General features: G+C 47.2%; 1 long non-coding RNA gene across 1 annotated transcript; it reads left to right on the forward strand.

Annotated features, from left to right (window-relative positions):
* Positions 1–27331: 27331 nt before the first annotated feature.
* LOC144095004 (uncharacterized) lies at positions 27332–29152 on the forward strand. The gene is made up of 2 exons (XR_013306654.1): positions 27332–27435; positions 28835–29152. It is a non-coding gene; the product is annotated as an uncharacterized LOC144095004 (long non-coding RNA).
* The last annotated feature ends 42937 nt before the right edge of the window (positions 29153–72089 follow it).

A 72089-nucleotide genomic window follows, 5' to 3' on the forward strand; every position in this document is an offset into this window, starting at 1 on the left:
GGACTCAAGAAGAAAGAGACGCTTGCAAACGCTGACTAAAAACAAATTTTGTTTATGAGCAAGGCGTTTAAACATGACGTATGAAGGGCTGCGAAAATCTCTGCTGCTGCGCATTCGCCAGGAATCAGTGCAGTGACGTTACAATGTAAAAACATTATAATACAAGGCGCAAAACTGAAGCTAAAAGCGAAAAGAACCAACGGCGTGAAGGGAAGTGACAGGCGAAAATATTCGAAACAAGTAAAAACAAGAAATACAATAAAAGACGTGACCACAGGCCGGCTAAAAGGGGCTAAAATCTTAGAGGCAGGATTGCGCTCACACCGAGCTCTCTCTCAATAGCTCACTTTTCTTGGCTTGCCTAATACTTCGGAGGCGGCCGCTATCTGCAATTATTTGGGGCACGCATCCCAGCATCCCCGCGAAGCGGGGCTTAACATTCTTCTTTATAAATCTCTCCGTCCAGCAGTGACAGAACTGGACTTATCGGCCAGCCTCGGCGCGGAATGGCGCGCCAAAAAATGCGCGGGAGAAGGTCGCAGGGAAGAACAGGAGGGAGAAAAGGGGGGCGAGGGAGAGGCATTCGGGTGGCGCGCTCTCATAACGGACGACAACGCGGCAACCTCCTTCCTTCGGTTTCATTCAGCGGAGTCCGTCATGCGGAGACCGTTGATTAAATGACCCTCTTTGTCCTCTTCCCTTCCTCCTCCTGACCAACGCCTTCGTTTGGGCCCAGTTCGGCCGCTGAGCTTAGCAGCAGCCGGGCTAACCCGTTCCTTGCTTCTGGTTCCACCGTCACATGGAATACGTAGACCAGCTGTTGCTAGGCGCCATGAGGATTGCCCTCTTAAGCAGAACAGTAAATGCGCCCACCCGTGTGGTGCCGCGAGAGCCACCCGTCGTGGGCTGACTGACCAATCGCTTAAGAGGGAAGGAAAACTTAAGAGTCAACGAGGTCTGTCCTTCGGTGTCCTCTGCTGAATCCCTGCTACGTGATTAGTAAACCACAGCTCGCAATTCATAGCGCGTCGACAAAGGAATGGAACTCGATTGTTACGGTCGTGTGTATCTCGTCCGTAGCTGTGTAGTATAAGTTGAGTTGAGTGGGGTTGTATAACTCTCGCTTCATGCGGTTTTGCTTTCCTTAGACCGACTGCGGTTCCAAACCCGGACTCATCGATAACGTCGCTGTCTGTCTGCCTAATTGTGACAAAGTTAGCCACTCGCTGACTGGCTATTTTGACCCAGGTTGCCCCTTTAGGCAGCAGGTGGTCTACCTTAGTCACGTGACATTGTGACGTCATCACAACCTTCCTACCGGATAGTGAGCAGACTGCTCACAGTGGCAACTGGCACCTCCATCAATGATTGCTCGCGAACTTTCCTCTATAAGGGCAGCGAGGCTCTGACAAGATCCAGCGGTGGCGCCACCTGCCATTACAGAAAAGTGGTGCATCGCTTAACCACGGCATCACGGCGCGAGGAGTGGCATGAAAACCCTTTACGATCTGCGAAGGTAAAGCAGCAGGGGATGACCACTTCCGCACATATGGACTTTATTCAATAGCTCTATAGCGTCTTATTCTCAGGGCGGAGCTTGACTGCGCCGTCCTGTCTTCGTGCGCCAGCACTAAAGGCCCCGCGTCCCGATATCAGCGATCTTTGTTTGACGTCTCCTTGACCTTAAAAGCCTTAACCGAACTGAAAACCAAAATGCTAGCCAATTTGCATTTGCTCTGACCAAGCTGAATTTTTCGTCGTTTTTCTTCGTGCTGTTATTGTGGGGTTAACACAAAGAAGGAATACGCGTAGGCGTTGATTTAGTGGGGACTAGACATGAGCGTTCGCGGCTATATATTCATTACGCTATTTCCCCGCATCAGTGAAGAAAGTTAGGTGAAAAGTTTTTTGAAACTTGTCGTCCCCCAATCAGTTCACGCCGAAAATATGTGGGAACACGTAAAAGGAGCTATTTATTCACCAATAAAGACAGGGAGGCCCACCGGCGTTATGGTTATTTTCGCTGGCATTTTGAACTGGGGTTGAAAAGAGCATAAAAAAAGATGACGGACACTTTAGCATGGTTGGAGGAAATGGAAATAACGTTCGCCAGCACTTCGATTTTAACTTCGGTTTTGGCTTCAGTGCAATGCTCTGTTTACACGGTCTAGCAGGCCTCAGACAAAGATATATGGCACTATCGTGAGAAGGGGACTTTAATGCTAGCGCACAAAAACTGGAGGGGAAATATAAGCTCCGCCGTCAGGGTATGACACGATATCGTTAATTTTTTATTGGCCATATACGTGGAATTCGTCATTTTGCAGTTTACATTCGTCGAGCCCAGGGAGTCATAATACCACTCCTGGCGCTGTGGTGCAGGGGTTAAGCAATGTAACACTGTCCTCTGGTGGCAGGTGCTGCCAACGGTGCGGCTTGTGAGGCCCAGGTTCCTTTTATAGAGAAACCCACTGCGACCAATCATTAATTGATCTGCGACCAATTGTTAACAAATCTGCCACGACCTTCTGCGGGCAACAGTGGGCATTTAATTCAAAATCCGTTGGGAAAACTCTGACGAAGCCTCAAGGCGAAGTGATATAGGAGGTCCACTTGCTACCTAGACAGATTAGCCGTGAGCGGCAACGCAGGTCGCCTGACAGACAGTGGCGACAGTGGCGCATTAGAAAAGATCAGATGAGTAGCAGTACGAATACAGGTGTGAGTGCATACAGGAATATCGTCAGTATGTCGTCTCATAGACACAAGAAAAGACAGGTTCCTCCGAAAAACCACAGTATACACTGAGCCGCTTGGAGAAACGTCGAAGCCTCCAGCCAAGTGTATATGCAAAGCGACTCCAGAACCAAAGACGAGTTCTTAAAGATGTTTTCCAAGGTTTCGCGACGACTCGATCCCTGCTTTGGGGGCGACTGAGTGGTCAGCAATTACCGGGCAGCGGATCTCTCTTCGTATTTGTGTTCATGTGAACTCGGAAGGGATTATGCGCACGCATGCTCTTAATTTCATTCATATTTCTACCCCATTGGAGCTTGTCTTGTTCTTTAATTCATCACCCCGCCTGTCGTACTTAAGTCGGGGATGATGACATTGAACTCGAGTGCTCATTGTGAAGCTTTCCTACGATAGCCTTTCGCGAAAATGCGCCACGAAAGCGGCCAAAGCCCGCTGTAAAATCAATCAATCAATCAATCAATCAATCAATCAATCATTTTATTCAGACATGAACTTGTATGCACAGTACATGCCCACGAGATGAGACAAAAGGAAGAAGCTGCTGGCATTCTTCCTGACGAGGCCTCACCCCGGGTCACACATCAAAGGCAGAAGGGTGGTTACATTCATTAAAACTCAACAAGCTCTTTAGTTCAATTTTCACAATAGTTGAAAGTTAATGAAGGCACATAGGATAACAAAGAGAAAAGAAAAAGACCAGTAACGCTACAGTTCGCAACACAATAGAAAAATATGACAGGAGTGAGGCTATCACTGTAAACACTACATAGCACAAGTATTTGATGGGTCAGTCGTACGCATAAAAAGCATCTTCATTTTTTTTTTAAATGCCAAGTGGTTTTACAAGTTACAGCTTCGTCAATTATGAAAGGATACACATTGCAAACTGCAGAAATTTGGTTATCAATGTGTTCGGTGCCGTAGTTTGTCCGGGCACGACTGGAAATAAAAGAAGTGACTCGCAGACTATAGCGTATGTTTCTGTTCACGTACTTGTTTCTGAAAGATGTGATGTCCTGCTTTATTTTATGATAAATATGAACAGCAACTGAAAGCTTATAGCACAGTGGGAATGGAAGAACATTGAAGGACTGTAATAAGCAGTCACCTGAGGAAGGATTAGGAGAACATGCGCGCAGAGCTCTTTTTTGTAATGATAATAATCTGGCTGTGTCAGTTTTGTTGCAAGTGCCCCAAATTAAATTGCAATACACCAGTTGTGAATGGATGAGGGCAAAATACAACTGCTTTTTGCCTGTATGGGCAACAAGTACCTGATGCGATTTATCACACCAACAGATCGAGCTACACGCAAACGGACGTGATTTACATGGTCACCCCAGCCTAGGTCACTACGAAAGAATACGCCCAAGAATTTACAAGAATTTACGGATTCAATCAATGTATTGTTGAACTGGAGTTGGATGGGATAGTCTATAGGCCTGGAGAACGCATTCGAGTTATGGACCACCATGCTGTGGTGCAGCGTTTTCAAGGAAGCGACACGACGGAACGCTTCCTGACATCTCCAAAGTTGCAGTTCAAGAAAGACATTTTGAAATCTGGTCATGCAAATGCTCTAACAAGATGTGTAGTCGCGACTATAATACTACTGGCACGCTCCAGTGATACACCTCTCAGGCTAAAGAAAGCGAAAATTAGAAGACAATTAACACCTATGCCAAGAAATTTCGCTCGTGCCCTAGCTTATCACCACAGAAAAGCTTCATATACAAAGAGCCCTCTGTAATATTTTTACAGAGTGTAGGTGCCGTTCTGTCTGCCTTTCTCTCTCTGTGTGTGTGTGTGTGTGTGTGTGTGTGTGTGTGTGTGTGTGTGTGTGTGTGTGTGTGTGTGTGTGTGTGTGTGTGTGTGTGTGTGTGTGTGTGTGTGTGTGTGTGTGTGTGTGTGTGTGTGTGTGTGTGTGTGTGTGTGTGTGTGTGTGTGTGTGTGTGTGTGTGTGTGTGTGTGTGTGTGTGTGTGTGTGTGTGTGTGTGTGTGTGTGTGTGTGTGTGTGTGTGTGTGTGTGTGTGTGTGTGTGTGTGTGTGTGTGTGTGTGTGTGTGTGTGTGTGTGTGTGTGTGTGTGTGTGTGTGTGTGTGTGTGTGTGTGTGTGTGTGTGTGTGTGTGTGTGTGTGTGTGTGTGTGTGTGTGTGTGTGTGTGTGTGTGTGTGTGTGTGTGTGTGTGTGTGTGTGTGTGTGTGTGTGTGTGTGTGTGTGTGTGTGTGTGTGTGTGTGTGTGTGTGTGTGTGTGTGTGTGTGTGTGTGTGTGTGTGTGTGTGTGTGTGTGTGTGTGTGTGTGTGTGTGTGTGTGTGTGTGTGTGTGTGTGTGTGTGTGTGTGTGTGTGTGTGTGTGTGTGTGTGTGTGTGTGTGTGTGTGTGTGTGTGTGTGTGTGTGTGTGTGTGTGTGTGTGTGTGTGTGTGTGTGTGTGTGTGTGTGTGTGTGTGTGTGTGTGTGTGTGTGTGTGTGTGTGTGTGTGTGTGTGTGTGTGTGTGTGTGTGTGTGTGTGTGTGTGTGTGTGTGTGTGTGTGTGTGTGTGTGTGTGTGTGTGTGTGTGTGTGTGTGTGTGTGTGTGTGTGTGTGTGTGTGTGTGTGTGTGTGTGTGTGTGTGTGTGTGTGTGTGTGTGTGTGTGTGTGTGTGTGTGTGTGTGTGTGTGTGTGTGTGTGTGTGTGTGTGTGTGTGTGTGTGTGTGTGTGTGTGTGTGTGTGTGTGTGTGTGTGTGTGTGTGTGTGTGTGTGTGTGTGTGTGTGTGTGTGTGTGTGTGTGTGTGTGTGTGTGTGTGTGTGTGTGTGTGTGTGTGTGTGTGTGTGTGTGTGTGTGTGTGTGTGTCACATTTTGTTTCTTTGCTCACTTCCCTAAGTTTTCCACATCTTTGAGCAATCTAAGGTTGTGGTAGGTGTTCTTCGGCTGTAGTGGCCATCGCACCATAAAAATAGTGCCTTAATAATCATCATTATACTGTGCGAGAACTTCTCCTGCCGATTGTGCTGAAAAATATAATCCAAACTATAAACTGCATGCTTTCAATGTAGAATATTAAATAAAAATTACTTTTTTTGCTACATTGAATTTGCTACTCACCCCTAGTTAGAAGAAGCTTACATAGTTCCGCAGCGAATTAATCAATGTACCATGGAGAGTGAAAAGCGACAGGAGGCACCGTAGTGTGACAAAACTATCTTTTGGTTTGACACAGTTATGGAAGCTCCGCCCCTCTAGCGGTGCTTCCGAACTTTTGCCGTGTGTAGTTCCTTAGCCTCTGTGGAGATTGCGCCCAGGTCAACGCGAAACGCAAGGCAGCGCAATAGTCTTGCAGTGCCGTGTCATGAAGTGCTTGTCCGAAGGTGTCGATGTTGCTACCCACACACAAAAAAAGGCTTAATATGCGAAGCGGCAATTGAGTAAAACTGAATCAAAGTGTATGCTACCGCTTCTTTTTTCCTGTAGAGGCATCGCCAGAAACCAAAGCGCGCGAATACAGCCTCGCGGCTTTTAAGGAAGAAGAAGAGAGAGAGAGAAAAAAACTTTATTTGGTCCATTAAGTGTTTAGCGTTCGGTCTTCGTCTGCACCGCTGCAGACTCTTGACCTTCAAAGCAGGTTTGGGCCCATAGTTCAGGGGTCCACTGAGTCGCGCTGCTTCGCTTGCGTGCTGCACCATTGCCCTTTGGGCGGTGAGCTCGCAGCTGGTGAGCTGGCTCTCCCACTGCTCCGCACTCGGGGTTTTGTATTAGTGGAACGTGTTGTTTCGCTTACACTCTCAAGTTATATGGTAAAGCGTGGGGGTTGCTCCGCACCACGGGCATGTGTTCCTATACTATGTAGGATACATCTTGTAAGTATATGTAGGTTGAAAAATGTTCCCGTTTGCCGCCTCCGCCAACTATCTGCTTCTTTTTGTGTTAGCGGAGAAAAATCTCGCCGCTGCGCGTCCCAAAGTAAGCGTCACTGATCCAAAACCGAGAGCCTGAATTGAGACGGTAAAGAAACGAGCTGCTGAGGCAGCGTTTCGCGGAACACATTGATAAAAACCGTTTTCGGACGGGTATCCAAGGCTCGTGAAGGAATGGGGAAATAAAGAAACGGAAGAGAGTGAAGAGCACCGAGGGCAATCAATATAACCACTCTCGACACCATGCGGCCCACTCGCAGGGCATCCGCTAGAGCATAGCGGGGAGGGCGTCCGAGCTTGCGGACATCAATCTCAGTGTCGTTTGTCTCGAAGCGTTCCTCCCACCCAGATCGTACTTGCTCTTTCTTTTGTTGGCCTCCGACGTACGCACTGCAAGCGACAGCGGGCTGATTGTGTGCAGACAAAAATGCCTACCCAATGGCGCAGCGACTCCATCTGGAAAGCGAGTGTTGAGAGCGGGCTGAAAGGGTTTTCTCGCAGAGAGCTTTCTGGTGTACCGCGGGTCAAGTTTCAAACAAAGATATGATGGAATCATTGGCTTTGTCTTCTGGATTTTGTCGCTTTTTGTGAAATAAAACGACCAGATGCACAACTATTGCGTTCGGTCTTTTCTGCACTGCAGACTTCCATCATTGTGAAGCTGGGTATCGCAGTTCCACTTAATCTGACACCGACGAAATTGACACTGCGCTGAGACTTACATCACTGTTAGAAATTTATCAGTGTTTTAAAAGGATGTAGTCTATGCCTAGTCACTTGAAGCTAGCGTCTGGTGTCATTCTAGGCGGTTCGTACAGGTTCCCTTATCCTACTTACGCATTTCTTCTTCACCAAGTAGGCGCTTTTTAACTTAATTTCCCAAATACGCTTCGCAGATCATTGTTCTGAATGTATTTTCATACCTGCTTTCACAATTAGCGTGGTAAGAAATAAAGTCATGCGGAGAGACCATTAATGTTCTCTTCGTTCTTGATTGCTTGCGTACAGTGCCTCGTTCGAGTATTCGATAAGGAGGTAACCAGAAAACCCTCCGGAGCTTTGATGCCTCCACTTCGCACCACGGCAGGTGCTTCAAAATCAGATAGCTTTGTTCTTACTAGCTTTAGTTTCAGTCTCTTGCGCGATTCAGGCATAACAAGGACATGATTGCGAAAAGTACTAGGCACTGCTTTGCTCTTAGGTTTGTAAGCACCACATAAAAAAAAACGTACAAGTAAACTAGTTATTTGCAATGAAAAGGCGTATACCCCGGGCTGAAAAGGGTAAAGCGTTTACCATTCGTGCTGCAAAATAATAGAACCTTCAGTTTCAAGCTGACTGCTGTAAAAAATTGAATCTCAGTGTGAGATGTACTGCTGTTCTAAAGAGAGAAAACAAACCACAGAGAGCATGGAAAGGAAGCGAACAGCCAAGTTTAAGGCATCCAGCCTGGCACGGGCATCCAATACGGGCGAGACATCGGCAATGTCGCGGGACTCTGATGTCGCTTGCCCGGTAAGCAAGGCTTTCGGGACGTATAGCCATCCTCAATCCATTTAGCGCATTCACATTAGCAGCATATTCAAAAACATAAAAAATGGAATCAGAGCGCTTACGAGTAGGAGCTTAGAAAGTAGACAAACGAGAGGGGAAATTCAGCGGGTGCAGATGAAAAAGAAATTAAATCTCGGGGTAGATGTGATCCATGGTTCTGGTGCGGCAGAAAGGACAGCGCAATAAAGTTGGCAGCGATGCTTCTTGCCAGAATTCTTCCGTATTTATTCTTTTTCTTTTCTCCTTCAGATCGGGGCATAGTTGTGACACAGTTATGGTACTTACGATAAGCAGTTGTAGTTTTATTATTTGATAGCGATGCGACCAACTCCTCTAAAGGAGTGTGCATCCTTGTTTTTGAAAGGAATGAACGGTATATATATATATATATATATATATATATATATATATATATATATATATATATATATATATATATATATATATATATATAAACTTGTTTTTCACACCAACCTTCTGGCATATAAGCAGTGCGTTAGTCCCAAACTGCAATTACAGCCTTACTATCAAATTCGCAGAAAAATATCGCGTATCTTTCAGCTCGAACACACCCGAAAATAGTAATGCGGATGATTTATGGCAAACACAAAGACGGTGTTCACCACCTCTGCTTTTGGCGCACCATAGTATACGCACTTTAATAAATTTCGCAGGAAAACCTGCTTAAGATTTCAGTTTATTACTTTAAAGGCCCTCGCTAGAGGTTATTACATAAGGGGTGGGGCAAGCAGAAAGGAGAAACAGAAAGTACAGATTATTTTCAAGCACGTACTACAAAGAAAATATTTTCAGTGCGCAAGTACAGGTGAAATTCGTCCAAGGAACAGAGATTGCCAGAAGATAGAAGCAATCTCTCGCCAGAGGCCGTTCCAGTCACTGGCAGTTCGGGGTAAGCATGACAAAGTGATTGTAGTTGTGCGGGAGCGAGGTTGTGATACGTGTTGCTGATGGCCGGTGCGAAGGGAGATGCGCGGCGGGGGTACGCATATGTAGTGTTCCTGACGTAGTTCACAATAAAGGAGCTTATGAAACAAACATATAATAGCAATGTGGCGGCGATGATCAAGGGTGTGGGGGGAAGACTGCAGGTTTAAATTAATAACGCGTTCACACGTAAAACAAATAAACGAGACGGCATGTCGAGGGAAAGAACTCTAATATAAGTCATGAGAGGAAAGTAACCGACAAACATCAAGAACGAAAAGAAACACTCGTGATAGGTAAAGGAGAGAGTTAACAAAAACGAGGAAAGCTGCGCTTAAGTTGTTCGTGTCCGAGTGATGAACCTGGTGGTTGCTTGGTGCGTCGAGGAAGGAGGTGTGGCGGGGTGCCGGCGCAGCCTGTCGGCTCCGGTCGATATCCTTATGAAGATGTAGTGTGTACGGAAGTCACCACGGTAGGCGTTAGCTTCACAGCGTTGGCGTATGGTTGACGGCGCTGTCCAGGGCGGGCCTCAACGCTGCCGCAGGAAGACGTCACACTTGTGGGATCCGGGCGCGGCCCCAAGGTCAGGAGGCCCGGGCAAGCAGCGGTGGCGACGGAGGTGTCCGTGCTCAGAGGCTGCCGGAGAGGAAGGGAACAGCGGCGCCTGCGTCTGTTGGCTCAGGCCCTCGACGACGGCTGTCCAGGTCTGGTAGCCCGGACGTCTGCGGCTAAGACCCAGGCCTGGAAACTCGGGGAGCCAGCAGATCTTGAACACGTCTGTCGCCGACTGCGTTCTTCCTGTTCTCTCCGGCACGCGTTCTAAGACAAGTCTCACTTCCGCTTTCGCCGCCGCGGTGGGTTAGTGGTTATAGCGTTCGGCTACTGGCCCGAAAGACGCGGGTTCGATCCCGGCCACGGCGGTCGAATTTCGATGGAGGCGAAATTTTAGAGGCCCGTGTACTGTGCGATGTCAGTGCACGTTAAAGAACACCAGGTGGTCGAAATTTCCGGAGCCCTTCACTACTGCGTCCCTCATAGTCTGGGTCGCTTTCCGACGTTAAACACCCATAAATAAAATGAAATCAAATCACTTCCGCTTTTTCTTCGTCCGCGGCCTCGTGCGGCTTCTCTAGCCGCCTTGTAGCGTTGGTGCCTTACAAACGGTAGGTAGCTCGGTTGGACCTACCTACCCTTGGAGAGTACGAGGAATGGATGAATCAAGTTAATCGGTCTGAACTGCTTGAAATGACTTACAGAGATATGCTTGCTTTGGTGGCCAGATGGGAGATACGTACTCTAAATTTCATCTAACTAGTAATTTGCATGCCAGGAACTTCACATGCGGACGGCCAGAGGGCAGATAAGATGTCAGTCTCCTCTTTCTCTACAATCATATTCTTACGTAATAGAAAAGGTATTCAGCGATGCAAATGGCTGGCCGAAGGCCTGAGACAGCCAAATCGCTCATAAAATATCACAAGAGCGCATCCCAGCGTCATCGTCGTTCTCAAAAACACTTCCTCGTCCTCCAATCCTCCAAACGTATGTCGCACTACCGTACAGAGCGTTAGAGACCTTGCGAATAGAAGCGGCGGTGCACGCAGTCGTACGTGCGGGATATGCATCTTGGGGCAAGCAGTCTGAATTATGCACGAGAAAAAATGTATAATCTTGAAGGCGAAGAAACGAGCGCCAAAACAAGTCAGCAGGCTCCTTAAGCGAAGACAGCCAGCACAAGGCGTGATGATTCTTTATAACAGAGAAGGGGTGACCTAGCAAGTAAGGGCGGAATCTAATAATTGCCCAAACGAGGGCGAGGCATTTCCTCTCGGTTATAGACTAGTTACGCTCTGGCTGGGAAACAAGGCGGCTAGCGCACGCAATCACGCGAATCTGATAGCGCGCCGCTTAGCAAGTATGCTACCAATGCCGTGGTCGCTCGGGTAGACCCGAAGTTCCATGCGTGCCAAAAGATAGAAATGAGCAAAGACAGGAGGACAGGGAAGGTGCAGATAAGTGTTCTGAAGGTGGCAGTTTAATTCTGGCCCAATAGAGCACGGAACGTCTCTCTTCAGGAGTGTGTGAAAAGGCCGAGAAATGTCCGCTAAGTTCTCAATGAACCAGCGAAATATGAGCAGAGCCCGAGGAGGCTGCACGCATCGCTGGAGGGACGCGGAGTGGAGAAGGAACACAATGGCACGAAATTTATAAGGATCGAGTTAGACCCCGTAAGAATCAACTATGTGACCCAAACTTTGAGGAGATGGTGGTCGAAGATACATTTCTTCGAGTTCAGCTGAAGACAGCTGCGGCAGAAGACAGCAAGGAGCGCTGGAAGACGGTGCAGGTGGCTTTGGAATGTAGGTGAAAAAACGCTCACATGTTCCAAGTAACAGAGGCATGCCGTCCACTTGAAGCCGCGCAAGAGCGAGTTCATTATGCTCTCGAAGGTCGAAGGAGAATTGCAGAGTCTGAAAGGCGTGATTTAAATTGGTACAGGCCGTCCGAGGGGAGAAAGACGGTTTTCTCGCGGTCCTATTTGTCGACAGCTATCTGCCAGTATACAGAACGGAGACCAATGGAAGAAATGTAGCTTGCGTCGTGCAAGCAGTCGAGGGCGTCGTCAGTTCGGGGAAGGAATTAGACGTCTTTCTTTCTTTCCTTCTTTATAGTGGTATTCAGATGGCGGTAATCGGCACTGAACCTGCAAGTTTGATTTTTCTTTTTATAAGGACGACAGGCGACGGCACACACTACTCGATGGCTTGATAATGTTCCGCGCCAACATCTTGTCCACCTCCGTCTGGGTGACACGGCGCTCAGAGAGGGAGACCTTATAGAGGCGTCTGTGAATGGCGCGGGTATCTCCGGTGTCAATCAGGTGCGCAACACCAGAAGGTTGACCCAAGGGACGGTAACCAAAGTCGAAAATGTCGCGGTATAAAGAGAAGAGGTTATGAAAGGCTGAAGTGTCCCCAGGGCAAAGATCGTCCGCAATCATCCTTGAAATCGGATCCGCACGGGAGGGCAGTGATGCAGATGCGTTGGAAACGACAGGTGTTGGAGCGGGAGCTAGGGCAGAAACGCTGCAATTGTTCAATGAGAACAGGTAAGCAAGTGAAATGCCAGCGGGGAGAACTTGAGAACTTAAGGAGACAAGGTGAAGTTGAGGGCAGGGAGGGACGTGCTGTTCTGGGTGAAATGGGGAACTGTGTTGTGAAAGACGACGTTATGCTGCAGAATCACGGCGGTCATAAGGCAATTGGCGTAGTCTCAGTCATGGTCGCGTGGAGACGGCGACATATTGCCGCGAATATTTCCAGTGTTTGTTCGTTTTTAAAATCTGCCGCGACACCACCTTATCGCTTTGTTTGCGACGCAAGACGCGACTAGATTTATCTCGATTGATCGCAGCCAGGCAAAGCTGATTCTACGTTGTTCCGGAATGTTCTAGTAACTTTGCGCCCTTTATCTCGAATGTTCGCTATCAGCTTTAAATTGAGCACGGCCGACAGCGGCGGGCATTCTGTTCGACGACCGCCGAGCACGCTTGTCGCTTCGCCGTCACCGAGTGATTCAGTCCATTTTGGGTGCAAGTCAGCCCAATAAACAGCTCTTTTACAAGACCCTTTCGTCCGTCTTCATCGCTGCTTCGACTGCCGTCACCACTACGTGACGTCTGGTGGAGGTGCTGGGTGGTCTTCCATGTTCCGGACGCCCCCTTCAAGTCGTGAACCCAGCCCTAAGCGCTTCACACCCGAGGACGAACCAGCAGCTCAGCGAGCCAGCCGACGTCTCCAGGGAGAGGAGCCTGAGTTTGGGAAACTGCCAGACCGCACCAGACAGCGAAAAGACGCTGCTACGAGCACCGCAACCTCGCCGAAGATGTCGACACCGATCATACTGCAGCAGCCGCGGGTGCCGCCAACTTTCAGTGGATCCCTAGTCGAAGACCCTGAAGAATGGTTGGACCAATTTGAGCGCGTGGCGTCATTCAACAAATGGGATGATGCGGCTAAGATTGGACACGTTTTTTTCTCATTGGATGGCTCCACACGCACGTGGTACGAAAACTACGAGTCGTCCCTTACGACATGGGAGCTATTCAAGAGAGAACTATTGAAGGTATTCACCAGTGTCGTGAGGAAAGAAAGAGCCGAACGACTCCTCGAGTCCAGGATCCAGCTTCCGAATGAGCCCGTCCGCAGTTACGTCGAGGAGATGAAGCGCCTATTTCGCCGCGCCGATCCCGGGATGACCGAGGAAAAGAAAGTTCAGTTTTTAATACGCGGCGTAAAAGAACAACTCTTTGGAAGCCTCGTCCGCCAGCCGCCAAAAACAGTCGAGGAGTTTATGCAAGAAGCCTGCACGATTGAGAAGACCCTCGACGTTCGAGCTCGGCAGTACAATCGCCCTTCCTCTGCCTGTGCAATCCGTTCGGACACGCCGGCCACCACCAGCGACAGCTTGCGGGAACTTATCCGCGAAATCGTCCGAGAGGAGCTACGCCGATTACTGCCATCTTCCCCACAGCCACAAGAAGCGACTCTGATGGATGTGGTACGGGATGAAGTGCAACAGGCACTTGGCACCCCTTCAGCCACAGAACCCCAGGCCATGACCTACGCCGCTGCAGTAAGTACTGCTCAGCCCCAGCGACAACCCCCACGTCCTCCCCGAGATGAGCCAATCGTTCCACAACGCCGCCTCCCAGCCCCCGCCCGCCCAGCCTATGACCGACGCTCAAGCCCCAGGAAATGCGACGCCTGGAGGACTTCCGACAACCGGCCGTTGTGCTTCCATTGCGGTGAGGCCGGCCATATTCTTCGTCACTGCCCGTACCGACGTATAGGTCTTCGAGGATTTGCCGTTAACGCCTCACGACCACGCTTCGGACAGCGTCCGCACGAAATCGACGAGTACCTGCGTCGAGAAGAGTACACGCCGAACCGCTTTTCGCGCTCACCATCGCCGTCAACCTCGCGCTTTGCGTCGCCACGCCGCAGCTACGCAGCCGCGGTACGAGGAAGGTCTCCCAGCCCCCGTAGGGGAAACTAAAGGTAGCAACCTCTGGAGGTGAGGTTGCTCACGAGCTAAACGCCGAAGATCCTCCACCGACCACGTCCCATGAAGACGATGCACCCGCGACGCCGCATGGAGAACCGACACTCGCTGCACCGACGCCGCACACAATGAGAACCTCGACCACGACGCAAGCTACCTTGAAATCGACGACGCCACGCAGAGGAGCTTCGACCACACGCCCAACCCGTGACTCGCATACGCGACGAAGCCGTGACCCGACGCCGAGAGCGACATGCAATGCAAGAGCCAGGACCTCCGACCTAGAAGTGACTATCGACGGCCGGAAAGTCACCGCTCTAGTCGACACAGGAGCCGATTACTCGGTGATGAATGGAACATTCGCTGCGCAGCTCAGAAAAGTCACAACGGCTTGGGACGGCCCACAAATTCGCACCGCTGGGGGCCACCTCATTACGCCATCAGGACGATGCACAGCGCGAGTGACTGTCAAAGGACATACCTATCCTGCGACCTTTGTTGTGCTACCGCAATGCTCCCGCGTAGTGATCTTGGGTATGGATTTCCTTAATGAGCATCAGGCGATCATCGACCTGCGATCCAAGCTGATCACGCTTTCGACGGACGAAGCCATCGCTTCGATGAAAACTCGGGAAAATCACGTTGCCCTAAGTGTCCTGGAGGAAGAAGTGAGCGTCCCACCCCGTTCAAGCGTTATCGTGACCGTAGGCGCCACGAAAGCCATAAACACTCAAGCCATCATCGAGGGGAACATGCAGTTGCTACTAGACCGAGGAATCAGCATCGCAAGAGGCATCGCACATTTCCGCAATGGCCAGGCCGAAGTACTGCTGACTAACTTCAGCGAAGAATGCCGGCATATTAACAGAGGAACGACGATTGCTTTCTACGACGAAATATCTGACGTACGAGACTCCTTCGCCCTCTCCGACCCCTCCGCAGAAGATCCGCCTTACCAAGAGCACTCGCCCACTTTCGACATCAACCCAGCCCTGCACCGGAGCAGACAAGACCAGATCCGCAATCTGCTTCAAAACTACAGTGAGTGCTTTTCGACATCGCCGAAGGTGCGACAGACGCCAATTGCCAAGCATCGCATTATAACGGATCAACACGTCCGACCTCTCCGTCAAAGCCCCTATCGTGTGTCTCCGCGAGAACGACAAGCCATCCGGGACCAAGTCGAAGAAATGCTTCGCGACGACGTCATCCAGCCTTCAAACAGCCCATGGGCGGCACCGGTTGTTCTAGTGAGAAAGAAAGACGGCGCACTTCGATTCTGCGTGGATTACCGCCGCTTGAACAACATAACAAAGAAGGACGTCTACCCCCTCCCCCGCATCGACGACACACTGGACCGCCTCTGCAACGCCAAATATTTCTCATCGATGGAACTCAAGAGCGGCTACTGGCAAATTGAGGTCGACGAAAGAGATCGCGAGAAGACAGCATTCATAACTCCGGATGGGCTGTTTGAGTTCAAGCTGATGCCATTTGGTCTCTGTTCCGCACCAGCGACGTTTCAGCGAGTAATGGATACAGTGCTGGCAGGCCTGAAGTGTCAAATTTGTCTGGTATATTTAGATGACGTCGTTGTCTTCGCCTCGAACTTTGAAGAGCACCTCAAAAGACTTCGAACAATACTAGACGCAATCAAGTCGTCTGGCCTAACCTTGAAAGCAGAGAAATGCCACTTTGCCTACGAAGAGCTGCTGTTTCTAGGCCACATCGTTAGCAAGGAAAGAGTACGCCCAGACCCGCAGAAAACAGCTGCTACTGAACAGTTTCAACCGCCGGCCGATAAGAAAGCAGTGCGCAGATTTCTCGGACTATGCACATATTACCGACGATTTGTGAAAAACTTTTCGCGCATCGCCGAGCCCTTGACCCAACTGACGAAGGCAGACGTGCTGTTTAAATGGGAAGCGCCGCAAGCAGAAGCCTTCAAGGAACTTCAGCGTCGTTTACAGTCCCCACCGATCATTGCGCATTTTGATGAAAACGCCGATACTGAAGTTCATACCGACGCAAGCAGCGTGGGACTAGGCGCCATTCTCGTTCAAAAAAGTGACGGGCTGGAGAAGGTCATCGCATACGCTAGCCGTTCCCTTTCCAAGGCCGAGGCTAACTATTCGACCACTGAGAAGGAGTGCCTTGCCATCATCTGTGCTACGTCGAAACTCCGCCCCTACCTCTACGGACGGCCGTTCAAGGTGGTCAGCGACCACCACGCGCTCTGCTGGCTTGCCAATTTGAAGGATCCCTCTGGCCGACTCGCTCGATGGAGTGTGCGTCTCCAGGAGTTTGACGTCACCGTCGTTTACAAGTCCGGACGCAAGCACACTGACGCCGATTGCCTCTCACGAGCCCCTGTAGATGCACCGCCGCTGGACGACGATGAGGACGCCTTCCTGGGACCCATCAGCGCAAGCTCTTTTGCTCAGCAGCAACGCTCGGACCCCAAACTAAAAGGCCTCATCGAGTACCTGGAAGGCAAGGTTTCTTCATCCCCCGCTTCATTCAAGCGAGGACTGTCTTCCTTCTGTTTGCAGAATGAGGTCCTAGTGAAGACGAACTTTACAGCGAACAAAACAGCCTACCTCCTTGTTGTACCTATTTGTCTCCGCGAAGAAGTTCTACAGGCTTCACACGACGAGCCGACAGCTGGACATCTCGGGTTTACTCGCACCCTCCGCCGCATTCAAGACAAGTATTACTGGCCCCGACTGTCTGCCGATGTCGCACACTATGTGAAAACATGCCGAGATTGTCAGCGACGAAAGACTCCTCCCACACGACCAGCAGGATTTCTGAACCCCATTGAACCTCCCTCAAGGCCCTTTCAGCAGATTGGCATGGACTTGCTTGGCCCTTTTCCAACGTCAACATCTGGAAATAAGTGGATCATCATAGCGACCGACTACCTGACCCGCTACGCCGAGGCGAAAGCCCTACCGAACGGAACAGCAGCAGAAGTGGCCAAATTTTTCGTGGAGTGCATTCTTCTTCGATTCGGTGCCCCCGATGTGCTCATCACGGACAGAGGAACAGCATTTACGGCGGAACTCACGCAAGCCATCCTGCGCTACAGCCAAACCAGCCACCGGAGGACAGCTGCATACCATCCGCAGACCAACGGACTGACCGAGCGCCTGAACAAAACCATCGCCGATATGCTCGCTATGTATGTCGATGCCGAACATAAAACCTGGGATGTCATCCTGCCTTACGTCGTCTTCGCCTACAACACCGCAGTGCAGGAGACCACCCAGATGACGCCTTTTAGGCTCGTCCATGGCAGGGATGCCACGACCACGCTAGACGCCATGCTGCCGAACGGTACAGAAGAAGAGAACGTCGACGTTGCCGCCTACCTTCAACGCGCAGAAGAAGCTCGAAGGCTTGCCCGATTACGGATCAGATCAACAGCGGTCCGACGCCAGACGCTACAACCTACGAAGACGCAACGCGGAATACAAGCCAGGAGACCAAGTCTGGGTGTGGACACCCATTCGCAGCCGTGGATTGAGTGAAAAGCTTTTGCGCCGCTATTTCGGTCCGTACAAGGTTCTTCGTCGGCTGGGTGAACTGGATTATGAAGTCATCCCTGACGCAATGACTGCATCCCAGCGACGCCGCGTACGACCAGAAGTTGTCCATGTAGTCCGTCTGAAGCCGTATTATGCGCGCTAAAGGCCGCTGCATTTCCATGCTCTATTTTCGCAAGATCCGTTTTTTTCCCTTACTAGTCGCATTACTTGTTTTAATGCATCGGGTCGATGCTTCTTTGAGAGGGGAGTAATGCCGCGAATATTTCCAGTGTTTGTTCGTTTTTCAAATCTGCCGCGACACCACCTTATCGCTTTGTTTGCGACGCAAGACGCGACTAGATTTATCTCGATTGATCGCAGCCAGGCAAAGCTGATTCTACGTTGTTCCGGAATGTTCTAGTATCTTTGCGCCCTTTATCTCGAATGTTCGCTATCAGCTTTAAATTGAGCACGGCCGACAGCGGCGGGCATTCTGTTCGACGACCGCCGAGCACGCTTGTCGCTTCGCCGCCGCCGAGTGATTCAGTCCATTTTGGGTGCAAGTCAGCCCAATACACAGTTCTTTTACAAGACCCTTTCGTCCGTCTTCATCGCTGCTTCGACTGCCGTCACCACTACGTGACATGTAAACGGCAGCTTGAGGCTGCAGACGAGCAAACTCTGTGCAGTGAAGGCTAGAGCAGCACTTGGAGTGGTCAGAGCAGATAAGCAGATCTAGTCGTAGACCAGAAGAACAGTAGCTAAGGGTTGAATTGGCAGTTAAAATTCAAAGTCCAAGAATCACTTCCTGGAGCAACTGTTCCGGACGGTAAACAGAACAAGAACATGAGGACCGTCAATGCTGACTCCAGCAGTGCACATTTAAGTCACGGCACCACTGCTCTCAACGCCGACGCGAACGGTGGGCTTGGCGGCAACAGTTATAAATTTCTTCGGGTGGTGGCGCAGAGAGGAGCTCAGAACAGAGTCTTGGGCGCTGGTATCAATGAGGGCAGTGACCGGAACACCATCCAAAAGAACATGCAGGAGATTACTGGGGGGGGGGAGGGAGCGAGGGTAATGAGAGGATTTGCAGGCAGGGTGAATTATGCAGCGTCACTTCCTGAACAACAGGGAAAGAAGAAGACGAAGTTGTTCTGTATCAGAACGCTGCCTTCACGTCTGTGCAATTTTTTGGTAATTTGTGCTATAATCAGGGAGGCGCCGCTCCCTTTTTGCCACGGCGATGGAAGTGGACGCTGCTGTGCCTCTATTGGAACCCGGTGGGTCGGCAGGAGCCGCCCAGAGGAAGCACCTGCACCGCCAGAGTGACTCGAGCAGCCAGGGCACTGTTGTTTATTCGGTGTTCAAGTGAAGAATCCTCGTCCTCAGCCGACGACGGTTTCATATCGGTTGTTGGCAAGAAGGCCAAGCGCAGACTGCGTAGACAAGCCGAATCAACCTCATCGAGCACGTCAACTGTGTCCTCATCAAGAACGCCAACGATCATCACGGCGCGAAGCTCCTCAGCGCATACACCCTTGTTTGTGCCGTTGAAGTCAACGGACAGCTTGAACCTACTGAACAGGCAAGTCAACTCTGGAGAGCCTTGTGCCGGGAGGCATAAAAGATGTCAGAATCAGCCCGTTCAAAAACGTCATTTCTATTGATGTGGTGGAGCGAACTTCCCTAGAGAATTTAACCACAATCACAAAACTCGGCAACATCAGTGTACGCCCCCTTATTCTCCAGGACAGCGGCACTACGGCTGGCGTAATCTAAAACGTCGACATCGCCATCTGTGATGCAGATTTACCCATGTTGATCAAGCCGGCAACCAACGGCATTTCCATCATTCAAGTGCAGCGGTTAGGAAGATCTACATGTATCAAGCTGACATTCAAGGGTGACTGCATACCATCGTACGTGAAGGTTGGGCACTTTCGTCATCCAGTTCGACCTTTTGTGCCTAAGCCCCTTCAATGCAGGAAGTGCATGAGGATCGGCCACGTGAGCGGCGTCTGCATCAACTCCATCGTGTGCCCGCGATGCTCCGAGTCACACAGCGGTGATGTTTGCCGCGCGACTACCTTGAAGTGCGCCAACTGCCACAGCCCTCATGACTCTTCCTCGAAAGACTGCCCCTTCTAAAAACCGAGCGGGCGGTACTGAAGCAAATGGTGCGCGGCCATTCTGCGCACAAACAAGCCGCCGAAAAGGTGCGACGACGTCGTTCGCGCCGCCGAGAGTCGTCAAAGAAAGCAGTCACATTTGACAATAATGCCCCAAACCCAACTGCAGCTTGTCCGCCTCCACCAAAAACCGTACAAAATCAAGAGCGCCCGTCGCTTGGTGAGGCTGGACCTGCTGCCTCAGATGCAACTTGGCCACCACTGCCAAAGCCTTCTACGCCTACTGCGTCAGGGATGTTGGCGCACTCAGGGCAGTGTGCAGCGCCTACGACTGATCCAGCCAACAGGCACGATCAAGGCCATGGCCCAGATATGCAAGTGATTGCAATGCTACCGTCACTAATGAATGCCATGCGTGCTCTGCTTTCCAGCCTACGCACGCCAGCAGCAAATAGTGCACTTCAAGTGTTGGACGCGCTACATCCAGTTCTTGCGGCTCTACTGTAGACGGCATCATGGCTCCTTCGGGCCTGTCTTTTCAAAAGAAATTCAAGCAAGCTTTCATTTTCCAACGGAATGCTCGTGGTCTCCAGTCCCGGATTTCCGATTCACGACCCTACGTCTACGAGAATCACTTCCCCATTCTTATGATTTGTGAACCGAAGACCCCGGCAATTTTGCGAACATCTGGTTACGAGGCATTTTCATCACCCACGTGCAACAGATTCAGCAAAATCATCGTCTACATTCGACGTGAACTTACATATGTGCAACATTCAGTTCCACCGAACGATGACAATCAGTACGTTTGCCTGACAGTGAAGAGCCGAGACCTGATGTTTCCGCTACAGCGGTGTACTTGGCGCCATCAAGTCGTTTCGACGCCAGAAGGTTTAGTGGTTTGATGGCAGCTACACCTGCTCCGTGGGTTATTATGGGTGACTTCAATGCTCATCACACCATGTGGGGAGGCGTTAGGATGGACGTTAGGGGAAGACAACTTGTGTCCTTCGCCTCTGACCATGACCTCCAGTGCCTGAATGACGGAAGCCCGACCTATATACGAGGGGTGACTTGTAGCAGCTGCTTGGACTTGACTTTCGTTTCAAAGTGCCTTAACAACAGCGTCCGGTGGTTTTCGGATGTACAAATCCATGGCAGTGACCATATCCCAACCTATCTGATTATTACCGGCCATTCCACAATTTCCCCAGCACCGTGTAGGCAGCGCATTGACTGGAAAGTTTTTAAATTACTTATGAAGGCTGCTTGCGCATTGGGCTTTTCTACCGGTCTTGAACAAAAAATTAAGGAGGGCGTGGAACACGCCACCTGCCCCTTTAACCCTGTCGCTAACTACACCAATTTTGACTTCGAATTACAGCGACTGCGATCACAACGGCGCAGGGCAGAGCGCAGATACCGACGCACAAAGTCGAGCCTAGACCTAAGAGATGCTAGGCGCATACAGAAGAAGATTCAGCGCAGAATTCAGGCACTGCAAACACAACGGTGGAGGACATTTGCCAAACACTTGATCCACGGAAGCCTTTGTCACGCGTTTGGAGTGCAATTCGGGGTCTTCGCACGTACCCTCAACAGCGCTACCCGTTCAAATCCGTAGCGCTCCACCAAAGGCGCAGTGTGGCTGAGGTAGCCGAGGATTTCTGCGCAAGAATAACAGGCCGTCCGAATCCAGGCGCAACACTGCACTGCAACAATGTTCCACCCTCACGGGATTCTCGGATGGATGCACTATTCTCCATGGAAGAACTTGATGCTACGCTGGCTTGTTGTAAAAGGTCATCATCACCAGGGCTCGATGGTGTGACGTAGTCCGCACTTGCCAACCTTGGCCAAGAAGCTCGACGGGCTCTTTTGGACACTTATAACAAGTCATGGACTACTGGCATAGTTGCTCATGATTGGAAGACCAGTTGTCTGGTTCCACTTCTTAAGCCGGGGAAATCACCGCTCGACCTTTCATCATACCGTCCAATTGCACTCGCCAGCTGCATCGGCAAATTCATGGAAAGAATGCTGCTCACACGCGTGGAATGGTACTTGGAGCGATATCAGATTTATCCAACCTTCATGTCTGGGTTCCGACGGGGCCGCTCTTCTATCGACAACGTGATTGACCTTGTAACGTCGGTGCACCACAGCAAAAGTTTGAAAAGATTGACCATTGTTTTTGGATATCAAGGGCACGTACCACAACGTGACGCATCAGGCCATTTTGGACGCAATGGAAGCTGCTGAGATCGGAGGCCGCACGTTCAGCTGGATACGCAGCTATTTATCAGAGAGGTCGTTTTTTGTCCTGACTGCGGACGGACCAACGTCCTTACACTGAAATTCGCGCGGAGTCCCTCAGGGTGGAGTACTGAGCCCAGTTCTCTTCAACCTTGCTCTTATCGGCCTGGTCGACGTATTGCCACAATCTGATCAGATCTCGGTATATGCAGACGACATCTGTAATTGGGCATCAGGGGTGACCCGTTCTCAAGTTCGTGCAAGACTTCAAAAAGCGGCATCGATATTGACATCTTATCTTCGCTTGCAGGGCCTGAACATTTCGACCGAAAAGTGTTCACTTGTGGCGTTCACACGCAAAATAATGTCACGTTACACCATTCGCATCAATGGCGAAGCCATTCCTTATGAGAGAAGCCACAGATTCCTTGGTGTTGCCATCGACAGGAACCTCTCGTGGATTCCACATATCTACGACATGAGAGACTAATTTCGATTGTCCACGTGTTCTCCTTCCTCGTGGGAAAGTCCTGGGGCGCATCAGTGCGCTCGATGCCACAACTGTACCGTTCCCTATTTCTGGGCTACATGCGGTGCAGTCTTCCGATATTCAGTTCCATTAGAAAAACAAATATCAAGACTCTTCAAAGTGTACAAGCGCAAGCTCTCCGTATCTGTCTTCAACTGCCTAATGTGCATCAACAGCAGCAACTGTTCTTGTTGCCCGGGAGCATGCTAATTTTTTAGCCAAACATGGTCTCCTCCTCGTTGGCATGCGAAAGTGCCTACTTGACTCCGCAATTCATCTCTCTATTCGAGGCATTCGAGTGCGCGAAACTACTGATGTACCACCCTCATGCGCTGCAGTTAGAATTTCCGTAGTTGACATCACCACCGGACTGGACAGAATCCTGCTTCCACTACGTTTGGCATCAAATTAAGACACCAGCACCTACTTCCTTCTGAAGCCCATAACACCTGGCTCCAAACTCGAGGAGGCTGGTGCAGAATTCGAACACATGCTGCAACTTGGCATCATCAGACCCTCCTCGAGCAGCTGAGCATCTCCGTTCCAGCTTGTCCCCTATAAGTCAAGAAACTATAGGCAATGCGCAGGCTATCGGTGTCTCGCCTAGTGTTGCAACGGCGCACCTCCGGTCGCGCGAGGCTGTCTAACGAAAACACTATAGTTGATAGAACCCATTAAACCTGTAGAAACCTATTATTGATAGTTTAATGAATGAATCAACGAATTAAAGAATCAATTAATTTTCATATATATGCAATTTTACGGAGGATATAAGGATAGACCTTTGCTATCGATCTATCAAAGGATGAATTCCCCGAATAAATACTCTTGCTGTAAACACTCAATGTCACGAACGCTATCAAATCAAGAAAATACATTACTCATGTGGATCCAACCATTATTCATCATGCTTAACTTAACCATAACATAGACGTCTGTGCTGGTGCTTTTACGTCTTTCTTTGTTTCTTCCGCGTTTAAATCTGAATTGCGGTTGATATAACCGCCCTATTGTTTTCATTCTTCTGGACTATTGACAAGGCTGTCATTTACTAGAAAGTATTGATTTTAAAAATATCAACAGCCATGACATTCATGCCTGATTTCATTATTTCCTCAGTACTATTTCCGTTGTGATCACCACGTTAAAGCCACAGTATTCACGATGCAGCTATGCACATCCTAACGAAAACTTTCGATAATCGACTTGCGAACACTCGGCGATAAGGAAACACCTATAACATGTGGCCAGCTTGGCTACAGTGGTTACAAAAGAGCCGGTGGTCGGGCGCCCGCCACACGTCAGTCTTCCGGAGTCTTGCTTCGGTCAGCAGAGTGACACGTGGGAGGCTCGACTGGAACGCAGGAATGTTAGCGCCAGAGGAGCTGTGGGTTCTGTTCAGCCGGAGCACCAACGCGTACGTCTGCAGGATGAGCGCCTGTGGTATGACAGCAGGCGCAACCGGTTGAGAAACTACCTCCATCATTTTGTCTCGAATAACTAACGTTAACGATGGAAACTGCGGCGCCGGAGGCTGTGGAGGGAGATGTATTTTGCGTAGCTCTTCTCTCGCGACAAACCGGACGGGCTCCCTCAGGGTGTCGGCGGAGCCGCTGCAGTTTGGCGCCGAGACGTATGGGGACAAGGTGTTGACGCCGCGGTTGTATGAGGAAGCGCGTTGTTGCAGGGTGTTATAGATAGTGGTGGCCTCCGCTTGTAATTCCGCAGTGGTGCCAGGTGAGTTACACACAAGCCCGGTGAGTACTCCCAGCTTGATGCCACGCATCAGGTGGCGCACTATCTTGTCCTCGGGCATGTTCGGATCCGCTGTTTTGAACATGCGGGACATGTCTTTATGGTGCGTCAAAACGCTCTCATTTGGTCGCTGGTTCCTGGACTGCTGCGAAGACTCGGGATCTTCCCGACGGTCGTTGTTAGCTACGAAACCACTCCCTATAACGTGGCATTGAATCGTGGTTTTCATACCACGTCGGCGCTGAGTCGTCGAGAGCGAAGTAAACATTGTGGAGCTTCCGCTCCGCATTCCCAGCCGTTGCACCTGACGACGCGTTAAAATTCGTTGAGCCAGTCCTCCGCGTCCTCGAACCCCTCCATGGAAGGTAGGCGGCGTTCGCGTCTGGAGGAGCAGGAACTTAACGGGTGAGCTTCAGCTGCTAGCTAGAGTAGCGATGTCCATTCTGTACACGCCGGCTGGAGGTCTGGTCGTAGGGAAAAGACCCCAAACTCTGGGACTGACCTTGCACTGACTTTAGCTCGCAGTGCTGTCGACAGGAGTCAAATCCGCGTTCAGGGGGAGGGGGGTGGAGCGTTAGAATTGGAATTTACTCAGCAGCCCACCACCATAGAGTGTAACGAAATTTTCCACAGTCGCACTGGCACAGCAGTGAAGACTGCATTCGGAAAAGATGGCTGACTCGCCCACAGGCACAGACACACAATTTGTCCTCGTCGTCTTCTGTTTCATGATTACGTGGCTTTATGATATCCTCAGATTCTTGACATATACTGTTAATATTTGAAAAAAACAACTCTCATTACGTTAACCTCGCAAGCAAATAACTGAAAAAAAAACTATAAGTACTCTAAGACAATGCACAAATAAATCCGTGGCAGTGATAGAAATCTTAGAAATTGTAGAAGCGTAGCTTGCTGGGCCAGCTGGTAAATGGTACCAGGTAGAGAAACCAGCCGAACAGGACATTTGCACAAGAGAAGGAATTAGGGTGTCCTTTGGGTGAATTCCTTCTCTTGTGTACCACCTTACGTCAGAACACAACTAAGCCTGGTGCGTTAGCATCAGTCTCTCGAATCCTTAATTCCAAATTGGTTCTTTTGAATATAACTGATTTAGTTATTAGTATTGGAACAAGCATGGTCACGAAAGAAACAGCCGGACGAGATAGCGTACAGGACAAGATATTCAAGGACAGCATTTATTTGCTTAGTTTTCCATTGTGTAGAATAATCAACCGTGTGCTACTGGCCGTAATATTGTAAAAGCTCTTAATGTTGTCCCAGTGCACAAAGCTTGTGAGCCTAGGCCAATATCTGCACTGAGTGTCATCAATGCGCTTTTCTGACACTTACCCCCGAATGCAGAAATGTAACTTGGCTCGCGCTTCGACTCAACTTCGGCAAGTCGAGTCGAAGCACCAAGGCGGCTTCAGAACGGCCAAGTTGGGTTTCGGGTTTCATAGATGCTCAACCTGACTTGCTTCGTCAAGTTAAACGCGTGCTTGAAAGCGAGGGCGCATTGCTCGTCTGGGGATGAGAGTATTGAACAATCTATTATAATAATGCCCATTTTGCTCCTATAAAACAACGCCTCTCGTTCAGCAGTCATAAACAGGCACTAGGTGTGAGTGACCTGCATAAAATTGCTAACAATAAAAACTACATTTCAGTGCTACCCGCTGCTTCCACTTGATTGACGTTTTTGGCTGGCAACGTGCTCCACATTGAGCCAATCCTAGTTGAGCCATAGCCAGTTTTTTCCATGCTTTTCCTGCTCCCAGCGGAGACCAGCGCCTCAGTTCACGTTCGAGGAAAAGGAATTGTTATTGTGTTTGGTTTACGCACGTCGGCATATATTATAGTGCAAAAAAAAACGATGTGCCGTCGCTGGCAAAAAAAAAACGCCACTTGGAAGGAAATTGCCGGGCTGTTTAACAGCAATCACGGGGTGACCCGACGTGACCCCAATCAGCTCAAGAATTGCTGGGCCAACCTAAACAAAAGTCGAAGGAAGAGGACGCGATGAAAAAGAGAGATCGCCACAAGACAGGTGAGCGCGGCTTGCAGGCCGTTTACAAATGTTTGTTCCTGCATGCTTTGTATGCCATGGATAAGGGCATGATTATTCTACTTCGGTCGGCGTAAGCAACGTGTACTGGAATGCATAGTTTTTTTAGGAACAGTGTGATAACACGTAAATGGGCACGTAATAACGTTTCGGTGCAGTGTACTCTGCTTTATTTACAAACGCAGATGAATGCAGCCTGTGTTAATCGTGTAAATAATGCCCAAGCAGTATCCTGTACAGCCTCCGTAATTTTTAAAAACTACAGAGAATGTTTGCTACATTCAAGTCAGTACGAAGGCATGCGATTTCTGCTGCATAGAAGACTATGATGAGCGGGCAGTGCAGTGGGACGGAGGGCTCGCGCCTGGCCAGCAGCGAACTGACAACGGACGATTTTGCTCGGAGTTGGTACCATTCGCATACTATCGCGCCGCGAAGCCAAATTGGGTGCACCGTAGACCAGACGGTGTCTACACTGGCGACCTTCATGTTCATGAGGAAACTTGCCGCGCTATTGACAGTTGCTTGGTACTATTGAATATCCGGAAGGCTGTACATACATCTACCTACCTTTACTCATTCCTAGCACTGCTGGGACGGGTGGCACAAAAACGTAGCGAAAACAACACACAGTTGCATGCATTGGTGTGCCTTTGGTTGCTTTTGTGTGGCACTTCATGAACAAAATATTTTAATGGCGCATTGTCTATAAATTAAGAGTAGCTTCACTGTGTGCGGTGTCTTTTTTCTTTTCAGGAGGAGGGTCAGCACAATGCACTGTGAGCGCTCAAAGTGAGCAAGTCATTGCTGTTGCCAGACACATAATGACCATGGTAGGCAACTAGACTGACTCTGATGGAGGCATCGACCTGCCACCAGTGGCAAGTTTGCCTGTTATAAGATTGTTGCAGCCAATGGTGGATGGAGCAGGCAATGAAGAATTCCGTTATGCAGGTAAAGAAAGCACTTTGCATGTTGTAGAAAAACAGCACTCCTCTCTTTATATTCCTTTGATGACAACGGCAGCGTGTACTGTCAATTGACGATGTTTCAATGTTTTTTATTGCCTTGAACCTGCTATGAGGACTGTACAGTTCATCTACAACAAATTATAAAAATCTCATTTAATACAACACTGTGGAAAGCTGCTCTACATGTGGTTGGCTGAATGTTTGTGCAGATAAAGGCAGCATTGGTTGACAGTGCGAAAGGGTGACATGCTCCAAGCTGCATGTTGTTGGACAGCACTCTGAAGGCATTTTGACTTGACGGCTTATATTCATGTGAGTGGTATGCTGTGTTCCTTTAGCGGAAGGCGAGGAGTTGGTTAACCGTCGGACACCGATGGAGCAAGCATTCAGTGCTGCAACCTGAACTGCATTCATTATGACATTCTCTCCTGATGATGTTTTTGAGTCTTGTTTGCCATTCCTGCCTCACTTTAAACGAATGCCAACTGTAATGCAGTTTCATTATGCATGCACTCCTTCACAATAAATTTTCATATTTCTGTGTGCTTGTACATGATGGTGCTCCAGGGATAAGGTAACAACATTCTTGTTGTGAATAATGGTGCAGCTTGCCTATGTGTAATGCTCAAAGCCTTTTCCAATTTGGCTGCTAGTTTCAAGAAAATTGTTAGTTTTGCAATGCAGAGGTTTTACTCGAAGCGCATGTTTTCTGTAGCCCTCAGGCTCAGGCTGCAGTATTTGTCACCTTTCTTGTATGCCTCACCTTGACATTGGTGTCGCATATATGCGGCGAAGCAAGCAGGCAGGCATTACAAGGAAACCTTTGCAAAAAAAATGAAAGTGGATTAGCTCAGCTACTCCAGGATATACAAAGTGAAAGCTGTCGGCGTTCATTGGCATTGACAAAGTTCTAGACGCTGATGATTTTGAAGAAAGGAAGGGCGTATAACTGGCTCTCTGGGCCAGAGGACACGCATGAGAACAACCTAGCAAATATACTAAAATTGAAAAGAAACCCATTGAATGAGCAAAAAAGCTGCAGGTGCAGAGTTAGAGGATAACCAAATGTGTAAAACTCGGGGCCTGCGTGACTATCACTACTGTATCAGCAGAAAAAAATAAAGTGAGATCATCAGGCATAATTCAGACTGAAAGGTGAGGAATATGGCAGAACAAAACAGAACGAATATACTGGGGCCCCCAGAAACAACGGCAGCAATTTGGTGCCGAGAAGGGCAAGTGGTGCCTTATATAAGAACATTATAAAGCTTTCGTTATGTCTATTCACCAATTGACCCAACAATCTGTGCTGTTGAGGCAGACAGCTAATGTGTTGTAAGCTTAGATTTGTCCAACTAATTTTTACCTTTTCTTTATTACAGAAGACGACTGGGAACCTCCGCTCGTGGATGAGCCGCAGTCACCAGCGGCTGCTGCTGGTAAGAGTGGGGCAACTCCAGAAGCAATTGAGCAGGAGAGCAATCTCTTTTTTCCTGCTGTGCAACCTGCTGATGCTTCCAGCACAGCTGCAGCAGGCTGCAGCAGTGCTACAGTTGCTTCTGGAGCTGCCGCTGGTCCCACTACTGCTGAAGCAGTGGCCACCGGTGACGCTGGCAGGGCTCCAAGAGGGCGGATGGCCCTTTTAGAAAGGTCTCTGGCAGATGAGAACGACTATAGAGCGGCCTTACTGCGCGAAGAGCATGGACTCCGTCTGCAGCTGATGCAAGAGGACCACAACAGTATTCTGCAAGAGCGGCAGGAGAAAAAACTCCTTGATATCCAGAAAAAAAAATTGGAATTGGAAATCTTAGAAATTGAAAAACAAATCAAACTTGAACATCTTCGTAGGCTGCGAGAGGCACCAGAATAAACGGTGCCTATGACTGAATGAAACTGGAATGCTGTGTGAATGCTTGCACAAATATTATGTGGCAAATCCACATAACTACACTTCATTTGCACATGTACCGTTTTAAGCACATGACTCGGTGGGAACAGACATACAGCCCCGTCACCACCTTGCATGCAAGTCTGACAAGCTATCGCATAGCAGGAGGCAGGTAGGATGGTTGCGTGGTACTTCTGCTGCTATGGCTATATGGATCTTTGGATGCAAACAGCAATTTATTCATATAAATACGCATTGCTGTATGCTACAAATATGGCTGCTCTAGGAAGGAAAAACCTCCCCTGGCATTGCTTGCAAAACCAACCAGTAGGGAAAATTGCAGGCCACATTGTTAAAGTTTCCATGTATAAAAAGTCAACAATATTGGCTCACGCAAGTCAACACCACATAAATGCTCAAAGGCCAACACCGCTCTCTACTCCTTCCATTATCTTTGCTGTCTCATCTAACCTAAACCCTCGCAGCTAGTGCCTCCTACTCAAGAACCGAAACCATTAAAGAATGCGATTCCTCCTATGCCGTCTACAAGGTGGGCCCATAGCTTGAGTCAATACAATGCCACAGCCTCCCGCTTTGCTGATGTAATCTATTGCTTCAAAAATATGGCCACCACATTCCTGTGACAAGCCGCACTAGGCATGACAAAAAAAAGACTATAAAGAAGCATGCATCAAAAAACACTTGCTGATGGCACCCACGTTCTGCTATTTCGAACCCCGCCAAACCATGTAACAATTTCAAAACATGCCAGTTCTCGATGAGTGGAATCAGTACAGTTCCAAGAAGGCCGGCTCAAATGCAACGCCAGATTTAAGCTGTGACAGCCAACCAGTAACTGCATGTACAAATCAAAAGAACCGCTAGTCCAAGTGTTTGCATGTAAAAGATTTCACTACAACACTTGCGAGCTAGAAGTAGCTACCTAGTCATATCACAAACCATTCATTGAACCCACAAAACAAAATGTTGCAAACACTACTGGGGTCATAAATTATCTTTCAGTGGTCCACCATGACTGCGGCAGCAAGGCGTTCCCAAACATCAGTATTGCCCGCACACAATGATCTCGACTAACTGTTGGTGTTGGCTTATGACGACTCACTTTATGATCTAGGGTTTGTATTCAGCCATGCAAAGCAAGGCACCTAACAAACACCAGGTGCATTTGGCTCGAGAACAACGAATATTGAGTGCAACTGCTCGCAGACAGGTTGTGTAGCTTTAGCAACAGTTACAGGAGTTCTATGTACGACCATGACCTTTACACTTGGAAATTAAAAATGCTCACAGGTCACACACTGTAGGTTGGTATGTTTCACCATGACACAACAACGCCTGGAATCCTCTCCGCACATATGCTGCAGTGAACTTCGCTTCTTTCTCTGTGCCAGTTACTGCCCGTTATGCAACATTGTTGTAAGAGATTGAGCTGGACGAGGCATGTGGATCATGTCAGGAAGCCCATTTCAGACCTAAAGAATCGACCTTTTGCACCATACTATGACAACAACCAACTCCCACTTTGAACAGAGACGAGAGAGAGCGACAATGCACAACAAACCACTCGAGCATCGTTCCTTGAAAAGAAGGCTCCAGTGTGACAGCTGAAGGTTCGACCGTTCTACACCGTCTTGAAAGCAAACCAAATGAAAAGAATACACTCATGTTTTTTTTTACCTCAATACAGCCAAAAAAAAAAGTAAGAAATTTAATAACTGATTCATAACACACCTCTGTTGGCAAGCCAGAAAACAAAACTTCGCAGTGATCTGGAATTTCATCATTGTAGGCAATTGGGAACGTCTCGTTTTGTTGTAAAAGGGATATTTGAAATTAATGATTGTGCAATGGGTTTTCCGGACAGAAAGTACAAAGCGCAGAACAGCGTTCACAGACAGTCAATGGTTCCAGCAGCACCAACCCGAAGCACGCGCTCGCCGAGAGCAGTACCGCTGCCACATGGGCACTTCTTTGTCATTACAATTGTGACATAAAAACAAATTTATACTCAACACATGGAAGACATGCAAGAGCCCAAGCTTGAAGTGCAAACCGGGTGAAAGTATAAAAGACGAAGTAGCAGAACTACTTGCTGTGAGGAACCTGAATTCCATGCCGCTACCAAAGCAGCCACACAAATGTTTGCTCTGTGGAAAGGTGCACAAGCCCTGCGACTGCTCCACCTAAGGCCTAACTGCTGTACTTTACCAAATCTGGTTATTTTTCACATGCGTGTAAGCAAAGCCGCCAAGGCAGCAGCTCTTAAACAAATGAACTGAGCGCCATTAAGACCCTCAGCAGCAGGGTCAACAAGAGCTTTCCTGGTATTCGCCTCCTGCAAGATCAATACAGCGTTCTTGAAAAATAGCATTTGAAATAGAACGCTATAGCAAGAAATGCAGAACCTAGAAGTGGAAGAGTAGCAGTTTGTTAATGCAACAAGCTTGCAACTTCAAAGCTTCCGAAGCTGAGAAAAAATTCTAGTGTAAAGGGGTGTATTCGCAGTGAAGGTCTGCGGTCGTAGATCAGAGAGCGTCATGATGAGCACACTCTCAGGAGTCACTCAGGATCCCCAGCTGCACTTCGTCGACCTCTTCGTCCCGCCGCTTGAACTGCTGCTAGTCGTTCCCATTGCTCTAACATTTCTTTAGTTCCTGCCCAAAAGTTGGGATACGGGTAGCATGAGCAAGTGCGCATTATAAACATGCTTTATTCAAAATGCATGGGACAGTGTTGAGGACTGTGCATTTCTTACCTATGTGAAGCTCTTCTGGATGAGCACCCGTCGTGCCTGCATTCCCGACAAGCTGTCGCTGACAGCATCAACAGGTGGCAGGTGCTCTGGCCGCCTCGCTGCTGTCGTGCTGGTGCGAGCTGGTGGAGCGTCCTGGATGGGAGCGCTTTCAATAGGAGGCTGTGGCTCCTTCATCAAACATGCAAAGTTCTGCAGGGCTGCACACGCTGTGATGATCACTGCAGCTGGTTTCGGCTTGTGCTGGAGCCCCATATCAAGACAAGGGAAGCGGCGCTTCCAGACACCGAATGTCCTTTCGACCACATTCCGTTTCTTTATGTGGGCTTTTTGGTACCTGCACGTATAAAGGAATACAGCGTTGATTTAATGCCACAGCTCGAAAGTGTGGTCAAGCTTTGTCAACTTTGTCATGCACTGTCATTGGAAACATTAACTAACCTTCATTGCGGTGAATTTGCACAGTGATTGCGTGGTAATATAGCGCCTAGAATGTAGTGCTGCTCTTCATGGAGCATGGAGAACAAAGCTACACTCTTCATTGAGTACAAAGCTACATTATAAAGCAGTACTAAAACAAAATGCTGGGCCTCGATCGCATATTCCGAAGAGACACATTTCGCTATGTGGGACGCCGTAGTGAAAGGCTCCGGAAATTTCTACCACCTGGCGTTCTTCAGCGTGCAACGACGTCGCACAGTACACAGGCCTCCAGCATTTCGCCTCCATCGAAATGTGAACGCCGCGGCCGGGATCGAACCCTCGTCTTTCGGGCAAGTAATCTTGTGACTGTACGTTCGTAGCACCGCGGGGAAATAAAATGACAGCACGTACACGACGCGAACGAATACGAATGAGCTGAACAGTGGTAACTGTTCAGAGAATTTCAATTTTCATTGCTCACCTGCACATTGATGGAGAAATAGCCTTTGCGGTTTCGGTAGACTTCCGCATCTGCACCACCCGGGCTGTTGATGCGGACATGCGTGCAATCTATGCAGCCGGTCACACCAGGGAATTCACCGATCTCATAAAAGTCCCGCATCAGCTTTTCAAACTGCGAGACGGCTGGAAACTGCACCAGCATCGGGCGCAGGTGCTTGGCAATCAGCAAGGTGACCTTGCCAACTGCGCGGCACACCGTGGGCTGCGAAATCCGCTCCAGATCCCCGGTGACGGTTTGGAAAGTACCGGTCCCATAAAACCTCAAAGCCAGGAGTAGCTGCAGCATCGGAGGAACAGGCTGTCCCCTGTTGTCGGGACTTTCACGCAGGGGCAACACGGTGAGCAGCTACCGCACGGCGTTCTTGGAGAACCGATAGCGGGCGAGGAACTGCTCGTCGTCGTAGGGCTCCATGGGGTTCCCCCGATCTCGTAACGCTGGCCGTGGAATCTTCGGCAACGAATGGGCCCCAGAAAATACTACGTCCATGGCGTGGCAAGCGAACTCGAACGCAGCTACCCTCCGCGCGACGTCCGATCGGTAGGTGGCCATGTTGGAAAATACAATGAAGTCAGCTTCAAGCAAGCTCCTCAGCCGACTTGAAGTTGGACCGAACTAGGATCGAGCCAAGCCGGTTGCAAGTGGAGTTTCAAGCCGAGTTTGGTTTATGAAACACGATGGAGCTCACTTGAGACCGATGGAAGTTAAGTTCGAGCCAAGTTACATTTCTGCATTCGGGGGTTAGTTGCTGTTGAAGTGAAAATGCTTTTGTATGCTACCTACATCATTTGTCTTCAGAATTTGCTTTATTTCTAAGAGGGCCTTGTCCACTGCTGGATTCAATATCTCACTGCGGCTTTTATCTGTTTATTTTCATCCCCTTGCCATGACCGTATTTATTCACGTTAAAATTGCCTTTGACAGCCTTTAGAGCTACATTCTTAAAGAAACTGGAAACACATGGTAAATGTACCAGCGGTCTTCAATTCTCGATAAGTTACCTCCCGTTACAGTAGTTATGTGATGTTCTGCAAGGTCAATTTTCATTCCTCTTTTACTTTGCCTCTTTTAAAATCCTCCCGAAACCATTGTAGAGTCCCCAAATATTGATGTACGCAGACGCTACAAACCTCCTTTTTGGTCAACTGTTTAGGAGAAGCCGAGAAGGTGGAGTAGATTTGCAATAAACGAGCAATAAATAATTAGCACCCTGATAAGCACAGCCATACGGCTACAGAGGAAAGCTACACCACTTTCACAGAAACTTCGCAGTTCAGTAAAAATTCCTGGTTCCGGGTCCTGGTTCAGCGTTTGAACCCTGGACCACAGCATCACCGGAGCAATCGCGCTAGAACTCAACCCATCATAACGGCTAGGGTGAATTTTCGGTCAACTGTGAATATTTCGTGCAGGCTTTATGATTTTCCGTTCGTAGCTGTATAGCTCCACCGTTACGCATTTTGAGAACGTTTCTTAAGCACCGCCTAGCTCTTGGCGCTGAAAAAGCCAAACCTGTTATTTTTCTGCAGAACTGCGGGTGATTGATTCAAATGCCACTTCTATATCTACTGAAAGTAGTTTTATGGAATGTGTGCTCCCCAACAAATAATAAAACCGTTATACTTGACCGTCACTTAACTGGGCAGAAACAGGTTCATAGTGTGTGTGAAACGGTTGTATACTTTTGTTTTACTTTCACAAAAGCAGAACAGCACTTTTCATGCACTTTTATTCGATCACAGCGCCTTTCTCTACGTCACAGCCACCTCATTTATTGCGCGGCCTTTTTGGACAAATTCTAAGGGATTTGAAAAAATGATTCTCTCTAGAATAGCAAATTTTAGTGAACAATGCAATATTCTTCACGACGCGCAATACGGCTTCAGAAAACACAGATTAACAGAAATGGCACTGCTGGAGCAAAAGGAATTTGTTCTAGAATCTCTCGAAAACAAAGAAGTAGCTCTTGGGGTATACGTCGACTTCACAAAAGCTTTTGATTACTTAAATCACTCTATCCTACTGAAAAAACTTGAAATGTACGGCTTCCGTGGAACTGTGCTATCGCTTTTGACATCCTACTTAAATGATCGAAACCAGTACGTATATTTAAATGGCTACTCGTCCCATGTATTGCCCATTTCTGCAGGTGTGCCTCAGGGGAGTATTCTTGGCCCGTTTCTTTTTAATTTGTACCTAAATGACATCATAAGCATCGATCCCACGATAAAATTTGTCATTTACGCGGATGATGTGACACTGTTGTTCACTGCAGCTAGCGCAGACGAGGTCATCACTAGAGCGAACAAAACTCTTGAGAAATGAGACATATGGGCCCAACTGAACAAATTAAAAATAAACGTTAGTAAAACGAAGGCTGTCCTATACCGTGCGAAAAACAAAATTATTAGCATAGACAGAGACATTAAGTTGAACAACTCAAAGATAGAGATAGTAAACACATTCAAAATACTTGGAATATATTTCACCAAAAATATGACGTGGGACAATCACGTGAGCCACGTTATCTCAAAACTATCTTGCATCGTGGGAGTAACGTACGCAAACAGATATACTCTACCTCCAAAGGTTAAACTTTTATTGTACAATGCACTATTCCACTCACACATAAACTATTGCCAACTAGTCTGGGGGAATACAACCAAAGGAAATTTGCAAAAAATGCTGACATTGCAGAAAAAAAATGTTAAGAAACATTGAAAACGTCCCCAGAAGTCACCCTTCCCACCTTTTGTTCTCGAAATATTGCATAATGAAAATAGATAGCCTATACTCGCTCGGCTTGTGTTCGCGTTATAGGATTGAAATAAAAAACAACACTCATTGTCTATTACGGTTGGCATCTCTTTGTAAAAGGACACTAGCTTATGAATATAGAAGCACACAGCCTTGGTTAGTAAAAACGTGCAGGACAGATTATGGACGACAAATGATAAACAGATTGCTACCACACTTGTTAAATATCTGTTACAGAAATGGTATCACTCCCGAGTCAACTTCAAAAAGAGAACTGAAATTACTGTTCATAGAAAACAATTCCTGCATATGATGGGGTATTTCTAGCATTTTGCATATGTACGCTGTACCTTTCCTTGAGCAACGCTTTTCTCTTTATGCGCATTGTTTTCTTCGTCTCTTTCCTTTACTTATGTAACGTTCTTGTTTTTTCGGGCTTTTTCCGGCATGTACTTTCGCTTATCACCGGTGTATCATACAGTTCAAATTAGAATTGTTTTGTTTATTTTCCTTGTACAAGCCGATCTGACTTTGTAAACAAAGCATTTCTGTATTTTGATTTGTGTTGTTATTATGCCGCTCTGCCATTATTTTATTTTATTTTATTTTTTTTCTTGTCCTCTCTCTTGTTTCTTGAATTTTTTGTAATCTGGGGAGCTGGGAACTGGTCAAGCTGAATTTTCAGCTTTTTTTCCCGCACTCCCTCACTTCATGAGTGAAATAAAGAATTTATTTATTTATTTAAAACACATTTATAGCAATGCTGGGACCCCAAAATCTCTCTGATATGCATAGAAGTATCTTCAATACATAGTTCTAGCAAAGAAGTTTTTGACGCCACTAAAGTCATGTTATTTACAACTTGCACGAGTACAAAATACCTCTCGTTGGTAATATCATCACCATGAACTGTCCGTATACCTCTGTCTACGTTTGTTATACCTGTTCGCAACCACAGGGAAGCTAGTAATGACACCTTTACCATTGCCACTTATCACAATATTTACAGAAAAAATAAATAGAATTTACTTGAGAAAGAATTGAGAACCCGTAGCTTATAAAGAAAGCTGAGATTTGTAATGTTACGTGCAGGCGTCAGTATCATGGAGCCTAAGCAAAATTGCAGCACTAATTCACCCTCAGAGCACATGTAACGGCTTACCTACATGATTTTCTTTGTATTGGGTACTGATTAACTTCCTTGGCTCTAGGTCGAAATATAAGTGGTAAAATGTTGTCACTGAATAAAACCTTTTTGATACTTTTTGATACTTTCTTGCAGCAGACCGCTTAGGTAAATCTGGCTGCTCTGTAATCAGGTGAGGGACACTATGCCTGTTCATCAAGTATTATATCGTTTGATTTGAAATATCTATTATTCTACAGTTTTTAAATGTCACTATGTTGACATTACTCTTGCGCTCATTGACAGGGAACTTGAATAATGTATCTGACCTTCTAAAACTTTTATGCAGACCCGTTCTCTGCATGGCTCTTCATGTGCATCAGCAGGTTGGCCAAACGCATAGAAATTTTATATATTTCAGTATTAATCTGGACCTCTAAATTAAAAAAAGACGAATATTTCTCATCGTTTTATTTGCGAAAAGAAAAAAGTGGACACGACGGTTACCACTGGTCAAAGTGAGATTTAGCGACACCTGTTAAAATATTAGTACCTAATTTTATGTTGCGGTAGAGAAAATGAGAGCGACCTGACATCCGCATAATTCAAGAGATCTCTTTTTAGTTTTCCACACATAGTCGTTTTTTGTCTTAGTCCCCTCTCCAGTCCGCCACTGTAGAAGCGTAGCGCTGCTGATGATTCTTCCCTCAGGCGGCGCCTTTCGGCGCAGCTGTCGCAGATGGACCGTGCTACATTCCTCCGCCCTCTCCATGCCCTCCCTCCGTCCAGAGTAATCATGTTCCGGACGGCTACCGTGGTACACCTTCCTACCGTTCACGTAACCTCCTTCTCTCGCCGCACCCTTCATCTACGGCAACCTTCTCTTACTAGGATAATTACCCTCCGGTTGGTTTCCTTGCCAACCACGGGCAGAAACCGCCTACCGGGCGGTTACTGTTCTAACCATCCTCTGGTTACGCCTTTCAACGCTTTCATCATAAAGCCACCTGCCATGGTAAACCTCCTCGCCTTTCCCGGGTAAATACACTCCGAATGGCTTCCTTGGCAACCGACAACCCGGTTGCGTCTTCTTATGCTCTCGGCATACTCTCGTTCTACGGTAACCATTCTCCGAATGGAGATTCCTCTGCTCTCCCGATACCTGCAGTGGGACTCTCACCAAACAATCCGGATTGCTATATTGCCTGGACAAAGGCTCCATATCACCGTTCACTTCTTGATTTCATCAAATCAGCCCACCTTTTTTCATTTATTTAAGTATCTTACTCATCTCTCACTTCATAGTTTTTATGCCCTGAAGCAATAAACATCGCTTCAAAAAAAAATACCTTCTTCCGTTTACAGTAACCACCCTCTGGATTGTTCCTGTGGGTACCACCGCCCTGTTACGCATTTCTCCGCAGACGCGATACCTTCCTCGCGTGCTTTTTGGGTGAGTTGCCAAGGAAAGGATAGATACCCTTTCCATGGCAACTCATCCAGCTGTTTTGCCGAAAACGACCGACCAACGGCATCCTACAACGCGGGACCCAAAGTGGGCTTCAAAGCTGTTGCTATTATAAACAAATGAAAACGAAAGTAATAAGCCTATTAAAACGCTTCTCAATTCTGTCTTTGCAGTTGCTTGGCCGGCATGTGTCGCATGCATTCTAGTTTGACGGCTTTCCGAGGCGAGCAATAAATTATTTTATGTTGCCAGTCCACGCGATTGGCCCAGATGTTTGCCATCTTGTTTTGCCGTCGCATTTCCACTTACCAAAAGATGGATTTCCTAAACAATGAAAAAAAGGAATTTTCGTAAACAATACAACAATTCAGACAGTGACGTCCGGTTGCCTTCTACTCAATGGATGGGTCGCTTTCCACAGACGTGTGAAAGCCGCGGATATATCGGAGCGGCCACTGGCAGAGGACCAGACGGATGTGAACTGGACATTTTAAAATCGGCACTTTAATGAATACGGCGCCGAGCTCGGTCTAGGAACACGTTTGCTGCCAGGACGACGCGCCGCAAGAACGACGTGCTCGGGCAGCGCTCCCGCGCTGAACTTCTCGGTTGCGCCTTCTGTCGGCCGTTATTTAGCCGCCACCGTGATAACGCACCTTTTCGCTGCGCTCCTGGGGAAGCACTTGTCAGCCATGCGAACAGATGTTGGAGTTAGATACACACTCTTGCACCCGAAGCACGCAGGATGATGTGTGTGTGGCCCTCACAGCCTCATGCACAGAGCCATGGCTGGCGTGGGCAAGCCTAGGTTTAGTAGTTAAAAATATCACATAGATATCGACTTAAACGACGCCGCAGAAGCAGTACAGCGAGAAGCAATATAAGAGGGAACATGGGAGCGCGTGGGCCTCCATGCTTCGCAAACCGCTTCCACCGACTGACGAAGAAAATCGGGAGTAAAGGTGCATTCAAAGTAAGCATGGCCGGCTGCTCCTTCCGCGCATGGTCCTTGTGCCACCAATTGTACAGTTTTAGCGTAGCCGGGTAGCCGTATGGCAAATGAGGTAACGGATTGCCGTTTCTACCGGTGCCAGGCGTGACCAGCCATATTTGCCTTGCGGTAGGCAATGACAGGAGTTGCCGCAGTTATCGTGTTTGCCGTACGTTTTGGGCTAAAGAACTCTATTATCTGTGGGCAGCAGCGCTTTGCGAAGCGCGCAGGCCACGCGCTTCTGTGTTTCCTCTTATATTGTTTCTAGCTTAACCTTTCATATGAATGCCTTACTAAACGGAAAGCTTCCCGGATGCCATTATAAAATATAGTTACGAATTTATCTCTATTAAATCCGCTACAGTTTTTTTTTTAAATCCGGTCCTCTAGTGGCTTCAGAACACACCTTAACGACTAGTATACTATCGCAGAATAAGGTGACAGTGAGCGCAGTTCAAAATCCGGTCCACCATTGCGCGTGCGTCTGCGTTGAAGTAGACATTGACATGTTTTGGTGCAAGCAAAGGTGGCAGGAAAATTCCCGGCGTTTCTGTGCTTCATCGTACAAAATATAATTGTAGCTTCCAGGAAAAAATGTCCCTAAATGATTGCGCAGTAGCAAAACACAGGAACCACTACACCACTAGAACAACCTATATACCGTGTACATAGTTGCGACATCAGCCATGGCGACCGCGAGTAAGCGCAGAATCGAACGGCTGGCCACGGCAGCTACTGTACAGTGTGGGGCCAACCAGGAACCAGGGGTCTCCGTGCGCCTCCGTGTAATACTAGACCAAGGGCAGAGAGCGCGCGTAAGACACAAAGGGGAAGAAAGAAAAGGGAAAGAGATCAAGAACGCTGTCCTAAAGAAAGGCGCTGCAGTGGCGCACTCCCCACATTCGTTTCCATTAGCGGCGCAACCTGACGACGCCGGTCTTGCGAGGCACACAAAAGCCGGCGACAGACATCGGGTCAGCGTGCGCGCGGCTCGCGTTGCACTCCCACGCGGGCATCGTCGCGTGAGGGTCATTAGGCAGATGCAGTGTGTACGAGAAATTGTTTCTTCCAAAGCAGATGTGGCATAGAACAGTACACGACATCCGTGTTCTTCTTCCGCTTAACCCCCTCTCACCGTTAGCTTCAACTACGGATTCCCAGGATCCACATAACATTCAAGTGGATGCTATGACTCATCTTCATACATTAGACGATCCGCCACCTTCCCCTCTTCCCCCAGATCCGTTCCTGTCCCACGTTTCCGATTCCGAAGTTCTGCGCCAGCGAACACGCGCTCTAACTCCTCCGTGCTCGCACCCTCTTCCCCGTAGTCTTACTCGGCAGGAGTAGGTATCCGTGCGCCGGATTCGGGCAGGGGCGGCTCTGACACCATCTGTCCGTCATCGGTGGCGTGCCAAAGATCTGCCACTACCTGACAGGTGCCCTCACTGTGGCGCTGCACCGGACATATGTGATGTGCGGCACTTGTTGTCGACGTGCCCAGCGACGGCTGCTATCAGAAAACGGCTCCTCAGGGAGGTGGGCCTGCGGTGGAACCGCGAAAGTGACTTAGTGAAGTGGACAATGGACAACCGTTTCATTCACAACCTCTGCGACTACCTCAGCGCAACAGTTCTTTACTCCTTCTTTTAACTTTCAGTCCCGTGCATTCCTTCCCCCCTTTCCTTTTTCAACTTATGCCTCATGGCACACTTCTCGAATAAAAAAAAAAAACTACGGCCATCGGATCATTCGATACCGGTAGATGCATTGTACTAAAACCAGACGGACCTGTCTCCGCCCTAGCCATGCTTCAATAAGGGAGGAGGTATCCATGTTGTTCCGCCGCCAAGACTGACCCGCAAATTGCCTGCGCTGCTCAGTGCGAGCGCAGCTCCTGTGTAGCAAAATGAAATGTGAGACATGCGGGTAAGGCCTGGTGTGAAGATCAAGTAGTTTCATGTTCGACCATTGTTTCGGTCACTAGAGCGGCAGGCCCCGGTCAAAAGAACTTGCTTTGGAAGCAGGCAACCATGGTGACAGATCTAATTTCAATAAACAATACTGGGAGGTCAATTAGGCCGGAAAGACCGTAAAAGGATCCTTTTAAATTAAGTATTGAGCGGCACACCATAGCCAATAGCACTTCATATGTGAAAAATTTGCACAGAGACGCAATGATACGTCCATAATATAGGCATATCGCTGACTTATGGTAAGATTATTCCAACGGGGCGTCCTGTGTCCTTGACTGGATTTACCGGAAAGCCATTTGAAATGATTCGGGTGGCATCTTCGACAAGAAGAAAGCGTGTTAACTGGAATTCTACAGAGCTTTGCTCACAATTCTTTCTTCTTTGAGGAAGGTATGCACTACAAGAATGGTTGATACTATTTACAGCGTGTGCCACCTTATTTACGTGTACGGAGCTAAAGAAGTTATTTGCATTGAAAGTATTGGGTCAATAACGAGAGCATACTGTTACGTTAGTTCAACCGTAAAAGCACTCTATGCCTATGAAGCGCCCTCAGTCTCTTCCAACGGGCGTATCTCTGCCTGGTTTGTATACCACCACGCCAGCTGTCAATACGGGAATTTTGCTCGTTTAGTTCACCATTACTTCTGTTTCTAACTTTTTACACACAATTTTGAAAATTTCAATCTAGCTGAGTGTGTACAGGTTGACAATGCCACTCTGTTCATCACACCGTAAACGATCTTGTATTTCACCGATACTGATGTGACATATAGAAAATCAGTAACTACTTTAACGCTCTATGCCAAGATAGCGAAATAATTCGAAGGCGAGCGCAAGCGTGGCCAGTTTTTTTTAATCCATGCTTCATTAAGGCCCTCATTAACCCATTCCATCCTATTACTCTACAGGTGTCGAGCGACTGTCAAACTGAGACTGCCGTTTTCGTCATAACTACTTACCACGATTGCGCAGAAGCGCACTCCTCTCCGTGGTTTCAGCAGAACGGCTCTCTAGCGCCACGCTTTCGAGCGAATCAAAGGTGAGACATCAGTATCGGGGACAGGCGATACAGCTAACGCTGAGTTTCCGACGTTACGCTGCATGACGTATACGTTGTTATATATTTTTTTTACTGGCGGTTACTTAATTGGCCCTCAAACAAGCAATCACCCTATCTTTCCGACGGACGCAAAAGTTGGAATTTTTCCTCTCAAATCAGTATAGCACTTAGAAGAGATAGCCATGCCGATGGACTAGGGGAAATTGTCAATAAAATACATAGGCCTCAAAAGAAGTCTTTCCTTAAAGGCCGAGCGAGAACATAAGTTTGACAAATCGGCTTGTTTCTGTGGTGACTTGGTGTAAATTAGAACATAACATTGCGCCCCCTAAAAGTGACGCTTACCGCCACGCCAAACTATCTAACACGCCATCTTGGGAAAAAAAAGCCTTAAACCGGAACGAAGAAGGGAGAGGGACATAAAAGGAAGGAAGGCGATACACGGAACCAAATAGAGGCAACCATAAACTGAAGAAAACCGCTTAAAAATACGCAAAAAAATAATTTCCCACAGAAAGATGGAGAATGGTAATAGCGGAAACATTGGCCATCTATGTACGCCAGCAAATGCATCCGTTCCATGCCAGACGCCGTGTTGGTGGTAATCCCCGCCCGTGATCCCTACACCACGGCTGTCACGCATCCCCAAGTGATAGTGGACACGTTGCAAAACAAAATGTTCTAATCGATGGTAGGTGGTGCAATCTTTAGTCCAATAGTTCTGTGATCCGGCGACACGTTGCAAAACAGGCTATACAGTTGCTTGAGGGCAAGGAGTGCGCAATAATAACGCAGCTGAAAGAATCACACTTCACCACAGTGATACCATAGCCGCTCTGCCTGCTACTAAACTGGCACGCCGCTTTACCTCTCGCTTTAATCAAAATATCTCTTAGAGTTCCGTGAGACCCTCCGCGTCGCCGCTCCAGAATCTATGTGTCCTGGTCCTGATCCCGGCTTGCCCCAAAGAGCTGCGCTTAAATAAGTTTGTGAATTTTTAAATAAAATACTTGTATATAGCACCTCCCTCCCTCCCATGCTTTCGGGCTGTCTCCTTACCTCTTTCATTTCATTTCTGCAGTCTGCCTGCTATCCCTCTATTTCCGCTGCTGCAGTTCGGGCGCTTCCCGTAGTCATAGCAGATGCCGGGGGCAGCAGAAATCTTTCCCTTCCTTGTTATTATTTTGAATAAACCACTGCTACTAATAAGTTGGTCCAGAATTTTCGGGTCCTCTAAGTAACCAATAAGAAATCCGCTTGTCACAGCCAATGAGAGTAATATTGAAGGGCCAATAGCACATCGGTGCCCCCGAGGTTGTTTACTCGCGAGCACCGCGTGCGTTCCAGGAATCCGTTACGTATTTCTGCTTGCAGCTATGACACAAACGCAAAAACACACAAGACCGCCAGCGAACGCACCGAACAAGGAATGCGAGCACACAACCGGGACTACGCAAACTGCCCTAGTCGCGATTACAGCTTTCGCTACAACCGTCTTGGGTAGTGCAGTCGAAAGCAGTAACCAATTGCGCGCATACCCCTCGAAACGCCATGGGCCCGCACGTCGGCTTTATTTTGCTGCTCGAACGCAGTCTTGAAAGGCCTTGCCCTTCGCAGTCGGCCATTGTGCAGTCGGGTATCTACCGATCCTGCTTGAATCTTACCACAATTGTTTTAAAACAAACCATTTCAACGGTAACGGGGATCCAGGTGCTCGAAGTCCTGACAAAATTTTAAGATCCAAAAACAAAGGGGTCCAAACGGACGCTTTCTTATTGTGGGCTGCCCGATAGAATCCTCCGCAACAGCCCATCAACTTTAATCGTCCCCACCAACAATGCCGTGCGTACACCTTCTGTTCCATCAACCAATAAATCAATCCATCAATTTTTTATTTCCTTTGAAAAGCAGGACTACAAAACAAAACGCGGGAACAGCCACATGAGGTCCTGATTCTTCGCGAGTTGGTAAAACAGCAAGATGACAGCCAGACACACATAAATTGCAAATAAATGGGCAAGCATTAAAGGCTATCGAGTGATGTATCAATATAAAATATGGTAAAAAAAAACAAAATAATAGCAATACAACAAATTAAAATATGAGCAGCAATGGTCAACGCGTGTGCGAACGAAAATGGAGGGATTATACTAATCCTCCAAATCAGTAAGCTGACAAAGAGACTTAAAGAGATAGTTTTAGTTAAAGGAAGGATCAAAATGTTCTCGCTTTAACAGGTTGAGAAGTGAAGAGAGCGTTCAAGACAGGTTATTCATCATCAGAACTTCTAGGGGGGTGTAGAATGGCAACAAAATAGGGCTACTCAGGATCGATCCCCTGATCTTGGTCGCCTAGCAGAGGAGAACGGTGCAAGATATCAGATGGAGTGGAGTAGAGCCGACTCGCGACAGCCCTTTAACTCAGGGACCATTACCGCAAATTGAATACAGTCGAAGACAAAGTGCATAGCATGGCCCAAGCCAAAACAAAAAGACTCGCCTAGCAAGGACGAACGATGCGAAAAGAAAATTAGAAAATGACCGGAAGGAAAGAGGGGAGCTTATCCCGAACGACCTGGCCCGAGAGGGGAAAGCCGAAAGAGCGGTGCGTCGCGACATCACATTGAGATGTTGGGGGTCCGCGATGAAGGTGACGCCTGCTAGCAGTGAAGCCCTCACGATAAGTGCGGCGCGCGAGCCAAAGCCGAGCGCGCGCTCGCACTCTGTGACGCCGTGGCGGGCCTACGTCGCTGGGAACGCGAGGAATGCCAACGGGTACCGTGCGAAGCCAACCGTGAGGCAAACGACCCTGGGTTCGCAGAGCGCCAGTAACTGCCGCTGAGAACCAAAGAATGAGGAGGAGGCGAGCGGTATAAGGGGCGCTTTACTCAAAGCAGGAACAGAGAGAGAAGGGTATAGGCGAAAGCGAACCGCCGTTCTGGTGAACAACTTTACCTACACGCTTTAATCTCTGTTCCCGCTCCGCCTTTCCTCCCGTGCCGTGTTGTTAATGCCGGGAAGGATGCCTATCGCTTTGCAACACTTGTTTCTGATGCTTGTCCCCAGTAGCTACTGTTTGGTTCCTCGGTAGGCGACAGCCGCGAAGAAGACGACGGGGAGGGAAGGTTGTGCAAGACCTACCGTAGCCTGCGTAGGCGAAGGCCAGAGATAAAAAAAAGAACAAAGCGGAGGAGAGACGCGAATATTTCCAGACCCACGCGACGAGGGCCCTACCATTCAGAGAGAGAGCGCCAGCCGGATTTTTTAGTCCCCTGAAACTCCTCTGACGAGGAAGACGGCCAGGCGAAGGTTTCCGCAGCAGCAGCAGTAGGCGTCTATATATAGCGTTGCTGTGATAGCTGCAATCAAGCTGCCTGCCCTCCACTCGCGAGATGGACATATTGATGTGTGCTTCCTCGGGGCTGAGAAAATATGGCGACTGTGTTATTGTGCGTGTATAAGAGCTTCGCCGGCAACGATGCTGTGGTGCTTTGGGCGTGCTGCCAAGAAAGCGTAATAGGCTGCTCTGGACGGATGAGAGCCAGCGTTGAAGAGGAAGGACGCACTGACAGAGGGCGCTCCTTGCAATCGCATACACGTTGCAGCGGAGGCGAGTGGAGAATTCCAGTGATCGCGACTACAGTAACTTAAGAGGAATACTTGAATGCAAGAGCATTGTATACATGATAAGTTAAGCAATCCTACTGAACGGAATTAAGCTTTTACCTCGAGCTTAATATTATGAGGCTCCTTTAGCTGGAAGTATCCACTTAACCCTGTGCTTACAATTCACGACAGGACTCCAGAGACGTAGGTATCGAGCAGAATTCTCAAATGACACCTTGTCACTGTCTTCGTTGAGCCAGGTGTTGTATTGTTTTGGACGTTGAGATATGTTCAAGATCCGACGGCGCTAAGTCCCGAGTGAAAAACATGGTCAGAGCAGTGACTCCTGGAAACACTGGGCCTAGCCGATTTTTTACATAACACGTAATTAAGAGATCGCTAGTGACAATAAAAAACTCTCCACTTTTGAATAATGTTGGTAATAATTAATTATGGACAAAAAACACGCTGAGGTTCCAACCAGGAAGCTGGTAGAGAGCGCGAAAGGATGCTTAACCAACACGGTTTACGTGTACCGCAGCATCCTTTGCTTCTTCACGATTCCTGTACGCTGTACCGCCATCGAAACATGCATTTTACTCAAGTTGATCTACAATGTGATCTTCTGCGGAGAGAGTGGCATCTCGAGTGAGTAAAGTGCATGCCTTACTGTAAACATGATTAACCAAATGGATCGCAACAATTCGGCTTTGAATGTGCTGCGTCTAGTTGTGGGAACAGCTTAAGTGACGACTGCGACGTAGTGGCTATTCCTGTACATCCCCCAAAAAGGCTAGTGCCTCTGACGAGTCGGAATTGTGCTAGTGTGGATGTTTCCATTCTTGTGCCTTGTGCTGTACATCTTGTATGCGTTTAAGAAGCATTGTTGTTAACCGTGGTCTCGAGGTTTCGGGAATGGTCGGCATTTATGCTCTAACTCTGGTATTCGTCAATAGATATGCAGGTGAATGTACTCCAACAGACGGGGCTAGGGTATTTGAGGAGAACCATCAAGCCTCCTTGCCATCGGTGTGGGACTTGATCAACTCGAACCTAATAGCCTCTACGGCTCGTTCTACCGGCCCACTGGACCTAGAATAGAGTTGTCTGTTGGTTCATGAACAATGTCATATTTTGCAGGAACTCTAAATCATCCGAGTCACGTTGGTTCCTGGTCAGAGATGAGCACATCTGGGATTCCTAGCCGTGTGCAGACATCCTTCAGTGGCGAAATGGCTGATGTTCCTTTCGAAGTTACCGACGTTTCACTTCACCGCACTTTTTGAAGTAGTCAAAAGCAAGGATGTAACTAATGTCTTGGCAATGAAAGAAATTGTCTCACTGCCCTTCGGAGAGGTCGGTGTCAAGTAATGGTTTCTGCGCGTTCGCCCGCTCGTTGAAATGACAACTCTCAGAGATTGAGAGGAGAGTGGCAATTTCTTGGTTGAGTATACACCGGTAAACACATTGGCTTGCTAATCCTTTAAGAGCCGCAGTGCCCCAATGTGCTGATACAGTTGTCTCAAGGCCCACTACAGCGAAAGTTCACACTGACTGCAATGGCTCTTAATATGCGACGCACACGACCAAAGAGCAAAGAAGTTCTACGCTTCTAAGAGAATCAGTTCACTACTTACGAGCGTTTAAAAAAAGCTCCTGAAGAGAAGGAGCGTGCTTCTGACCGCCCATCGCAACATTCGGCAATTTTTCAGACATGATGAAGCTATCGACCACCGAAAAAACTTCTCGAGCCGGACATATTGACAATGAGCGGATTACTGACATCATGGATTTAGCAGCTCTTGACTGAAATGCTGCTTGAACGACCTACTGTTGGAATGTGGAAAACTGGCTCGAAGTTTTACACGCGACTATCATGCCAGACTGCTGTGTACCCGTCTGGGGGATGGAGGCGCATTCTGCACAGGAACTGGTACGCGGCATTTGTTTCCGAAGTACGGCAAGTGGCGAGCTTTGTGCGCTACACAACGTGATACTTTCTCTCTCACAGCGCCCTGGTGGTGTGCCTGCCCGGTTTTGTTCACATTAAACCAAGTTTTGCATCAGACGTGTCTGTTCTCGCCGAAAATCAGCTTCGAAAAAAGCTTTTTAAAATCATCATCAGCCTGACTACGCTCACTGCAAGGCAAACGACTCTCTCATATCTGTCCAAAAACCCGGCCCTGTGCCAGCTGCGGCCAACTTATAAACTCAAACTTCTTCATTTCCTCTACTCAAGTAATTTTATGACGGCCCCTACTAGAGTGCATCTTGAAACCGCGCAAGAAAAGATAAGGGACGAGGAAGATACCAACAGGACAGAGCGCGGTTTCAAGATGCACTCTACTATTAGTCACCAACTAGCCCGTCTCTCTCTATTATGCCCCCTACTAGGCTTGCGTTGTTTTATTATCAAGTCCGTAACCCTTAACGACGATCGGTTATCTCACCTTCGCATTACATTCCCTGCACAAACCAATTTCTTCTTCTTGATTTCGACTATGGTGTATTAGCCTTAGTTAGTACCCTGACCCACTTTCCTCTCTTCCTGTTTCTTAGAGATACATCTATGAATTTCCTCTCCATATATCACGTCATTGCCTTTAAGTGTAGGTCAACGCTTGTCGTATCCGCCATTATTTATTCCCCATAGGTGAGTAACAGAAAGATACAGCAGTAATATAATTTAAATTGAGGAATAGTTTTAAGCTACCGTTCATAATTTTAGAGAACCTGCCAAATGGGCGGCATTCCATACGTATTCTTCCAGCTATTTCACTCTCATGATCCAGATGTGCGGTCATTACCAGCCCTAAGTAGGCGTATTCCCTTAACACTTCCAGCACCTCGCTGCCAATTATCATCTGCGGTTTCCTTCCGAGGTAGTTGCACGTTACTATTGATCATGCTTTGCAGTCAATCTGCTGGGTGACTTACCAAGGCAATGTCATCAGTGAATCAAAGATTAATAAGACATTCTCTATTAACATTTGTACCCACTCTTCACAATTTAGGCCTCTGAATATTTTCACTGAGCAGACTGTGAGTAGCATTGGCGAGATTGTGTTTCCCTGCCTGACATCCTTCCTTATTGATATTTTATTAAAACGAAAGCATTACATGCATCATACGAAGGAAAACCCTTCACGGGAAGTTATCCGAAAAATGCGTCCACAAGAAGTGACACCTCTCAAATGACCTCAAAGCAGCCGCCATAAATAATATTTATTCTGCGAGCCCTAAACCCACTAACTTTTGTCCGTGACCGCTCAGTTCAATCCCGAACTGAAAGTAAGGCTTTGTCACATCCCGGACATCTAAAGGCTATTTGGTTACCATATATGACCATACTCCACTATTTGCTGCAAGGTTAGGTTCTAATTTGTTGTTGCTTAAATCTGATGTTGCTTTTCAGGCGATTCTCAAAAGATACTTCTAAACAACGGTCCTGGATTACTGCTGCAATTTGCGCCTTCAACTCTGGGTTTGGGCACTTTTATAATGATCAGGAACAGATAACTATTTTCCTGGTGCGTTCTGTGATGTGAAAATTGGTATACAGCACTCGAGGCGTCATGGCTTGGTTCTCTTGTTGCGACATTCGACATATGGGCCAAGCTGGAGCGCCACGCATCGAAACGGGAGTAATCAGATGCCTCTGAATCAAAACAGTCGCCCTCTTGTATGTGCTAACTCTAGGCGCTGATAGGAAGTGGTGCGAAAATCCGGTCTAACCAAAGTCCTACGGTTATAAACCACTTTTGCCCTGTAAACAAGGTTACTGCTGTAGACTCAAGCTGTAGCAGAAGCTCGTTATGTGTTCAAGACATTTTGCCAAGAACTTTTGCTGCAGTGAAACTAAGCGCTGGACATGTATTTTTCATTAGTACTGAGCAGCCAATGTGATAGTGAACTGCCCACATGCGAACACCACATCTAAGAGTTCTCTTTCTATTTCTGCATAACGCGGTAAGAAAACATGAGGGCTGTTCAAGTATACGCGATTGGGCTGCCTTGCTGCAACATGGCCGATCCCATGCTGTGTGAGCTGGCCTCTGTGGTAGTTTTGATCGGCTTGGACAGTGAAAATAATGCAGAACAGGCGCTGCTGTGAGCTTTATTTCTCTGTGTGCAGCCTTGGCGAGTACCTTGATGCACTGGACACGAGAGATTCATGTAGAGTGCTAGTAGTTGCTGAAGAAATTGATCACAGTGATCAGGACACTTTTGCCATTATCCAATATTTTTCATGCCCGTCACTTTTGCTTTCACCTTTTCCTCGGGAGCTCTATGTAGTCTGCGAGGAGCACTAATTTTCGATACTGTACCTTCACGTAGATGCAAGCTTTTGTGTCCTGGAAGCTGGCTCATTCTTTCTGAGGTACCTGGGAATTCTTTCCATACAAGTTTTCCAAACTTGTTGCAGCTAACTGATTATTTTTTTTGTTTCCAAATGAAGCCAATTTTATTAAACGATGACAGTTTATTGATTTATTTCAGCACACTATTGTCCTCAGAGGTAACCCTAAAAAGCAGTATTTCAAGTCTAAGGATGAAATCAAGCAGCGCATGATGAATATCAACAAACATGAGGCAAATGCTGGACGTTGCTTCACTTGCTGCTGATCAAGCGCTCTACATTTCTGAATGCGGCAGCCTGATCTTCAAAGGTATCCACTACAACTTACATCTGATATTTTGCAGCATAAGCTCATGAGTACCAGGTGCGTTCATGAACAATCAATGCTTTCGAGTTCTTAAGAAGCACTCTTCTCTTCACGAATTCAGGAGACATGTTAAATGCTTGCATTGCTTTAGGTGACCAGTCATTACAGACGGCTCTATCGACTGCAGCACAATATGTTCGAGTTTTTTTTTGTGCCCGGTCATCGGTTGCCATCGGAAAGATCTTTTAAAAATTTAAAAGGAAACCAGCAGGCGTCTTTTGCAGGCCCATCAAGCAGCAAACAAAGCGCAGGCTCATAAAACACGAGCGAAACCGTCAGAAGAACGTAACCAAAAGTGAACCGCGCATCCATATTGTTCACTCATAGACCACTTTTAAGCGTTGCCATATAGTAAGAAGTCGAGAGGGCTGACATGGAAGAAAAAGCAGCTCCCAACTGGCTGCTTTGCTCGGAGGCAATCAGTGTGGTCGCAACAATAGAACGAAGGTGTATAAAATTAAGCATATTTACAATATAAAACAAGAAACCTACAGAGCTTCTAGGAGGAAAGCAATATAAAGAAGAAAAACACGTTGGAAGTCACAAAACTTTACAAATTCTCTGACCGCACCAACAGCGGATGCTGCTCAGAGTTCCAAGTAAAGGACGAACCGGATGCTATGAAGGCGAAGTACTGCTTAATGTATGGAAAGACTACATCAACGCTTACGCCAAAGCGCTCGTCATCCGTGCCAGAGTATGAGCGCGCAAAAAGGCCATCAAAATTGCCGCGTTCAAGTCGACCGTGAGCGGATAGACAACAAAAGGTGCAACGTATCGAATGACGTGGCCCTTTAAGTGGATAGCAAAAAAAGCGATGGTGATGCCAGCGCGGCGCCACAGACAGTAGTGGGCAGTGACAAGGATCACTGTATGTGTGTGAGGGGGGTGTCAAAAGCGGGAGGGGGGGTGTATGGATGAGATGAGCACAAAACAATAACGAGCAGAGCAGTCAAATTTCGGAGGATCATAAGAAATCATTGGTTCGAGGACTTCGCTGTGGACTCATGTCCGCAAGTGGCTTTCGATCTTTGCGTCCCGGTGAGCATGGTGTAGTTTTGCCTGCGACTACATGTAGTGTTCCGTATGGACACAGTTTGTTAAAGAACCGCTCGTTCACACAGTGAATCAGCAAACGCGTGGCGAGGGAGGTGGGAGGAAAAAGTTACAGAATAAAGAAGGAAAAACGAAAAGAACAGATATATAATTTAGCGTCGAGCCATCCATCTTTTCAGCCGATGTGAACGTCAACCGTTACCCTGACTCGGCCGGTGCGCTTGATGGAAATATGAGCAAATAATAATAGCTACGCTATTGAAGTCAGCAGACGCGCTCAATAGAACATGAGAAAAGAAATGGCGAAAAACAGTGGGATTAAGTGCGAACCGACGCAAAAGAAACTTGCGATGGCCGCGACCATTTCAATGAGTACAATGTAAGCAAAAAAGGGAGATGAACTATACTTTTCGGCGATCAATTCTGTTAGGTGCGTCTAAACGAAAAAAGACCATTACACGAGGAAAAGAAGTCAGAGGGGGGAAGATTCTTTGCTTCGCCAGGAAGGTAACTGTAGAAGTTGTTTCGCTTCACCAAGTGGCGTGCCATCCCTGCAACACGCAGCGAAAGAAAGAAGAGCTAGAAGAAGAACATGATAACCCTCGGATTTTGGAACGCAATCCGCATCGTCAGTAGTCACAGCTTCTCACTGAGAGAAGCCGGCGAACGAAGGAGCACTTTGGCTTTGGAAGAAAAAGACAGTTTGTGCCAAAAGAAAGCGCCACCAAGCGCATGCAAATTTGTTTCTTTCCGCCTTTCTCTCACCCTTTTCTTATTCGTGCTCCTTTGCATGCGCGCATGCTCTTTCCTGTATGGTTTCTTTTTATATTGATAGCCGTACTGCAAGGTCGTCGACTGATAAACTTGTTTATTATGGCCTTAAACGTCACTTCGGTTTGGCCCTGTTTCTGTCGCTTTGCTCACACAAGCACACATTCAGGACAGGCCTTTCGAATACTGCACAGCTTGTAGAGACAATTGGTGATTTCCCAGTGGTGACAATTGCGCAACATTAGATTGACATAGTGACTATAGATCTTCCGAAAGCTTTACTTAAAGTGCTGTGCAATAAACTGTTTAATAATCTCCAGTAAATGAGAGTTGATTCGATTATATATTAAAATTGAATAAATCTGTATAGACGAATCGTACCTAGGTGATGATATAGAATGACCACGTTTTCGGCCCATTTGTACAGATTTCAAGAGTCACGATGTGTCTTGCACGGGGACTTTTGTTTCCACTGTTGATTATTGGCATCTCTGCTGTTACGGAACCAGATGTAAAACTGAAACTCTTCGCTGATGGCTGATTAATTCATTCTGAAGTTATAAATCGGGGTTACCAGTTAAAATTAAGAACTGCAAAAGTGTTTACACTCTTTAGGTGGTTGGCGCAAAAAATGGCGAATTAAAATCTAATTATTCGAAGACCATATGCACTCGTAATACGAATGTGAAATACCTCTTTGGCTTTCATATTTCATTAGAGGCAATTGTTTTGTAAATAAAAGTCAGTTTAAATATTTAGGGATAAGGAAAATGCAGAGCCTGAATTGTAGCACCCTTCACAACTAAACATGAATGGTCCAAGGCGTTCTGGAGGCCATGCGCACGGAGAAAAAAGACTAGCATTTTCACCAAATTCCGCAGATACTGGGCATGCTCCGGCGACGCATCCACAAATATCACATGAGTGTACAAGCACATACACGCTGAACAAAAAAGAAAAACTCGTAACGATCCATCTTCGAGCCTCTTTCTACTTGATAAGAGCTCTCTTTTAACATTGAATTGCTCTCAACCCCTGTCCCAGAGACCCATCATTGCCCCCAAACAAACAAGCTTAATCTCTTCTCGTCTATTAGTCTCGGCGTGGATTGCCTTGTACTTCTGTCTTGCTGTCTGTTGCGATTTTGCTGCACCATTTTTGAAATTTCCGATTACAGGAGCATAATCTCTTTTTTTAATCTGTTATCTGTTAGGGTTGCCCGTTAGAGTGAAAATAATGTTTTACCTTATTTCCTGTAATTCTGAGAATGCCTTTTTCCAGTCTGAGGCTAAACAACAAAATTGGAGCGACAGTTGACTGCGAAGCCAATATCTTATCCAGGAACATACAAGTCCTGAAAAGCAGCCGTTTTCTTGAGTAAGAGCCCGAGCAGTCATTTGGTGGCGTATTTTAACTGTCCGTTTATAGAATGTCTACGGTAAGAAATCAATTCATTGACATTTTTTGCACCTTCTGGTATAACGAGAAAGTCTATGTGGATATCAATAGTTTCAGGAATGCTAACTAAACGTGCATTTGGCCTGTACAGATGGTTTACAGAGTTACAACGAAAAATATGCCATACTGTCATTAATAACAGAGTTTACATAAGCTACTTAGGGTTAGTTAATAAATTTCAGCTGTGTTCAACACCAGGCTGTTTCTAAAGTAAACTTAAGGGGGCCAAGACACTTCTTTAAGCGCGGATTACGGAGGCTAGTCTTCTTTACCACCAATTTCAAAAGGGGTGATCGCAGAGTCTCTTAGAGTGTAAAAGTTAAGGGGAAGGCATACGTGAACGAAATTTTCTCAAGAACACACGCGTGTTTGCAGTCCGACAGATAGAGCCCCGAAGGCAATTTTTACTTTGGTCAAAAACTGGATTGAGTTTTCTTGCGTATTCATTTAATCACAAGATCAAAGCTAAAAGAATCAGTAAACTCAAATAACGTTTCCTCAGTTACAAAGTTTGTGTACAATTATTTCCACGAAATGGTTAACCTACAACACTAATATGCGTATACTGTAATTATGTTTTCTTCTTTTCTGCCTTCTGTCCGGCCCCTAAAAATAATTTGTGGACAATTGGCATTGTTAGCTGGCAAACAAATTCCCCACTAAAGATTCTAGAAGGCCAAGTTTCGATAAATGTGTAGCGCTGTTGTCTCAATCTGTCCATCTGCGCAAGTTGTTGCAATCACTCAGGAAACTGCAGGACCAAGAGTTGTCCTTGTGCTGCGACCATTCTAATATTTTTTTCACTGTCTCTCTTCCTGAACCAACGTTTCACCAGCGTCTTCTACTGTTGGGAAACCATCTCCTAAATATTTTCATTGTCCCTGTGTGCAAAAAAAAAATGGACCTGGCTCTTCAAACTCTTGCCCTCGCACGCGTTATGCCACCACAGTATACGCTGGCTGTCATTTTCAACAGGCATTTGCGCAGTCGAAATTCATTCACAGCGGCTTCCGCTTTTCTTCAACGAAAGCAACAAATACTGGAAAGTCATTGAAGCTCAAAAAGGAACAACGCGAGAGGTAAGTGTTTCAAGGGCCTTTCAAGACACCTCTCATACGGAAAGGATCATTAGTGATGCTGTCAGTATCGCGAGCAGAAAGGCTTAGAAATATTTCAAGCATAAAGATTTCGAGCGATTTATATTTTTCGCGCGTATTATCAACTTTTAGGTTAACATTTTTATTGTATCAGGAAATGCCAAATGCAATAAACAATTTGGCCTGACCACCATGGCTTGGAAAAATACTTGAAGTGTACCTTAATCAAAATGAGCATTGCTCTCCAAACTTCAGATAAAGCCCTAGCCAACGGCAAAAATTATCCAATCTACAGCAATAAGCAAAAACATAGAAGCTTCGTTAATGTATCGTATTTGGTGAGGTAACAATACATGTGTACCACATTCAACGCGATAACTAATGGTTACCCTGACGCTTCCTCACTGTGGCATTCTTAACGACACGACTTCACATGGGTCATGGCCTGTTGCGAAAGAAGAGGCAATCTTTGAAGGAAAATATTCCAGATAGCTGCAACATATTTTGTTTATGATCACTAATAAATCAAAAGCATATTTTTAGCGATACAAGAAGCAGTTTCGAGCACACTGGTCATCTGCAAAATCACTTGATGCAAGACGATGAAGTGGCTCTAGACCAGAACGCCGTCCCTTCGCCTCTTCTTTCTTTTCCTGATTTAAGACTTTACAATAGAACCACTGTTTCTTTTTTGGTAACGGTGATGGAAGTGGACGCTGCTGAACTTTAGTCCAGTCGGTCAGCCACTGCCACCCAGAGGAAACGTCTTGGCCTTCCAAATGACGCAAGCAGCAAGGCCACTGTGGTGTACTCGGCCACCAGTGATGACTCTTCGGCTGACGACGGCTTCATCAGAGTCCTAAGCAAGACGGCAAACGGAGACTGCGCAAAGGTGAAGACTCGTCGTCGTCGAGTACGTTCACAATCACTGCGCAGCAAGAATTATCGGCACATACTCTCCTATTTGTGCCAGAGACTCCCACCGACAATCTCAACCACATCGATAGGGAAGCCACGCCTGCGTTCCTGGAGGCTCGCGTCCCGGGAGCAATTAAAGATGTAAGGGTGAATCGTTTTAAGAATGTCGTCGCCATTGATGTCAGGGACCTAAAACGCGCTTGAGAGTTTAACCAACTTCAGAACGTTCGCCGGCATGAGCATTCGTTCCTGTGTCCTTCTAGGCAGTGGCACTACGGAAAAAGTCGACGTAGCCATCTGTGACTCTGATCTGCCCATCTTGATTCAACCAGCTGCCGACGGTGTCGCCATAGTGCAAGCTCAGCGTCTTGGGAGGACAATGTGCATCAAGTTTACGTTCCAAGGGGACTGCATTACAACGCACGTGAAGGTTGAACACTTTCGGCATGCAGTTAGGCCTTTCGTCCCGAAGCCTCTCCAATGCCGGAAATGCATGAAGATAGGACACGTGAGTAGTGTGTGCAATGTCCTCATCATGTGCCCACGTTGTACTCCGCCACACAGCGGCGATTCTTGCCGGGCAACAATCCTTACGTGTGTCAATTGCCGCGGCCCTCATGAAGCTACCTCAAAAGATTTTCCTCGCCTGGAAAGGGAAAGGGCGATACTCAAACAAATGACAAGAGGCAATTCCACACACAGAGAAGCTGCCGCTAATGTGCGACGACGTTGTCGCCCTCGTCACAGCCCTTCTAAAAGTGTAGAGAGCATTGGAAAGGCTCGTCCAAGAATTTCCACAACTTTTCCTCCCCCTCCGCATACTACTTTAAGAACAGGCAGCAATATGGCTTGCAAGGCACAGACGGTTGTCCAAGACTGGCCTTGGCCATTCCTGCCTGTGCTACACACATCCGCAGTGACCAAGCAGGTACTGCGTACTCAGAATCCCGAGCCCATAACTAATCAAGCACAAGTCACAACTCCGGTCCAAGACCGGGATCGGCAAGTGACTTGGCCATCGATCTCGAAGCACTGCACATCATCAATGATAGAACAGTCACCGCGCACCTAGTGTGTGTTGAGCCCACTGCTGGTCGGGTAGTAGGTCAGAAACCGGACAAGGTCACAAACGAGCGAGTGATTGCAATGCTAAAGCCAATCGTGAACACCATGCGTGTGCTGCTTTCCCGCATGCAAATGCCAGCTGCACAGAAGGCACTGCAGATGCTGAATTTGTTGAATCCAGTGCTTGCAGCTACCCAATAGCTTGCAGAACGCATCCTCGAGCCTCAACTTTCCGACAAGTCCGATTCTTACGTTGTCAACATTATCACCCGCAATGGTAAGCAGCCTTTATTAACACTGACACGTCTTCAATGCCTTGTGATGGAGGGCCCTCGATCTGTTCTACTCAGGTCGCAGCAGTAGGCAGCCCTCAAGGTGTGCAGGCTACAGTTGCGGCGGCCTGTGCTTATAGTGCTTCTATCATTGCCTGTCGTGCTTGCTACGGAACGCATTTCTCTACTTCTTATTCTTTAAGTCCCCCTCATCCATCTCCTCCAGTGCAGGGTAGCCAACCGGAACTATTTACTGGTCAACCTCCGTGCCTTTCCTGTAACACTTCTCTCTATCTCTCTCTCCCTTGATGTATCGTGCACGTGATGTAAAACTTAAATGTCATCTGTCTATCGCTTCTGCATTTTTGTTACGCTTTCTCAGCATCGTCAGCACTGTACATACGTATTGCGTCGAAGATTCAGGATTGCATTTCGAGGACTAGAATCTGTGCAAAAGATAGCATGTCACTGCCCCTGATACAAGCACACATTTATTTCGCTTCACTTAGTGATTTGCCGCTGGTTTTCTTCGCTTCAGTGCGTAGGAAAGCTCTCGAATCTCCAAAGCAGCAGTCACGCCCTTGCCGCCACACGAAGCAACCCACCATTGCTTTAGAAGCGAAGCTGGGATGTCAGAGAAAGCGCGACTTTTCGCGTGGAGAGGCACAAACAAGAAACAAAAAGGTTACCTTCTGACCTAAGCAACCAACACTTTTCGGCGTAAGCAGGGAGGAAGAGGATTTCTGCAGCAGTATTATCAAAACGGAGCGTGCCACCATTCAGAGGAAAACGAGAAGAGAGGGGCAAATGGGCGTTTAGCGTTCGAGGGGTGGTCGTGGCATCTTTTTCCACGTGTTCTATAGTTTCGTTCCAGAAGAAAACGCTAGGAGAAAAAGGGCTTCGTTTTTGATGCAAGATAAGCAGCCAGCTTGTAAAACCAAATAAAAAAAAAGCCAAAAACTTTTGTTTAGGGGAGAGAGGGGGGATCGCAGGATCGGCCGGGATAGTAGCAGGCCTCACCGAAATGAAGAATATTTTCACGCGCCCTGGTAGCAGCACCAATGGCGCCAGCATGGGTAGCACTAGCCACTCGCTCCCAATTCTACATCACCGAGCACTGAAATCAGTGTGCTTGGCAAACCATGCTGAGGTAATTAGCGCTTTGGGGCATTCACTTTCTTTCTCCATTTTTGTAACCTCAGGTTCAAATTGCTTCACAAAAAAACACCAAAATAAGTCAACTGTTCTAAGCTCCCAATGCAGATGGTGCTTCCAGGATGTCTTCCACGGACATCCTGTGCCACACGCCCTTAAATTTGTTGTTCAGAATGTTGTGAAAGAGACCTTGAAATAACATACACAAGAAAACGGGCAAAAACAATTATTCGCCATAAACAAATCGCAATGATGACAATGTGCTTTTATCAACAAAACTTTCACGATAGGTTAAACGTGGCCACGTGTTCGCCCTCCTCTTTTTTCTTACATATATCCGCATATATATATATATATATATATTAAATATATATATTATATTTATAACTAAATATATTATACTTGCATCCCCTTATAAAAAATACCAGAATACCTGCTCCACAATAACGATAGGAGATAAAGAAATTGAAGAAGTTAAGACTATTCAGTACTTGGGTGTAACCTTAGACGCTGCATTAAACTGGAAACCGCATATCGAAAAATTGCGTAGCAAACTATCTTATGCATGTTTCGTTCTGGCCAAAGCTCGGCGACATTTCGAAATACACACACTAAAAACAATATACTTTAGCTTCTTTCAGTCCCAATTAACTTACTGTATAGAATCATGGGGGTTCACTTACATCACTTACATTGAACCTGTTTTACGCCTGCAGAAGCGGGCACTGAGAATAATGACTTGCACAACACCATATACGCCTTCTCGCCCTATGTTTTTTAGACTCCAAATAATGCCGGCATTGCAGCTTCGAGATTTTCGCGTTGCACTACTCGTACTAAGTCCTCTCAGGCACTTCCCCCTTTCCTTTGAACACATTCCATAGCGCCCCAACTAACAGCCGTTCAGCAGCACAGGGAAGATTTCTGGTTCCTACATCTCGCAATGACTATGTCCAGCGCCGCTTCGAGTATCAAGAGGTAAAAACTTGGAATAAAATCCCCTGTGCAGTCTTTGCAACGTCCAATCCTTATATTTCACTAAAGACGTTTTTTCTGTCACAAATAATTACCTGATTTACAATGCAAATCGCTTAGTGATTGTCTCTTATTATTCTCTGTAGTGTCTATGTTGGGTTTGCCATTCATATGTCATTGAATAATCACTTCTAAGGCAACTGCGTTTATTTTGTATAAAAAATGCTGTTCCTGTCTTCATATGTTTTTTTTTGTCATGAGCCCTCTTGTATTTCTGTAATTTGAACCATCTTGCTTGTACGCTTTGCATTTTTCCACCATTCTTATGTGTATTATTTTGGCATGCAGTAGAAATCATTTGTCCTCACTAATCTCTTTGCTTTTATTGCATGGATCCATAACTAGCCTTTGGCTAAGGATCCAGACAGTGATGTTATGTACTGTACTGAAGAAATGATAATAAAAAAAGAATTGAATTGAAAGAATATGTATGAGCCTCCGGTTTTGTTACGCGTAAAATGCGGAGTTGTGAGGAAGTTCTTATGAATTCAGATAATGATAGCGTTCTTCCAAGCACCAAGTACGCTCCAAGTAGATGGGGCACACGAGCTCTGCAGCGCTCGTGCGCCCCATATGGTTTTCTTGTGTCCTCGTCTTTCTTTGCGCTGTACATTTCCGTCGTGAATCACTTCATGCCCAGACTGCTCCCTTAGTGAGTTTAGTATATACCGCCGACGTAAAAGGGCGCCCTATACTGGCGGCCCGAGTGTTGAAAGTCAAGCCACAACGATTGGTGTTTGATTTCTTGCCGAGCGTAAATAATGCGTTGCTACTCTTTCTGCGGATAATAGGAAAGTGAGAAAGAAAATAGAGAAATATATGTGAAAGAGGAAAGCGGAGGGGTTACGAAACCACAATTCTCGAAGCTAAGTGGAGCCAAAGCAGAAAGCCAACACAAATGACAGCGAGCGACGAGTTTCTGTCGTGTCCGTGTGATTCGATTAGGCTGTGGAGAACTAGTTCAGCACGATAATGGTAGCAGAGTGTTCAGTGCGTCATCGAAGATGACACTTGAAAGACAGAAAATTTAAAAACGAAACGAAGCACCATCAAAGGCAGTGAATAGCTCTGCAGGATGAGCAACGAGAACATAATTCCGGCTACTGAAGAAAAGAAATACGTATAAAGCGACCTTACTAGCGTCCCAGCCAAGCGCTGGACGGTGTAAAGGATCAATGAGGGATCAAATGGCGGATCGGGAAGCTGAGAATCATAAAGATAACTTGAGGTACGAGGTCTTACAGCAAGACCAGCTGAAAGCGCGAGGATGTTTGTCGTACGGGTCTTCCTTTTAGACGCAGCGGGATAAAATGCATCAGCCTTGCGTATGGCGAGTTCTCCGCCGGAGGAGCTCCTGATTCTGTCGACGCCGGAAAGCCAGGGAGGGAGACAAAGAATGAAGGGAAAGTGCAAAGGAGCGCGGGTCACCTGCAGGAGCAGTCTGTAGAGTTGGGAAATATGAATGCGAGGAGAAGGTGATGGCACTCAAGCGAAAGGAAAGGCTTTTTTTCATGTAATATAGATCATGCTAAGAACACGCAGAAAGTACCAGAGCTGCAGTGGCAGCAGCACAGCACTCATGGTTTACCGCTCTTCATACTTTGTTGCTGTTGTAAAGAGTCGAACCTCTCGCCCTGTGCGCGCGACCAGGAGCTGGCTGCGAATAAGAAAAAGGAAGAGGGAACTTGAAATAAAGTACAAGGGACACGGATTCAAGAGAAGAATAGATTACCACCACAATATGAAGTAATCCAGGAGTTCCCGGGATCGAACCCGACCGCAGCAGCAGCGTTTCGATGGAGGCGTAACGCAAAGGCGCCTGTGTTCTGTGCGCTTTAAAGATCTCCAGTTGGTCGAAATTACTCTGGGGCCCTGCACTACGGCTTCTTTTTCTTCCTTTCTCCTTTCACTTCCCCTTTTTTCCTTCCCTTATGGCGCACTTCAGGTGTGAGACAGATACTGCACCATTTCCGTTCCCCAAGAACCAATTTTCAATTTTTTTCCGCCAGGAACATTGGACGCCGGATGGTACGTTTCTACGTTGCCGTCCCCACAGTTCTGTCATGTATTTCCGGCCGCTACAGCGCCTGACGCGGCTTTCGCTCCGATACTTTTCAAGTGTCCTCTTTCTTTTACTTCCTCGTTTGAGAGTTTGCGAAAATCTGTTGTCACTTCACGCCTCATCGTGTGCCACAATTAAACAGTGATCACATTTGTAATTCCTTCACAAGACCATTCATCACCTTTCTTTCTGACCTTCAGCGCTTCCACAACCCACAGGGTTAACATTGTAACAGGGGCAGCCACTTGATCGCTAAGAAAATTACTTAAAATCTACGCGAATTCTAGTTTACTCACACGAAAGACCGCGAGGCATGGTCGCATCTGCTGTGTTCAACCCCGCAGCGTCCCGGTCACCCGACTGATATCAAACAGCAGTCTGAAAGACTGCTTTATCGATTAATCCAGGCGCTGGGAATAGCAAATGGTGCTGACATAGCGCGCAGCGCAGGTAGTAGAGACGGCGAAGGTCGAGAGCGAGGCTCATAAAGACGTAACTATGTCGCCGTGAAGCGTTACGCTATGCCTGAGGCTTTAGAAAAAGCACCTTTCGCTTCAGATGTTATCGTTAAAAGAAAGTTCAGATTTTTCTTGCAACCGGCTGAGTGTAAGACAGTTGCAGATGCAGGGCTATGTATGGTCTCGGTACGTGGTTGCATTCTCAGCTTTCATAAAAAAGAAAGAAAAGGGGAGGTCAGGGGGGGGGGGGCAGTGCCGCCAGTATAATGAAGATTTGTCAGGCTCCGATCTGGGCGGTGTTAATCCTGCAGAGAACAATCATCCAAATTTTGGCTTCCAGCACACTGCTGGATCAACGAGACCGCAGAATCATTTCGTAGATCAGTAGAATTCAACAATTTAACAGGAGAACTTGTGCACGGGCCCATAATACCCGCAAGTACATGAGTAAATTCATCACATTGTTCCGATTTCACGATTTTGGCATTGTATCAAACTGGATGTAGATAGACGCTGCTCAACCCTAATATGAAATGATGTTTCTGTTCTATCTGCTCATTCAGAGTTAGCGAAATTGCGGCTCCGCAACAGTATCTAAGATCAAACCATGATTAAGGCCAGTTCACTCACCCGTTAAATTTTTTTTTTGCTCTCAAACAGCACACTAATGAATTTCTTCACACAATTCTTTCTCCGCTTTCAACTTGCAAGAGTCAGCTATCTCCGTGCTTTCGAAAGTAGCTTCAGCACTGCGAAATATTTCAGAAACCAAACCTGCAGCCTTCTTATAAAATTGATCAATTCAGTTACATTTCATTTTCTTAGCAAATTCGCAGCCACCTACGAAGTAGACTGTGACGTAACATGTCACGCTTCTCCGAGTGAAACCAATTTTCATGTTGTAACGAGTAACAAATGCGCCGTGCTTCCACATCCTACAGGTGAAGCGGCGCCGACGGCGATGACTGCTACAGCAAAACGCGTTTGACTAACGTTACCATCCTTACCTTCGCTAATGAATTTTCGGCAGTCAACCTATGCAAAGGTTGTGTAACAATCTGCGGAATCATACATATGCCTCAATTGTACAGAATGCTGTGGCAGTATACGTCGAAGAGGGAATGGTGCGGAGACCGCACTAGTTAAATCTGTGATTTTCTGTTCCTTTCCTAACCCTTATTGCTTTCGTCGCGGTTTACATGACTGCCAAATAAAACATTAGTAAATGATAACGTTACGTATGGCGGCCACAGCTTTTATTTCGCAATTCTTTTCATTACTGGGCTCGCTTTTATACTTTGCATAAAATCTAGGTACTGCTAACCTTACTTGCTGATTACGCCGCCTTTAACCTTTTCAGAGCAGAATTTTAGGAGCGTTAGCTCTTATTCCTCACGTTTCATGATTTCGTCGGGTCGGCTACAACCCTTGATTACAGCGCCATCTGTGGCACCAACTACTCATCCCGTTTCGAAGTTTCGTGAGGTCTCCTACCACCCTGAGATCAAAGCGCCATCTGTGGCTGCACCTAGAAAACAGCTCATCTCGCATTGAGACTTGTAGCGCCATCTACAATAGCATTGTGGAAACAACGAGCTGCCGCGTATCAATGATGACGTCACGGTCCAAAATGTTGAATAGAGGTGGAACTACGTGAGTATGACGTCCGGGGATGAAATGGCGCCATAGTTTCGGTTTGTCGAAACCAAAATGGCAGCATTAAAATTGGTTGTGCCCTCTCATCGTTCCTCTAGGTGGCGTGCGTGCTCGCGTAGCTGAGCGTGGTGGCAATCCACCCTGTTTCAAAGGGTAATACATTCCGTTTCTCGACACGAGCGGGGCGTTCTTCTTCGCTGTCTTCATATAGGAAAACAAACAGCTAACGCTCGTTACTTCCCGGTCTTTCAGATGGTGGCGGCCTTTTTTCTTCGCGGTCTCTCAAACTAGTTATGTGGTTTTTCCGCGTCACATGGTCGCGGAGCTTCACACTGAAGATATCAAATTTTCTAAACAAAATTTCCCGAATTGCAGCACTGGTAAGTATTCTTCCGACTGCAAAATGGCGCAGAAACATTACCGATTTATACTTTTCTGTTTTTACTCTGAAACACGTGTCAGCCCTTCAGAATTTGTAGTGATTGCTGAGAAAGAAAAAAATAAACATTCCTAATAAGCAGCAAAGCGCAGCTCTGGCAGATATACTTCGTTAGGTTGTCAGCTGCCTTCGTATTGAAGGCGTGACATTTTCGGCACATGCACGTTTTTCCACGGTAGGTGCACGGACAAGTTGAAAATATGTGCAACAGAGTCAAAGCTTGCAAGGGCATTTCTCTGAAAAACGCTTTCTTGCCATTTTTCTGTGCGGACGACCTGAAAATGACAGATGATTTGTCTAAAAGACGGGTTGACGGTTTTCATTTCAAGACACACTCAGCGGTTTGCACAATATTAACTTTTTCGTGAATCGCGTCCCCAGGAAACGTTTGGTGCCGGCTTTACAGACTAGGACCTGAGTTCGGACCTCGCTGTAAGTTTGTACTTGCTGTATAATACAACGGAGCGCTGATGCATTTATAGTCAAAATAGAGAAAAGCCAAAGGAGAAAGTCATGTCTAGAGATCACAATCCACCGCAGCATGGGAAATGCAAGGACAATGAAAGCAGGCTTTTATACAAAACATTCAGAGTAAAATCTTTTTAGGATGCTAACAAAAATTAGAGGGGATACAAGCTCCACCTTAAGGGTATGACGCGAAAGCGTTAATGATTTAATACTCGCATATGCGGAATGGGCTACCCTCTAATTTACGTTCACAGATCGCTGGGAGTCCTCATAACACTCCTGATGGTGCAGCGGTTGACCTATGTGCCACTGCCCTACGAAGGCCGGTGCTGCCACTGGTGGGGCTTCAGCGATCCAGGTTGCTGTTTTCTAGTAACCTGGAGCGCTAATCATTAATGTAACTGCCACCTGCCACGGTGGGCAGTTTGGTCACAGGTCGGTGGGGAGAATGTGATGACAAAACAAGGTCACGTGAGCTATGGTGTGACACCTTTGTTGCTTCTCTAAGGATTTTTTGTGTATTTTGCATTCACGGTCAATGACGCCGACGGGGCCGCCGACGACGACGCCGGCTTGTGTGCGACAAAGCTCCTTAACGCTATGGCGCTAAGCTGCTTGGAAGGTTTTGCACATCCTCTGAAGTCGCAGGTCAAATAGAACGGTCGTCGGAAATTATCAATGAAATGGTTTCACAACGCTAGAAAAACAGCAAGTCTGTTTTTTTTTCAAACTCAGCAAACGAAAACAAAACCGTGTTTCTTTTTCTAGCTTCAGACATATGATATGAAATGGCGATACGTTCAAATGGGTGAGAAGTATACCTTCCACGAGCGTACTCCCGATATATAGCAGGTATGAAGTATATACCTCACCGTCCATAGAATGGTTGAAACCTACAAAGGGAGCGCACGGACTCCTTTAGGCTAAGCCTTAACTCTTTAAGAGAAAAAAAAAACACTAATATCCAGAAACCTGACTCTCCGCTAGCACTAGCGACGAATCATTTTTATACTTCCGCCACAGCCGCAGCGAGAAACCGCAACCGCGAAAAGCACCGACAATACCTTTCCGAAAAATTATTTATGCCTGCCTCCTTTCCATCACGCCCACAGCTGGGAACCCGATGCTACAAATGCGAGAGTTAATAACAGGTTCTTTAAAAAAAAGCAAAGAAGGACGCAGAATGAGGCGAACTCCCACGAGAAGTTGCAAACCAGACAGGGTTCGCGGTGCGGCCAGGATCGCTGGATAGCGCTCTCCAGAAAGATGCTACGCATTTGATTTTTTTTTTTTTGAATCGCACACGGAGGGACGTGCTTTTCGGTCCAAGAGACTTCGCGGGGAATCGTTTCTGCACACGTACGGCTAGTTGCTAATTCCTGTCCAAATCCCACCAAACAAATGAGCCAAGATGGCATAGAAGGTCCCCTTACGCAAGCGGTTGTAAGGGAAGAGTGAGCTTTCCCTTGTTGTTTGCCGGGCGAGAGCAGGAAGAGAGAAGGGCGAACAAAGCGATAATTATCAAACTCGACGGACAAGGCGCCAGAGTATTCAGTGAGCCGGAGAGGGTGAACAAGAAATGCAATGAGGGGACAGAAGCAGGATACCAACCTTTGTTCCGAACAGCTCCTGCAGAAGAGTCTACAGAAAAGATAAAGCAACATTGTGACGTAAAACATTGTGTCGAACAACCGCGAGGGTACTTTTCATTGCTCCTGAAGTATACCGAGGAAGGTGTTAGAAGATGGGTGGTAAAGCGCGGCCGCATGGGACGAGGGACGCAGAGCTAAAGTACAGGCATCCCGTGAGATGCAGTCCGAGTCTACTAGAATAGAAATGGGGCGATCCGAGAGCTTATTTGCCCATGACTGCTGGCATTGCCTGCAGCGTTTAATAGGCGAAAATTCTCTTCCCGCGAGGCCGAGGCCACTCTTGCAACAGCACCATTCTTCTTGAAAAGTTATTCAGCGTCGATGTTTAATTGACCTTGTGTATCCACTGTCCCTGAACCAAGAGAATATTATATTTGGAGACTTTGACTGTCTGTTTCATCCGCCGGCTTTATTCCCGTTGCTTCAAGCAACTTGCGTGATAAAAAGTCCATACCTTCAGGAATAAATTGTGCTAGCACTTTCTGGCTTCGAAGATACCACCTGAGTAAATCTTTTTAGAGTCAGAAAGGATACATAGCGAAGGATTAATCTTACCGCACGCTTGCCGGCAATGAATTATAGGAAGCTCAGAACCGAAAGTCTGAGTAGACTTTTCTCACCTACGAAAGAAATGAGTGACCCATTTTTGCTATGCAGTCAGCGAAAGCAAATGTTTTACAAGCCTACAAGAGTGCTCATTCTTCTCCTAAAGTCCTGCCTCTGAAACTATGTGATTGTTGCCAACGTTCCTTAATGGTCATTTTTACTGGGCACAAACAGCTGAAAACCTATGATGGGACCCAATATTGTGTCAAGGTGCAAGTTTGCACAGTGTCACATCAAAACTACACCTAGATACCGAAGGCGTCTTTTGCAACGTTCAAGAAGAACACATTCTGTGAATTCTGTGGACGTTTAGTTTTGTCAGCCTATTATTATTTGGTCTGTGAGTTTAATATGCGGGAGCTTTAGTTTCATACAGACGAATCAATATCTTGCCTGCAGCAAAGCATGGCTGCAAATAATTAGGTACCATACATTCGCGCCTTAGAGATGCAGATGCGTCTTGAAACGTCCAGGCAAACCCCCTGCAAATTATGGAAGAGGCCGCTCTGCTTTTCTCATTTCATTTAGTATACCCATAATAAGCCTTTTAAACATAGTGCTTATTAGAAGAAAATAGGATCGTAAATTTTTTGCGGAGCATTGACAGTTACATCTGATTGTTTCGCGCTTGCATGACATTTAGTAGGTTTCAGGACATCAATGAAATAAGAAGCGCAATCTGCGTGTCGACTGCATTTGCCTATCTCTGTGTAAAATCAACTTGAAAAACTGCTCCGAAAGAGAAAATATGTCAGATTATGTTCTTGTGTTGGATTTAATGGCGCATCAGCAACAAAGGCTATCATGCGCCAAGATGTCAGAATAGAGTGGTGGCAATTCATTAATAAATCACAGTTCCCCTGTTGAATTACACCGAGAAGAAACGTCGTAGGGCTTCTGGACGCACTACTGCCAACTGTCTTCACATACGCAAGGCTTCCCCAAACCCGCTTGAAAAGCATACCGGGCGAGCGGTTGCCGAAAACTGACGCGTCTTTTCGGACGAGTCCTGCGGGGCTGCACGTAGTCGTTGGTTTCCGCGAAACCTAGCGGCCGGTGCCGGCATAGGCAAGCTCACTCGGGGCAAAAAAAAATTAAACAAGTCGCTTACGGGGTCAGTGAGAACAACACGTCTCATCGGGCCTGGGACATCATAAATCACGGGCCAACTCTCAGCAGAGAGCGAAAGCTTTTCAGAGAGCTACTGCTATACGGGACACAGCAACGGCATAAAACACAACGCGCCCTTCTCTCTTCTCTCTTCCTCACACAACCTCGTTCACCCCCGGTTGCACATCACTCAGTAGAAATATAAATGAGAGAAGAATTATTGATAAATGGGGTCGAAAGAAGGGACGGCCGGCGATTGAAATGCCGGCAAGGCGTCAGGCCGAGAGTTGCCCATAGTGTTCATCCTTCTAAGCAGGAGGGATCCTCTTCCCTCGTAGCTTCCCTGCCCTCTAGCGGACAGAGTCAAGAAGCTGTCGGCACGCGAAGAGTCGTGGTCTGCCGGAAAAGTGAAAGTCGTGGCCGATCGTAATCCATCTCATGGACGAAAAGGTGGCCTTGGTTCCCATCTATCAAAGCGGCTATTACGCTTTTGTAGCGACAGCTACATTACGGTAGCATTGCGAGTCTTCGGCGTGCGGTGGCGGCGCTGTCACCCTGTGTAGGCACTGCCACCCTGTGGCAGCGCAGCCGCGCTGTGGCGGCGCCTCCAAGCTGTCACGTGGTTCGTCACGTGGTGCGGAGCAGCTGCCGGCGGCGCGGCGCCATGGCTGATCACGTGGTTCGTCACGTGGTTGGCCCCGCGACCAAGTTCACTCGACAAGCTGTTGCTAGAGCGTCACTCCATGCTTCACCAGCGCTAAACCACAGCCTGCAAACTTCTTAATCTCATCCGCCCACCTAACCTTTTGCCGCCCCCTGCTACGCTTACTTCTTGGAATCCACTCCGTTGTCCTTAAGGACCAGCGGTTATCTTCGCATTACATGCCCTGCCCAAGCCCATTTCTTTCTCTTGATTTCGACTAGGATGTCATTAACCCGCGTTTGTTCCCTCACCCACTCTGCCCGCTTCCGGTCTCTTAACGTTACACCTATCATTTTTCTTTCCATGGCTCGCTGCGTTGTCCTTAAATTAAGTTGAACTCTTTTCGTTAGCCTCCGCGTTTCTGCCCCGTAGGTGAGTACCGGTAAGATAAAGCTGTTGTACTCTTTTCTCTTGAGGGAAATTGGTAAACTGCCACTCATGATCTGCGAGAACCTGCCATATGCGCTGCACCCCATTCTTATCCTTCTAGCTTATGGACGCAGCTGGCAAGGGATAGGATTAATTGGAGAGACATGGGAGAGGCCTTTGCCCTGCAGTGGGTGTAGTAAGGCTGATGATTAAGATGATGATGATGATGAAACCACCGCCAATTTTTTTAAGCTAGACTCGTGCTCAATGCTTGGTACACTAGTGAACGGGCTCCCAAATTATATACGTCGTTACTGTGCATGTGTGCTGCATGTGTGCTTGGGACTGGAGAAACAGAGCAGAATCCCGCCACCCTGAAAGTTTAGCACTGCAGGGGCCCGGCTGTGGTGATAATATACCACCGCCATCTCTTGTGTTTCGTTGCGTCCAGTGGCGAACAGATTGACGCCAATCCTTTGAAGCTCGAATTGGTTCCTCTTTCTCTTCCCTCAAATATAGCTAACTTCGACTTTCACCACTGTTGAAGTGCTGAACGCCAGACGATTTTGTTAATAACTGACTTAATCCGCCGGATAAAATTGGAAACAAGACGTGAAAGAAAACTGGCAAAAGTTCACGCTATGGAGCTGTTTCACACTGCTATATGTGCGATGAAAAAATGCAAGTGAATGTTGCCAATAGGGCACTTATAGCAGCGCAACGACTATCCTGCAACCCCCACTCCAAACTGTTCTCATACTCCTCGCTCTGCTGCCGGCTTATATTTGCAGATACCTACACCAACATTGCCAACCTTGGTGTTCTAGCTTTCACAGTTGTATGACAAAAACGGAAAATAAAGAATAAAATATCTTTAATTAATTTCTATGTTTTTTTATGACCAACCATGAATCAGGAACTACCCAAGTCGCTAAATAGGTGATGTCCATCATTAAACATACGTACGCATTGCGTTTTAATGCGGATATTCTAGACCTCTTAATATAATATTATCTTACAGTCTCCAGGAAACCGGCAACCGCCCATCGAAATAGAACCAAAGGTGCACTGTGGGGGTGCTCTAATTTTCAGAACTGACAAATATGCTTCTGCCGTCGTCTGCTACCCGATCAACCGACCTGGCTAGCGTGCAGTCCTCGACGTCCCTGCCAGATGGAATTGGAAGGCGCAAAAAACAGCGGGCCATAGCGTCATACACGTGGTACAAGCAGAGCCGCCATAACCTACGCGGACTCAGCGAAGCGGCTCGAGCGACCGCAGCATAGAGTTTGGCCAGAAAAGCATCGGCAGCGAAAAAAAAAAACCGCCGCCATGCTGCATCCAAAGAGAAAGGGAACTGCAGTGGGCGAGGAGACAACGAGCGAAACTAGAACAGCGGGGGACTTTCTGAACCTACGTCGTTCACGCGAGCCATCTAATATCCAGGCAACCTTTTTTCCGCGAGACAGACTGACTGACTGCATCAGGTTCCTCCGGCACTGCATGGGAGGAGGGTTCCTTCATTACGCCCACAGCACTTATATGCCTTAGGAAGATCGCGTCCGACTAAGAGGCAGCTCTTTTATTTCTCCGATAGCTGATCTTGTTCAGTACCGGCGGCGCCTGAGGTTTCGGCTTGGGCTGGCTGCCGGGCCATGGGAACCAAATAAACTTTCCCCAGAACAGAGCTGGAGACAGTGCTCAGCTGTCACTCGAAATCGGCTTCTTCGCGACGCGCTGTGCCCGCAGAAAATTCGTTCTCCCGCGTCCCAGTCAAATTTTGGAGGCTGCTGAATGCATTATACTGTTCTCGATGTGGGAAAGGATTAGAAAGAAGACAGCCCATTCTCGCGCTTTGTGCGTCTGCTATGAGCGCCTCCTACCACTGAGGTGAGTAAAGATAATTGAATCAATAATCCAGGCTACTTCCATATATGCTTTCGGCGAAAAGTAATTGGAATCTAACACATTCAACTCCACTCTGTAGTAGTTGAAATGGGGAGGGCGGAGGGGGAAGGGTATGTATGGACAGTAGAGCAGCCTTCCCAGTCTGCTCCTCAAACATGTATCGGAACTGCTCGGCCGTAAAGTGGAATGATTGAGTTCATGCTGCTTATACTTAAAGTTTATCTGTTTCTAGCTTCCAGATTTCATGTTCAGCGTTACTCACAAAAATTTCTGATTTGTCGAGGCGGCGATGACATCAAAGGTCACGTGACTCGGGCGCGAAAATTCAAACCTGAAAAACAAGGCGATGCTCCACGTACTGTTTGACTCCTCCTACTTTCGGAGTTGAACAGAAAGGGAAGAGCTGGGATGTTTAATCCGATTTAATAGTGAAATGGGTCGCACGGGAAATTCTTTTGAAGTTTCTAAGTGGTCTAGGCACGAACATTTGTTATATTTAAGGTTTTATACTTAGGTTCATTATATCCGAGGTTAGTACCCTAAAGTTCGTCATATACTAGGTCGCATGCTTTGGTTAGTTCTATTCGAGATTAAAGCACGAAAGGCCGTTGCATGTTAGGTGGCGTACTGTTTTCTGCGGCTGTGGGCAGGTGGCAACCTGGTTTGCACTGGCTTCTTGCATAAAATTGCGCTTAGGCATAAAATAAAAATAAAAATAATTTTACCTCAACCTGCGCCACTAGGAGCCTACTAGCCACTGGCATAAATCAGTGTAGGCAGAAAAAGAGATAAAAGTGACCGATAGACACCAGTTGCGATTTTACTTGCAGGGACCTTTGCAATGCTAACGCGCTAAAATACGCAAAATTAAGTACTCCCGCTTATGTGCCCACCACATGTCGTTATATTTCCATCTCATGTAGTTTGTGTTTAATAGTATATATATTTTTGTAACAAGGGGAATATAGTACCACTGAAGCATTTGCATCTAATGACTGAATCTGTTACGAAGACGACGAAGTTGGCAGTGGCGCGGTGTGGAGCGCTCGCGTTAGCCCAACG

This window comes from Amblyomma americanum, chromosome 6 (assembly GCF_052857255.1).
Source record: "Amblyomma americanum isolate KBUSLIRL-KWMA chromosome 6, ASM5285725v1, whole genome shotgun sequence".
NCBI classification, from domain to species: domain Eukaryota; kingdom Metazoa; phylum Arthropoda; class Arachnida; order Ixodida; family Ixodidae; genus Amblyomma; species Amblyomma americanum.